Below are 71,005 nucleotides of genomic sequence, written 5' to 3' on the forward strand. Positions count from 1 at the left end.
GGACCTCTTTAAACCAGATTTGTAGCTTGAGGCTTTTCAGATCGTGTATGTATTGTGCACTGAAGCTGAAAACTCACTGGAGAGCTAGCTCAAGGTAAGACGAGTAGGGAGTAACACCCTACTTTCCAGATACTGAGTCTCCTCCATGTGTGCCCTGTGAGGTCCAGCCAGCTAGGACACGCCAGTCCCCAGCCCAGTCCAAGAAAGACTTTCTGGGCCATACATCAGGGGCCTTGAGCTCCACTTCTTTTATTCTCCACTTCTTTGTTCCAGAAGTCAGATGAGCAGATCCTCAATGGGAATCCTGACCCTACTCTTTCTTTTCCTTTGTGAGACAGGATTTGCTCTGTCACCCAGGCTGGAGTGCAGTGGTGCAATCTCAGCTCACTGCAATCTCTGCCTTCCGCACTCAAGGGATCTTCCCATCTCAGCTTCCTAAGTAGCTGGGATTACAGGTGCACACCACTGCTCCCCTACTCTTATTGCTGTGTGACTTCTGCAGGTCGCTGAGCCACTCTGAATGCCTTGTTTTCCTCTGTAGCATGGGAAAATGTAGTGAGTGTGGTGGAAGAAGAAATAAGGCGGTATTATGTGCCGACTGAGTAATCTCTCAATAAAAGTTATTTTCTTTGCAGGATGGGGGCAGAATATAAGAGGTCATTTTAATTGATCATTTACTATGTTTCAGGCCTAAGACGCTTCCATGCAACGTCACACCTCTTTTCTTCTTTTTTTTTTTTTTTTGAGACAGAGTCTCATTCTGTCACCCAGGCTGGGGTACAGTGGTATGATCTTGGCTCGCTGCAACCTCCGCCTCCCGGGTTCAAGCAACTCTCCTGTCTCAATCTCCCGAACAGCTGGGACTACAGACACATGCCACCATGCCTGGCTAATTTTTGTATTTTTTTAGTAGAGATGGGGTTTCACCATATTGATCAGGCTGGTCTTGAACTCCTGACTTCAGGTGATCTGCCTGGCTTGACCTCCCAAAGTTCTGGGATGACAGACATGAGCCACTGTGCCCAGCCACAATCTCACACCTCTTTATAGGTGAAGAAACCAAAGTTGGCAGAGAGAGCAATTGGCTTGAGTCTTGCAGCCAGGACCAGCAAAGCCAGGAATTACACTCTAGTCCTTCTGACACCAAAGCTTGTGCTATTAACTCTCTGTTATCCATGACACCACCTCCCTAAGAAGGAGAAGCAACGCTGGAATTCTCCATTTCCCAGATGCTTCTAGTTTTTGAAGGAAGCCATATGTAGTGTCGTCTCAACAGGTATGGGGAAAAGTCCAGGAATGGAAACCTGGATTTAAACGTGAATATCGACTATTAATCTGATTAACATTATAGTATAACTTCACTGGGAGGATGAGTCATAGAAAGGGTTTGTAAAAGGCATGGAGGCAGGTGGAAAAGAAAACCAAGTCCTCATTTTCCATAGTGGTAAGTCTTAAACCTGAAAAATCAAATAGTAACAATTTAGGTAACACACCTAAATTTACATACAAGGAAGAAAGTTCCAAAAGAATCAGCCAAGGGGCTGAGGTGGAGGATCACTTGAGCCCAGGAGTTTGGGAACAGCCTGGGGAACATAATTTGTCTCTCCAAAGAGTTTTTTAAAGTTAACCAGGCATGGTGGCATGTGCCTATAGTTCCAGCTACTCGGGAGGCTGAGGTGGGAGAATGCTTGAGCCCAGGAGGTCGAGGCTCAGTGATCTATGATCATGAGCTATCATTGATCTATGATCAATGAACTATGATCACGCTACTGCACTCCAGCCTGAGTGATGGAGTGACTCAAAAAACAGTGACTCTTGACTCAAAAAAAAAAAAAAAAAAAAAAAAGTCTGTGATGTAAAGTAACTCAAAAGAAAGAAAGAAAGAAAGAAAGAAAGAAAGAAAGAAAGAAAGAAAGAAAGAAAGAAAGAAACCCTTTCTCCATGCCGCCCTCTCAAAAAAAAAAAAAAAAAAAAACCTCTTCGCCAGGGGTTTCTCTAATGTCATACTTCATGCACTCCTGAGAAGTGAGCAGAGCAGATTTTATCATCCCCACCTTACAGAGGAGAAACAGAGGCTGAATTGGCATCCCAAGTTCAGGCAGCACAGCACAGGCCCCGCAGGCAGCACAGCACAGGCCCCGCAGGCAGCATAGCACACGCCCGGCAGGCAGCATAGCACAGGCCCTGCAGGGACAGGCTGCATTCACAGCAAGTACTAGAAGAATTTGTGTGAAATGCTTCATAAATGCTTCTAAGGAGCATAACTGTAAAACAGATCCTGTGGCAGTGTTTATTGGCAGCATTACATGATTACATGAGTGTTCAAAGGGATGCTTGAATTATCACACCTGGCGCCACCTTCTGTTGTAAACGAGAACTGAGGGACAGGTGACACTCTCCAGGGTCCCGTGGTAAGGCAAAAGCAGAACTGCCCTTTTCCTATCATTGTGATTCTACATACACCCCCTGGGCAATGTCAGCCACTCCTGCTGTACCATTTTCCATCTGGGTGAAAAATCTCAGATCTCTATCCATTCCTCCAGACCTGTCTGCATTCTTGGTGTGTTATGTTCTCTTCACAGCAGCTGGTAACCCTTTAAAAATTCAAGCAGATCACGTTGCTTTCGTGCTCCAAGCCCTTCTGTGGTGGTTTCCACTGTACCTGGAATTACAATCTAAATACCTTGTCATGGCTGTGATCAAGCCCCTATCTTTTTCTGCGATGCAGGAAGTTTGTTCCTTCCTTAGGACTTTTGCATTCATTCTTCTGCATCCACCAGAGGCCTACACGGCTCCTTCCTTCACTCCACTCAGAGCCATCCTGCCTAAACTTCACCCTGTACTCTGAATTATTTTCTTTCTTTTTTAAATTATACTTTAAGTTCTAGGGTACACGTGCACAACGTGCAGGCTCATTACATAGGTATACATGTGCCCTGCTGGCCCACCGCACCCATCAACCCGTCATTTACATTAGGTATTTTTCCTAATGCTATTCCTCCCTCCCTGAATTCTTTTCTTCATAGCAGTTATCACCACCTGAAACTTACCTCACTCAATTATTATTCTCTCCAGCTGAAATGTCAGCTCCAGGAGGGTGGGGAGCTTGTGTGCTGCCTTCACTCCTGTAACATAGTACCTAGAATAGTGCCCAGCACATACAGTCGAGGCTCCAGTGATCTATGATCATGAGCTACCATTGATCTATGATCAATGAACTATGATCACGCTACTGCACTCCAGCCTGAGTGATGGAGTGACTCAAAAAACAGTGACTCTTGACTCAAAAAAAAAAAAAAAAGTCTGTGATGTAAAGTAACTCAAAAAAAGAAAGAAAGACAGAAAGAAAGAAAGAAAGAAAGAAAGAAAGAAAGAAAGAAAGAAAGAAAGAAAGAAAACCTTTCTCCATGCCGCCCTCTCAAAAAAAAACAAAACCTCTTCGCCAGGGGTTTCTCTAATGTCATACTTCATGCACTCCTGAGAAGTGAGCAGAGCAGATTTTATCATCCCCACCTTACAGAGGAGAAACAGAGGCTGAATTGGCATCCCAAGTTCAGGCAGCACAGCACAGGCCCTGCAGGGACAGGCTGCATTCACAGCAAGTACTAGAAGAATTCGTGTGAAATGCTTCATAAATGCTTCTAAGGAGCATAACTGTAAAACAGATCCTTGTGGCAGTGTTTATTGGCAGCATTACATGATTACATGAGTGTTCAAAGGGATGCTTGAATTATCACACCTGGCGCCACCTTCTGTTGTAAACGAGAACTGAGGGACAGGTGACACTCTCCAGGGTCCCGTGGTAAGGCAAAAGCAGAACTGCCCTTTTCCTATCATTGTGATTCTACATACACCCCCTGGGCAATGTCAGCCACTCCTGCTGTACCATTTTCCATCTGGGTGAAAAATCTCAGATCTCTATCCATTCCAGACCTGTCTGCATTCTTGGTGTGTTATGTTCTCTTCACGGCAGCTGGTAACCCTTTAAAAATTCAAGCAGATCACGTTGCTTTCGTGCTCCAAGCCCTTCTGTGGTGGTTTCCACTGTACCTGGAATTACAATCTAAATACCTTGTCATGGCTGTGATCAAGCCCCTGTCTTTTTCTGCGATGCAGGAAGTTTGTTCCTTCCTTAGGACTTTTGCATTCATTCTTCTGCATCCACCAGAGGCCTACACGGCTCCTTCCTTCACTCCACTCAGAGCCATCCTGCCTAAACTTCACCCTGTACTCTGAATTATTTTCTTTCTTTTTAAAATTATACTTTAAGTTCTAGGGTACATGTGCACAACGTGCAGGCTCATTACATAGTCAATAGCATGGCTATTGAGTCCTTCCTAAGTGCAGGCACTATTCCAAAGTCTATACATGTATTAACCTCCCTTCCCTCAGTAACAACCAAAGAGGTAGGAGCTGTTATTACCAACCCTGTTTTACAGATGCATCAATTATGACAGAGAAGTGAAATGACTTGCTCACACAACCAGTAAATTGGCAAAGTCAGATTTGAATCCATGGAGTCTGGTCTGCACTTTCAATCACCAAATACCCTTTCTGAGAAACGTGTGCTGAACGAGTGCACGGATAAATCAGTGTCTACTCAACATCTGTGCCTAGATATCCCACAGAGATGGGGTTTGGCTATGTTGGTCACGCTGGTCTGGAACTCCTGGCCTCAAGGGATCCACCTGCCTCGGCCTCCCAAAGTGCTAGGATTACAGGCATGAGCCACCACATCAAGTTTTTTCCCCCTATTTTACAGAGAAGGAAACTGGCTCAGAAAAGTGAAGTGACTTGCTTATGGTCACACAGTAATATCTACTAAATAGTCACATAGTAATAGCTACCAAAGCCTAACCCCTCTAATTAGTACAAGCTCTTTTCCATTACACTGTTGTAAACTTATTCATTATTATTACTAATGAATATTATTACTATTACTTTTATCATCCAAGCACTATTTATCGAGAAGTTATTCTGCCAGGTACTTGTACAATGAATTTCACAAATATCATAGCATTTAATTATCACTATGATTTTATGAGATCGACATGAGAAAAAAGCAGAGGCTGACTCACACCTGTAATCCCAGCACTTTGGGAGCCCAAAGCAGGCAGATCACCTGAACCTGAGGTCAGGAGGTCGAGATCAACCTGACCAACATGGTAAAACTCCGTCTCTACTAAAAATACAAAAATTAGCCAGACATGGTGGCATGCACCTGTAATCCTAGCTACTTGGGAGACTGAGGCATGAGAATTGCTTGAACCCAGGAGATGGAGGTGGCAGTGAGTCAAGATCGCACCATTGCACGCCAGCCTGGGTGACAGAGCAAGACCCTGTAAAGAAAGAAAGAAAGAGAGAGAGAGAGGGAGGGAGGGAGGAAGGGAGGAAGGGAGGGAGAAAGAAAGAGACAGAAAGAAAGAAAGAAAGAGAAAGAAAGAAAGAAAGAAAGAAAGAAAGAAAGAAAGAAAGAAAGAAAGAAAGAAAGAAAGGAAAAAAAGAAAAGCAAGCAAGCAGGCAAGAAGGAAGGAAGGAAGGAAGGGAGGGAGGGAAAGAAAGAGAAAGAAGAGAAGGAAGGTAGAAAAGAGGGAGAAAGGAAAGAAAAGAAAAGAAAAGAGCAGACCTGACTTCCAGGAGCTGCAGTGACATTCAGCTGGGCCTTGATGTTCTCCTGCTGAACATGAACAACTTTGCAAAACATCAGTGTCAGACAAGGCCATGCTTTGCCCATGACAGATCAAAACCAAAACTGCCTAAACTATAATCATGTTTGAACACAGACAAAACATGAGCAAGCCACAAAAATAACCAAGCAGCCCTCTCCCCTGGCTAATATGAACATTGGCTGCTTCTTTACCAACTGCTGCTCTTCTTACAGCTCTAACCTCCATCCAGTCATCCCTTCTTAACACTAAGATTTATTAAGATACCCAGTCATAGAACCGCTGCACTTCCTGACAGCATCCGATGCAGAGCAAAGCCTGTTTCTTTCAACCGTCCCCCAAATCAACTAACACAGCCTGAGTCCTAGAAGTCCTTTCTAACATCCTCTTAATGAGATGTCACCGTGTGATCACCCAGGTCTGCATTCTCCTTCGCCGTAGTGAGTAATAAACGCACGTTGTTCGACTTCTAGTTCAGCTAGGAAGAGGGGTATTCCTAGTGGTCTCTGGCTGGAGATATTGACAGGTATTGTCATCATCCATATTTTATCAATAAGAAAACTGAAGTTCAGAGAAGTTGAGAAATGTATGCAAGACTGCAAGGCAGTGAGTGAGAACTAGCTCTATCTAACGCCGAGTCTACGTCCTCACTTGTTTAACAATCCCTGCTCTTCCAGCACTCTGTGCCTCAGTTTTCTCATCTGCAGCGAGGCAGTTAGATTTTGCTCTCCAAAGGTCGCTCCAGCCCCCATCTTCTTGGAGGCAGGTGTGTGAATGCATTGTCAAAGGGGCTCCACCTAGAGGAGCTGGAGAGAACCTCTCTCTGGTTGGGAACCCACTGGATTCCAAACAGATTGTTCCCATGATGCCTTGCAGCTGGGAGGTCTAATACCACTTGAAGAGTGGTGCATCCTCAGAAATACCTTCATGAGCCTTGGACCCTTGCCCACCACCTACCTCCTACCCCCTCCTCTCAGCCATCCTCTTTTCTATTTCTGAATTACCATTGCCACTGCTATTGCTTAACTGGGGGAGGCAAGGCAGGGGGGTGACTCAGGAGCTCTTACCCTACTGAGCACCCTCCTCTTCCTACAGCTGCCTCTCTCCCCATCCCCAGTGAGGGGCACCTCACAAGGGGGCTACCATCTGGCAGCCTCTGCAGAAATCTTAGGGAGCTTTAAAAAGAGAGATTCCCTTAACTATGAATCCTAAGAGTCTGAAAGCTTGTGGAGAGGACTTAGCAAAATGTTGCACAAGAACCTAAAATACACTTTGTGGGAGGTGGAAGTACTTTGATTACCATTTCTCAGTCTCTGCAGAACTGTCTTAGTACAAAGACAGCTGACCTGGTTAGTGGGCTTCTTGGGAGTAGTCAGGACCCATGTGGAAATGCAGGGCCAGGGGCAAAGGGGACACATATTTGTCTTTTTTTCTTTTTTCGAGACAGGGTTTTACTCTGTCGCTCAGGCTTGAGTACAGTGGCACAATCACGGCTCACTGCAGTCGTCACCTCCCGGAATCAGGTGATCCTCCTACCTCAGCCTCTGAGTAGCTGGGACTACAGGTGCGTGCCACCAGGCCCAGCTGATTTTTGTAGTTTTTGTAGAGATAGGGTTTCAACATGTTGCCCAGGCTGCTCTTGAACTCCTGGGTTCCAGCAATCCACCCACCTCAGTGCTGGGATTATAGGCATGAACCACCACGCCTGGCCCATATACTGGTTTAATGGGAAACAAGAGTGCTCTTCTAATAATGAGTGCTGTCAGCTGGAACCTGCTGCCAAGAAGAGGTGAGCTTCCCATTGGAGAAAGTGTGAAAGCTAAGCCTGATTAATGAGTTGACTTCTATGAAATTCTGGGTTTTCGTTATACAGAAGCCTTTCCCAACTTTTCTTCTTCCAGCACCAAATCCCTCTCTCATCCCAACATGCACACACCTGTGTCACTCCCCACCATGGGTCTGTTTCTTAGAGGTAAGAAAGGTAGTGGGTTCTCTCCTGATGAGCTGCGTGGAGCAGAGGGTAGCAGGAAACTCAGGCCACAGGGGAGAAGGGCACAGTTCTCATGCAAATGAGGTGGTTCCCCCATCTCTCCTAGGCAACTCCTCTTCCCCTTCTACCCACCAAGGGCACTCCAGGTTCACCTATATTCAGAGTTGGGTGAACTTTGAGGAATAAGTTGGGGCATCCTATGATGCAGAACAGCTACTTGGAAACCAATACAAATACTCCTTTTGGAGAGGTGGGAGGTAAAGGAAATTAGAATCCTTTTTCTAATGTCCACATCTTTGCCATGATCAAAAGCTTATGTTTTCCTCTTTCTACCTGATAAAATTCAGTTCATCCTTCAGAATCCAAGATGAGCACTGCCTCCTCTGCGACGCCAGCCTTGACCTCTTCAGGTGAGATTAAGGGCCTCCACCTGGGCTCCCTCTGCCTTTGTGCTGCTGAAACTATTCCTCTGCCTCCCCTGTTCTGGTCTAGCCAACTCCTAAGTGAGGTGCACTGTGGTACAGAGAGAAAATATTTAGAAACTTCAGTTTATTCATTTCTAGCCTACACTTTATGAAAATTTATATTATTGAATACCTATAGTGTACATATTAGTACAACAATATGCATATACTTATAAATATGGGAACTGCGCACTCAAAAACCTTGTACTGGGCCAGGCATGGTGGCTTACGTCTGTAATCCCAGAACTTTGGGAGGCCAAGGCGAGCAGATTACTTGATGTTAGGAGTTCGAGACCAGCCTCGCCAACAGGGTGAAACCCCATCTCTACTAAAAATACAAAAATTAGCCAGGTGGACACCTGTAATCCCAGCTACTCGGGAGACTGGGCAGAAGAATCGCTTGAACCTGGGAGACGGAGGTTGCAGTGAGCTCAGATCATGCCACTCTACTCCAGCCTGGGTGACAGAGTGAGACCCTGTCTCCAAAACAAAACAAAACAAAACAAAGCAAAGCAAAAACCTTTTACTGATATGGGTGGTGTGAGGGATCAAACAAATTTGGAGGCTACCGTTTTGGTAATTACTGTTTTCCAGGTGCCTATCGCAAAACAGGTGCTTAATATTGGGAGTGAGCCCTGATGTGGTGGCTCATGCCTGTAATCCCAGCGCTTTGGGAGGCCAAGGCCAGAGGATTGCTTGAGGCCAGGAGTTCCAAACCAGCCTGAGCAGGATGAAGAGACCTTGTTTCTACAAAAAAGTTAAAACGTTAAGTGAGCGTGGTGGCACACACCTGTAGTTCCAGCTACTGGGGAAGCTGAGACAGGAGGATCGCTTAAGGCCGGGAGTTCAAGGTTACAGTGAGCAATGATTACACCACTGCATTCCAGCCTGGGTGACAGAGCAAGACCCAGTCTCTAAAAACATATATATCATGTATATATGTGCACATATATGTATATAATTATACTGTTCCCTAATGGAAAATGAGTGACCCGATATCACTTACAAACGCTAGTGGTACATATGTGTGTGTATATATGCACATATATGTATATAATTATATACATGTGTATATGTATGTATAATTATATGTTGTATACATATTTATATAATTATATATACACATGTGCATATACACACATGTGTATATGTAATTATATATTAATATAAATATGTACAGATATGTAAAATACATATATAAATATTTGTTATATACATGTCTGTTTTATATATGTATATAGTTATATACACACATGAGAGTGAATGAATGAACAAGTGAATGAGGCTGCCTGGGTTGTCTATTATAATGATCATATATGTTAGCTGGGTGACATTGGGCAAGATACTTCTCTTTCTTAGGTCTGAATTCCTCATCTGTGAAATCAGGAAGTTGGATCAGATTCCCTCCCAAATGCCGTCCAGCACAAGTGTTTCTAACTGATGGCCAGGTCACTCATTTTCCAGTAGGGGGCAGTATCATTTAGTCACTAATAATCATAGTTAATGTTTAAGTTGCAGTCATTACATGGTCCAAGGGCTCAGCATGTGTTAATTCACTTAGCTTTACAACAACCCCACACAGGGAGAAGACAGGTACAGAGTACACATACAAGTTAAATCACTTGTTCAAAGCCACATACAGAGCGTAACAGAAGATATGTGCCCTACCCTTACCCCGGACCTGACACCTTCGGTGCCGCCAGCTGATTTCCAAATGCTAGTGTCTGCATCTCTCTGCCTGAGGGCTGCCTTGGAAGCCACACAAGGAGGGCCCAGGCCCAGATCAGCCAGAAACCCTCAGTCCATACGGAGACTGGTGCCCGAATAGCTCCACTGGTGCGTAAACACTTCCTCTCCTAGGGAAAGGGGGCAATAGGTGCTGTGAGGAATTGTCTGGCCCTGCCCCCAGCATTCCCGATGGGATTAAGCTCAGTCACAAACAGTGATGAGGGGCTTGATGCCTCACCCTTTCTCACCCCCACGCCCACCTTGCCTAATAAGCTGCTTCTTAGATCCCCAAATTCCCAAATTAAGACAAACCCAGAATTTGGACTCTTGTAGCCTGGCTGGAAAGTCTGGGCTCTTAATTTACACAATCTTCCTCCCAAAGGATGAAGCCTTTGGGTCTGTTGCATATGCCCGGGTTCTGCCATTTATCTGCTGTTATGGGTTGAACTGTGTCCTCCCAAAAAAACTACTGGAGTGGTAACCCCCAGGTCCCTCCGAATGTGACCTTATTTGGAGATGGGCTCTTTACAGAGGTAATCAAGTTAAGATGAGGTCATCAGCATGGGCCCTAATCCAATATGACTGGTGTCTTTAAAAAGGGGACAGACAGGAGAACACTATGTGAAGATTGGATTTACGTGACCACAAGTCAAGGAACTTCCAGAAGCCAGGAAAGAGGCCTGGAACAGATCCTTCCCCAGCTTCTTCAGAGGGAATGCAGCCCTGTGGACACCCTGATCTCACACTTCTGGCCTCCAGAATTTAAGAGAGTAAATTCCAGTTGTCTAAACCAGTCAGTCTGTAGTCCTTTTTTCTAGTTGCCCCAGGAAAACAACATGCCAGTTACGTGACATCACCATGCTTCCATATCCCCCTCTGTAAACTGGGGACAATAAGGCACCTTCCTTCACAGGATTCTTGGGAATTAAATGAAATAATGCATGTAAAAGGCTAAGCATGGAGCCTGCTACATGGCTAGTGTCCACTAAATGGGTAGTTGTTATTGCTGTAACTGAAATAACAGACCACCACCACCACCCCACAACACACACACATACACACATATAACTTTAGGGAAGGGGATTTCTTGGATAAGCAGACAATTGACCCTCATGCTCCTTCCCTTTTCCTTCAGAGGGTCCAGGAGAACAACCTACCCGTAAATCTGACCTGGCCCAAAAGTTTAAAAAAAAAAAAAAAAAAAAAAGGCTTTAATGTTGAAACATCACTCAGGTTTTTGTGTTAAGAGGTAGGTGTTCTTGGGGAGGCTGAGGCGGGCAGATCATGAGGTCAGGAGATCGAGACCATCCTGGCTAACACGGTGAAAGCCCATCTCTACTAAAAATACAAAAAAATTAGACGGGCGTGGTGGCGGGCGCCTGTAGTCCCGGCTACTCGGGAGGCTGAGGTAGGAAAATGGCGTGAACCTGGGAGGCGGAGCTTGCAATGAGCTGAGATTGTACCACTGCACTCCAGCCTGGGCAACAGAGCGAGACTCCATCTCAAAGAAAACAAAAAAAGGAGGTAGGTGTTGTAATGGGTTTTCTTCTTACAACTGGTAGAGCCCAGTCTGATGGCAGGAAAAGTGGTGATGATGCTGTTCTGCAAAATATTGGGAAGTATCACCCAATATTAATATTCTTAGTTGCAAACAACAGGATCCAATCCAGTTCATTTAATTGGAAAATGAATGTATTTAAATATTGTATAAGGCCGGAGAGACAAAGCCTGAACCTACACAGACAAGAAAAAAAATCCAACATCACGGGGAGCATGGGGGATTCTTTCATGAAATCCCCCCCTGCCACCACCGCTTGGCAGCACTGATGCTCAGAACCGGACGCCAGAAACTCCACCCCTGCCATCCCCAAAGAACCCAGTGAGGGGGTGGAGGGTAGAGGATGAAGGTGAGGATGTAGTGAGAATGAGGGCTAGGGTCAGAGAGTCCTGGATTCAAACCCTCAGCCTGTCATCCGTCCTGGGCAAAGGAGATGTGCTCATGCCCTCCTTTATTCATTCTTTACACAAATATTTACAGACTGCCTCCTTTGTGCCAGGCACTGTGCTAAGTGCTGGGGATAACGTGATGAAAGAACAAAGGAATGTGGTTTGTGCTCTTGTGGTACTCAGTTTATCAAATACAGTGCTGAAACAAGCCCATGGGGACAGGAAGGAGGCAGAGTTCTGCCGTGAAGGAGAGGGTTGAGGAGGAAGCAGAGAAGGTGCTGCACTATTTCAGAAGGCAGCCACAGGCCCTGTGTGGGGCATCCTCAGACATCAGCATCTCAAGGCAGCACAGGTGACAGGCTCTCTGCAAAGAGAAAGGAATTTGTTAATTGTCATTGCTGAAGCCCTTGACTTGGACACTGTGCAGCTGGCAGATCCTAGACCCTCCAGAAATGAGCACCCCTGGTCCTCCCTGCAGTCAAGGTGACAGACAAGAAGGCAGTGAGTTTGCCTTGCCTGGGTGGTGGTGGCTCAGGAGCACTGCAGACTCACTCTGCAAGGTGGCTGCCTCAGTGTTCCCATCTGAAAAAGGGGAACAGGTAAGACGGCTCAGATTATTTCAGAGGTGCTTCTAGCAGTGACCTCCTGCCAAGTGGGCTTTTGGAAAATGTGTTAAGTCTGTAGTTTCACAGGACACATCGCCACTTCCTCCTCGGAAGGCAGCGAGAGCCTCAGCATCAGAGGAGGGACACTGTGCAGGTGCAAGGGGTGTAGGGCCTGTGAACTCTACCTCTTTGCCTCAGATCTTCCCTCCAGACCTGCTCCTCGCCTTGCCCCATGCCCTGGGGTCCTGGCTGTCTCCCACAGCAGATCCTGGCTCACTCCTGCTTCTCCAGGAAGTGGTTCTCCTTCCTTCTGCAGAGGCCATACCCAAAGGTCTTGCAGATTCTGGAGCTGGTGTTGAAGAAGGACCTGGGAAGGAAGGGCTCCAGGTAGAAGGTAGGTGACAGGGCTACCTAGACACAGGAGGGTCAACTAAGAGGATGGTCATCACAGAGGTCTACACAGCAAGCAGCAGAAACAACCAGCATGGCCAAGTGCAGTGGCTCACACCTGTAATCTCAGCACTTTGGGAAGCTGAGGTGGGTGGATCACCTGAGGTCAGGAGTTCAAGACCAGCCTGACCAACATGGAGAAATCCTGTCTCTACTAAAAATACAAAAACTAACCGGGTGTGGTGGCATGTGTCTGTAGTCCCAGCTACTCAGGAGGCTGAGGCAGGAGAATTGCTTGAACCTGGGAGGCGGAGTTTGCAGTGAGCTGAGATCATGCTACTACACTACAGCCTGGGCAACCGATTGAGACTTCATCTCAAAAAAAAAAAAAAAAAAAAAAGGTAAAATACCTTGATGAATATTTAAGATTGGAATTTAAGTCTCTGCAATTATTCAATGTCTTCATTCAGCCACAGACTTCTTCACCTCTTTAGTAAACCATCAGGTAAACAGAGGGGGAAAAAAACCCTAGTGAAACGAGAAGATTTGCATTGATGTGGAAGGTGTTCTCTTTTTGAAGCTAGAAATCACATTCTGGTAGATGATTAACACTTTAACTTGACCTTGAAGTCCCTGGAATGACTCATATTTAGATCCAAAGCTCTTGGACTGAGCAGGGTTGAGTTAGGGTGCAGAGAACAAGGCAGGACTGTGCAGGTGCAAGGTTGGACCCTGTCTTTATTTTAAATGTTTATATTTTGTTCATGGACTTTTAAAATTAATTTTAATTTTTTAAACCATTGCATTAGAATGCAATTTATCTTGATGGCTGAGTTTTTTGACTTCTTAAATTCTGTGTCCAAGACCTCATTAATCTCACCCTTGTCCTGAGGTGAAGCCCTGTCCCTTGGGGGTGGATGAATGCGCTGGATCTTTTGCTGAGAGCAGATTTGATGGAGACCCAGAAGGAGGGTAACACCAGAGCCCTGAGGAGGGAAGAGTGGGTGCCACAGAGTAGAAATCATTAGGAAAGGGAAGGCTGTGGTTCCTGAGGGCAGCCTCGCCTGCTGCGTAGCTCCACCTGGGGTTGCTACTCTTCCCTCTTCACCTTCTGATGATCCAACCAATGAGTTCCTGTACATTTAGAGCTCTAAAGTAGAATGATTTATCTGTTTCCTTTGAGTTGTACGAGTTGGAAATCTTTACTTGTTTAATACTTTTTTTATTTTCTAAGTTTTCTATCATGAGCATATATTACTGCATTTAGGTATCAGGAAACAGCAAAGGAAAGACATTTAATTACTTATGTAAAGAACAGAATCATCTTCAACAGAGCAAAGCATTCTTACCACTCAAGAGACCTGAGACAGACTGAGGGAACAACACATATACGCAGGCCTTCAGTGTTTGCCTGGACTGGTGCAGTAGCCTACTCACTCAGCCACAGACTTCTTCATGTCTCTGTCTCCACCCTTGGTCCCCTACAGGCCACTCTCCACACTGCAGCCTGAGGGATCCTGTGACAATTTGAATCAGATCATGATGTTCCTGTCATTTCCCATCTCTCTTCCAAAGCCTAAGTTTTTATACAGTCCTACAAGTCTTGTCCCCACAGCCTCTCTGACCGCATCATCTTCCACTCCCCCACCCCACCACTCAGCCCCAGCCACACTGGCCTCATCGCTGCTGTGCAAACACATCAGGCACAGTCTTCCTGAGGGCTTTGCACTAACGACGTCTTCTTCTTGTATTGCTCTTCTCCCGGCTGGTCATGATGCTCACTTACTTTCTACAGGTTCTGCTCTTTGACAGGTCTACATAAAAGAGCAGCACCTCCTTTACCCCCATGACTCCCTCTCCCCTTCCACTACTTTGTCTTCAAAATGCTTGTCATGACCCACATATTATCTCCTTATTTTTCAATTGCCTGCCTCCCCCAGAGGGTAGGGTCCTTTGCTGTGTTTTCTTTACAGCTATGTGTTCATGGAGAATGATGCCTTGTAGGTACTTGGCAAATATTTGTCAAATGAATTAATCTGCTCAGACTCATTGGTGCTGGGGATGGTGCTGCAGTCATTGAATAGGATGAGGATAATTAAGTTCCTTAGAAAAATGTGTATTTGACCATGGGGCACCTCCTTATTAGGAATCTAGCTCTAACATGCAGCACTCTCATGCTGTGAGATTCACCAGGCTGAAGACACTCAAAGATCTGGAGAGGATAGTAGTTGAGACATAGGAGAGTAAGGGCTTGGAGTTATTACTAATATCCCAACAGCCTGAGAGAAGCACGCCTTGGCCCTCGAGCAAACCTCCAGCAAATTCTCAGAATACAGAACAAGTTTCTTGCTCTCTGCCTACAGGTGCCTCAGGCAGCTCGGCTGTTCCAGATCCTTCTGATTAATTTTTAGAATGGGGAAATAAATCATGATTTCACATTGGATTTTTTTTCCTTGGAGGAAGGAGGTAGGTAGACAAAGTCTTTGAGAATAAGACATTTTAGTAAAAAATGAGCAAAGAATCTGTGTGGCAGGCATCCCTACTGCACAGATGAGGAAACTAAGAATGAGTAACTTACTCAAACCACACAGCTAGTAAGTGGTGGAGCCAGGACAAGATACCATTAAGCCACAACTCAATCATTGAAGAATCTGGCTTCTACAGGGAATTCTTTCTTTCTTTCTTTCCTTCTTTCTTTCTTTCTTTCTTTCTTTCTTTCTCTCTCTTTCTTTCCTTCCTTCCTTCCTTCTTTCTCTTTTTCTTTCTTTCTTTCTCTTTCTTTCTTTCTTTCTTTCTTTCTTTCTTTCTTTCTTTCTTTCTTCCTTCCTTCCTTCCTTCCTTCCTTCCTTCCTTCCTTCCTTCCTTCCTCCTTTCTTCCTTCTTTCTTCTTTCTTCTTCTTTCTTTCTTTCTTTCTTTCTTTCTTTCTTTCTTTCTTTCTTTCTTTCCTTCCTTCCTTCCTTCCTTCCTTCCTTCCTTCCTTCCTTCTGTCTTTTTTGCAGATGGAGTTTCAGTTATGTGGCCCAGACTGGAGTGCAATGGCACAATCTTGGCTCACTGCAACCTCTGCCTCCTAGGTTCAAGCGATTCTCCTGCCTCAGTCTCCCAAGTAGCTGGGATTACAGACATGCACCACTACACCTGGCTAATTTTTGTATTATTAGTAGAGATAGGGTTTCACCATGTTGGCTAGGGTGTTCTCGAACTCCTGACCTCAGTTGATCCACCCGCTTTGGCCTCCCGAATTGCTGGGATTACAGCTGTGAGCCACCGCACCCGGCCAGAGAATTCTTAAAATACAGATAACTGGTAAGGGTCTTGGGGAGGAACTACCTAAACTCATTTCTCCCCTGTTCCTGGGCCTCACCTTAGCCACCAAAGAACAGGGATAAGTGAGTCGGGAGAGCTTTTTCCTAATACCGAATACGGGGTATTGTCAGAGGCATTTGAATCAGAGTGACTCCGTTTTGAATAGGAGCTGGGCCAAATAAGCCTGAGACCTGCTGGGCTGCTTTCCCAGGAGGTTGGGCATTCTAAATCACAGAATGAGATAGGAGGTCGGCGCAAGGTACAGGCCACAAAGACCTTGCTGATAAAACAGGTGGCAGTAAAGAAGCCGGCCAAAACCCACCAAAACCAAGATGGCAACAAAAGTGACCTCTAGTCGTCCTCACTGCTCATGATATGCTGATTATAATGCATTAGCATGCTAAAAGACACTCCCACCAGCACCGTGACACTTTACAAATGCCAACATAATGTCAAGAAGTTACCCTATATGATCTAAGAAGGGGAGGAACCCTCAATTCCAGGAACTGCTTACCCTTTTCCCGGAATACTCACGAATAATCCACCCCTTGTTTAGCAAATAATCAAGAAATAATGATAAAAATAGCCAACCAGCAGCCCTCAGGGCTGTTCTACCTATGGAGTAGCCACTCTTTCATTCTTTTACTTTCTTAATAAATTTGCTTTCACTTTACTCTATGGACTCACCCTGAATTATTTCTTGCATGAGGTCCAAGAACCCTCTTTTGGGGTTTGGATTGGGACCTCTTTCCAGTAACAGTATCTTTTCCAACACCAACAAATTCTCCAACACCAACTAGGTGTCTACAAATTAATTCACTTCTGACACTAATTCCTGAGTTAGCACTGTAAACCAAAAGTATCTGAAACAAGTCTCAATTTTGGAGTTTATTTTGCCAAGGTTAAGGACGTGCCTGTGGCACAGTCTCAGGGGAGGTCCTGATGACGTGTGCCCAAGGCGGTCGGCCTACAACTTGATTTTATACATTTTAGGGGGACATAAGACATCAATCAATACATATAAGATGTATAATGGTTTGGCTCAGAAAGATGGGAGGGGCTTCCAGATCGCAGGTGGATTCAAAGATTTTTTGATTGGCAATTGGTTATTATCTAAAGATCTGGAATCAATAGAAAGGAATGTCTGGGTTAGGTAAGGGGTTGTGGAGACCAAGGTTTCATCACACAGATTAAGACTCCAGGTAGCAGGCTTCGAAGAGAATAGGTTGTAAACGCTTCTTATTATTTTATTTTATTTTATTTTATTTTGAGACGGAGTCTTGCTCTGTCGCCCAGGGTGGAGTGCAGTGGCCGGATCTCAGCTCACTGCAAGCTCCGCCTCCCAGGTTTACGCCATTCTCCTGCCTCAGCCTCCTGAGTAGCTGGGACTACAGGCGCCCGCCACTACGCCCGGCTAGTTTTTTGTATTTTTAGTAGAGACGGGGTTTCACAGTGTTAGCCAGGATGGTCTCGATCTCCTGACCTCGTGATCCGCCCGTCTCGGCCTCCCAAAGTGCTGGGATTACAGGCTTGAGCCACCGCGCCCGGCCGTAAACGCTTCTTATAAGCTTAAGTTCTATGTTAGTGTTAATGTCCAACTCCCCATTTCCATCATGGCCTAAACTAGTTTTACAGGTTAACTTTGAAATGCCTTTGGCCAAGAAGAGGGGTCCATTCAGATGGGTAGGGGGCTTAGAATTTTATTTTTGGTTTACAGCACAGACCTCACAGATTAAGGGCTCAATCCCACAAGACCTGCTCTCACTTCAGATACAAATTGCAAATTCCAGGAGTCACTCACACTTCTGACTGATTGACTATGTAAATTTCAGTGTTCCACAATCCCCCCTCAAGTTGGATAACTCACTAGAATGACTCTCAGAACTCAGGAAAGCATTTTACTTACTATTGTAAACCAAAAATAAAATTCGAAATCCCCCAGTCGATGGAGTGCAGCCCCCTTCCCAGCCAAGGGGATTCCAAAGAAACCTGAAAAACTAGTTCAGGCCACGATGGGAAGGGGGGATTGGACACGCCACATTGCACTCACCTCCCTTTGGAATTCAGGCACAACTGACCAGCAGTAACATTAAAACAGAGATCTTAAGACTAACAAAACAGACTAGCAATAGGATACCAAATTTCAGCCTCACTCTGGTACAGTACCACATGTCAGAGAGCAGGACCTGAAAGAAATCAAAGTATTTGACCCTAAAATATATTTATTTGACATATTTTTGAAATAGCCCTGCAAAACTGTCTCTTGCAGGGAAAATCTACATTCTGGAGAGAATCCCCTTCCCTTTGCAGGTTGTTTGCCTGATTCAGGTGAGAATTAACTAAGAGTCTAGCACTTTTTTAAGTCTGATAAGAAGCATTTACCATCTATTGTCTCTGAAGCCTGCTACCTAGAGGCTTCATCTGCGTAATACGAACCTTGGTCTCTATGACCCCTTATCTTAATCCAGACACTCCCTTCTATGCCTTCTGTGGATTCCAGGTCTTTAAATAAACTCCCAACCAATTACCAGCCAGAAAATATTTGAATCCACCTACGACCTGGAAGCACCCCCACCCCATGCTTCCAGTTATCCCACTTTCCTGGGCCAAAGCAATGTACATCTTACTTGTACTGACTGATGTCTTACATCTCCCTAAAATGTATAAAACCAAGCTATAGCCTGACCACCTTGGGCACGTGTTCTCAGGGCCTCTTGGGGCTGTGTCACAGGCCATTGGTCACTCATATTTGGCTCAGAATAGATCTCTTCAAATATTTTACAGAGTTGGACTCTTTTCATCAACATAAATGTGCATATGCCTGCGAACTGCCTGGCATCTTCTTGAAATGCAGATTCTGATTCAGCAGGTCTGGGGGATAAGATGCTGTGTCTCCAACAGGTGCTCCCCCATGTCCATGGAAAGAGTTAAACTCTGTAAATATTTGAAGAGATTTATTCCGAGCCAAATATGAGTAACCACAGCCCGGGACACAGACCTCAAGAGATCCGGAGAATGTGTGCCCAACATGGTTGGGATTCAGCAAGACAGGAGACTTGAATCAAGTACATTTAAGAAATACATTGGTTTGGTCCGGAAAGGTGGGACAACTGGAGTGGGGGGACGGGGTTTCCAGGTAGCAGGCTTCAGAGAGAATAGATTGTACATGCTTCTTATTGGGCTTAAGGTCTGTGTTGATGTTAATGCCGGAGAGTCTAACGAGGCATGCCCGACCCCCACTTCCTGTCATGGCCTGAATCAGTCTTTGAGGTTAAATTTTAGGAGTGCCCTGGCTGAGGAGGAAGCTCATTTAGATGGTTGTGGTGGCGGGTGAGGGATGAGGGGAGCTTAGAATTTTATTTTTGGTTTATATTCTCCTGCTTCTGGCCAAGAATTGCCAGAGGCAACATCAATGGCCAGCAAATCTTCGTTATGTCCCATAGTGTTGCTGGGATGCCATGGCTGCCTGCCCCCGGTCCATCCTGTTCCTCAATGGGATTCCCTATGGATAAGGGACCAAGAGTCAAAAGACTTACACCAGCCGGGTGCAGAGGCTCACGCCTGTAATCCCAGCACTTTGGGAGGCCGAGGCGGGTGGATCACGTAAGGTGAGCAGTTCAAGACCAGCCTGGCCAACATGGTGAAATCCTGTCTCTACTATAAATACAAAAACTTAGCCAGGCGTGGTGCAGGTGCCTGTAATCCCAGCTACTTGTGAGACTGAAGCAGGAGAATCGCTTGAACCTAGGAGGTGGAGTTTGCAGTGAGCCAAGATCATGCCATTGCACTCCAGCCTGGGTGACAAGAGGAAAACTCCGTCTAAGAAAAAAAAAGTATCTGTGGATTAGAACAGGAAAGGGAACCTATTCCATCCAATAGGGCACCAACTAAAGATATGAAGAAAAATTATAATCTGGTACTCTCTAGAGGATTATTGCAGCCAAGAAATAATACATGATTCAGTCTCACTCAAAAAAAAATTTAGGGCTGAAATCTAGTATCAAGTGTTACACTTTTCCTTTGAAACAATTTCTCTTTCTCTAGCCCCTTTTTATCTATTAAAGAGAAATTATAGTAAGACCGATCTGTGTGCAAAGTGAGTTTTAGTCTTATATACTTGACCTGATTATTGCATAAAATGCAGCAGGCAGTGATTGGCTATATAGGCCCCTTTTTAGTTGCTTTGCTGGAACTTTACTTAAACATGCTATGGCTAATTTTTGTACAATACCCATTTTCATAAGATATTTAGGTAAAGGGATTACAAGTACCTTACATAAAGCCTGTTTAAACACCTTAAATTTCATAATTCTATTAACCTGTACATTTTATGTTCTGGTCCTAGGAACTATTTTTTTCCTACCCCCAGACCATTTTACCTTTCCTGGTTCCCAGCAGGGAGTGGCATCTGTAAGACCCATGAGGGATGGCAAGTTGAGAAGCCTTCTCAAACAGTTGTATGATTCTGTGGGAGGGGCACCCATGTAAAAGGGGCCCCCTAAACCCCCAAATTTACCATGACCTGGGTAATAGGCTCATTCAGTGGGAGGATATCCCCGTCATCATACAGCCAGTCCCACACGGCTCTCATATTTATGTGGATAAATGCCACTGTAAGATCTGTTCGCCGTGAGAAGAGAACTGCCCAACTCTCCCTGTAAAATGCCAAGTGGAGCCCCCCAGATGAAGCGGTTGATATGCTTCTCATAATTCCAGAGAATTCCTGAGAACTCTCAAGAATAAGCTCCTGTGCATTTGGCTCACATACACTCATCAGTGATCGCCCTGTAGAGAACTGTGGGGCCTGCATCAACCCAAACGATCTCTTAAATTTTGTAGCATTTAAAATGAAGGATTTTTGTCATTAAAGTAGTGATTTTTGCAATAAATTACACAAAAGGCTTCTCAAGAAGCTGATGATACCAATCTACAAACTGGAATAATTCCTTTATATTATTCCTTGTAGCTATAATTGGTACTTGGTTTTGCCATTCCCCCACATCGACTGTCTTCTTGGGAACCACAGGTCTCAGAGTTAACTTGGTTGTAGGAATAGGAGGAAGCCAGAGGGGTAGCGGGAAATCAGGCATGAAAAGCCCCAGGCCCCACCTGCACCTCCCTCCTGAGCCCAGGACTAATTTCAGAGAGCAGAGACCGAACCTCCTTTGCCTATCATATCCCTGGGAGCCACCTCTGAATCAGCCACCACTGAATCAGCCACCACTGCACTTGGAAAGGGTAGGACTCATGCCAAAGATGGGACACCATGCCGACATTATCTTGAGACCCAAACCCACATTATCTTGTGGCAGAGGCAAGACCACCACGGTTTCATGGTCCTACGAAACTGATGCACCTGGTGAGCCCCAGAAACGCAGCACACAAGGAGTTTCAGAAGCTGCCATTCCCATGTCTGACCACGCGAGGGCGGCGAATCCTCAGATTGGGCCGCTCCCTCAGGCGGAGCTGTCCTGAACTTAGACCCAGGGAAGCCGTGAAAATCCACTGGGCGTCCCAGGGCAGCACTGCCCTGGGAGCTGCAACTCGAAAGCATCTGCCCCTGGCCCAGAGAGCTCGGGGCCAGGCCGTGTTACGCAGCTGGAAAGCGTGGACCCTTTGGCGGCGTGGGATAGGGCGAGTTTGCCCGCAGAGCCAGCAGCTCGCCCCCGCCTGAAATTCCAATTCTCAGGGACGGGGATGGTGACACCTGAGGAAATTCCTCAGCTACAAAGCATCATGTTTCACCTTCTTGAGCCAATTTCTTCTGTAAAAGGGAAATGGTACTGGCATTCATAAGATTTTGCAGGCTCAAAGCAGAAAATCATTAGGAAAACACTTTGCAAACTGTAGAGAACATTGCAAATGTTATATATCAGGGTTTTAAAGAAAACTTTTAAATATTCTCTTTATTTGGAGAAAGAGGTAGGAAAATTCTGGAGATATAGTAACGAACAAAATGTACCAGGTGTCTGGCAAAATCTGTCCCTGTATTTCTTTTTGAAATTGACTTGAATTTTATTTCCATTCTTAGTTGTTTAATATTTTCCTTAATTTCAAAATTACTCATTCTCCATGCTACAGCCAGTGCGATCTTTTAAAAAAGGAAATATGATCTACAACTACATGTAATCAACGGATGAACATCATAAACATAACGTTGAGTTAAAAACCCAGATAGAAAACAGCACCTGCTGCATGACTGCGTTTACACAGAAAGTACAACAGGCAAATAGTTAGAAGTCAAGATAGTGGTTACTCTAGGGTAATGAGTGGAGGGGGTGCTGGTAATGTCCTATAAAATTCATTGGGTTATACATTTATGCACTCTTTTCTGTATACATTATATTACACCTCAGTGAAAAGTAAATATTGTATGGGGGAAGGAAGGGAAGCTAATTGTGTCTCCACCAGCCTAAAAGCGTTCAGTCGATTCTGATTCTTCTGAATGTGAAATTTGTACTCCTTTACCCAGGTCCACCTGGTGTCGCTGGCTTCATCACCCGTGGGCTTACCATGGCCACACGGGTCCTCTTTCAGGCCCTCCTGTCACCCTGTCTCATGCTGACCAGTTCTGGCCACAAGGCTGCCTCTTCCATCACTGGGAGCTCCTCCCCACATGGAGCTGTTCCCGCCACCTGGAACGTCTTCCCTCCACATCCCTGCCAGCTCCTTCTGCTCAGCCTAGAGGTCACTTTCTCACAGAAGCTGTCCCTGTGCCTGTATCTAAATTGCACCCTCACAATGACACAAAGATGTGAATCATAAACACTAAGGATTCCAAAATGGGGGAGGGAGGGGAGCAAAGGTCGAAAAACTACCTGTTGGGTACTATGTTCACTGCTTGGGCGATGGTATCATTAGAAGCCCAAACCTTAACATCGTGCAATATACCCGTGTAACAAACTTGCACACATACTCTCTGAATCTAAAGGAATTTTTAAAATAAGCAAATGAATTGTACCCTCTTAGTTCTCTCTGAGTACCCTCTTTTTATAACACCATAATTGGTATTTATGGGATGATTATGCTTCATTATTTGGCAAATGACCTCACCAGCTAGACTCTAAATCAAAAAGGGCTGGGACTGGATCTGACGTATTCTCAGTTGTACCAGCAGCACCTAGCACAGCGTCTCACGTAAATGATACTTATTTGTGGTTTAGCTTAACTAATACAACGAAAAAAACCTTTGGGGAGGGGATGGCATTCAATCAACAGGAAAAAAAAAACAAAAAAACAATGATATGTTTTTTAAGAAAAAGAGAAACAAAATGTTAACAGGTATTGTATTAGTGTTGTAAGAACATGGGCGTTCTTTTTCTTTCTTTAATACAACCTATTTAATCTCTTATGTTATCTTTATGATTAAGAAAATAAAAAACTTTAAAAATATTTTTGTACTGTTTAAAAATAAGTTTTCATTTAAAACATAGATTTCTGGGTGTATTAGTCCATTCTCCATGGTATAAAGAACTTGCATGGTATAAAGAATTCTCCTGCTATAAAGAACTACCTGACGCCAGGCACGGTGGCTCACGCCTATAATCCCAGCACTTTGGGAGGCTGAGAGGAGCGGATTATCTGAGGTCAGGGGTTCAAGACCAGCCTGACCAATGTGGAGAAACCCCATATCTACTAAAAATACAAAATTAGCTGGGCATGGTGGCACATGCCTGTAATCCCAGCTACTCTGGAGGCTGAGGCAGGAGAATCGCTTGAACCTGGGAGGCAGAGGTTGCAGTGAGCTGAGATCGCGCCATTGCACTTCAGCCTGAGCAACAAGACCAAAACTCCGTCTCAAAAAATAAAAATAAAAAAAATAACAAAACAAAACAAAACAAACCTACCAGAGACTGGGTAATTTATAAAGAAGAGGTTTAATTGGCTCACGGTTCTGCCAGCTGTACAGGTAGCATAGCTGGGGAGGCCTCAAGAAACTTTCAATCATGGTGGAAGGCAAAGGGGAAGCAGACATGTCTTACATGGCAGGAGTGGGAGAAAGAGAGAGCGGGGAGGTGCCATACACTTTTAAACAATCAAATATCATGAGATCTCACTATCAGGAGAACAGCAAGGGGGAAATCTGCCCCCATGATCCAACCAGCTCCCACCAGGCCCCATCTCCGATATTGGGGATTACAATTTGACATGAGATTTGGGTGGCAACACAAATCCAAACAATATCACTGAGTAAAGTGCAGATGGCAGGATAGTTATACGACAGAATGTTAATTCTCCGATTTCTATTGAATTGGAGAGGAGAAAAAAAAAACAGGCAAAAAAAAAAAAAAAAAAAAAAAAAAAAAATCAGCAGCAGTAAACCACCATGGGAAACAGTAGAACCTCATTCCATAAACTTCAAAAAGCAGTAGCAACAGAAAAATATAGAATATCCTGACGTGGGCCGGGCGCGGTGGCTCACGCCTGTAATCCCAGCACTTTGGGAGGCCGAGGCGGGTGAATCACAAGGTCAGGAGATCGAGACCATGGTGAAACCCCGTCTCTACTAAAAATAGAAAAAATTAGCCGGGCGTGGTGGCGGGCGCCTGTAGTCCCAGCTACTTGGGAGGCTGAGGCAGGAGAATGGCGTGAACCCGGGAGGCGGAGCGTGCAGTGAGCCGAGATTGCGCCACTGCACTCCGGCCTGGGCGACAGAGCGAGACTCCGTCTCCAAAAACAAAACAAAACAAAACAAAACAAAAAAAAGAATATCCTGATGTGTTTCATCACGGGTCCTATCCCCAACTGCTCTGTCCCAGAAGAGGTACAGGAGAAACAGGAAATAATACAAAAGTCCTGAAAATTCTCACCAGTTGTTCCAGTTAGCTGCCTAAGAGGATCCATACTTAGTGGCATAAAACAACAACTATTTTCTGATGCACGTGGATTCTCTAGGTCTGTAATTCAGGCAGGGTTTAGTTGGAGAATTCTTTTGCTTCTTGTGGCCATGTCTGAGGTCATTTTGTGGTACCCAGCTGGACTGGGCTGGGTTGGGCTGGACTGGAGGACCCAGGATGGCTTCAATCACATGTTTAGGGCCTTGGCAGAAAGGCTAAACTAAAAGGCTAAACTCAGCTGGGACTGTTGACCAGTGTCCACTGCATGTTCTTTTCAGCAGTGGCCTCTGGGTAGTCAGACTTTTCACATGGACATCAGCATCCCCCAGAGCCAGCATCCCAAGAGTGCAAGATGGAAGCACAGCCTTTTTTGACCTAGCCTCAGAAATCACACAGCATCTCTTCCACTACATTCTGCTGATCATGATGGAGTCAGCAAGGTTAGCCCAGATTCAAAGAGGGGATTGACCCCAATTCACAATGGGACAAGACCCAGAAAAATTGCAGACATGTTTTTAAACTGAGACAGAGTAGTTAAAATTTTTCCTATATGTAAAATATAATAACTTCCTCCAAGACGCCCCCGACCTACCCCTGCTGCCCTACTTCCCACTAAAAAAAAGAAAAAAAGAAAAAAAATCGTGGCCTTGTGCAGTGGTTTATGCCTGTAATCCCAGCACTTTGGGAGGCTGAGGTGGGAGGATCACTTGCATCCAGGAGTTCGAGACCAGCCTGGGCAACATAGCAAGACCCTATCTCTACAAAAAATAAAAAATTAGCCAGTCATGGTGCCACACACCTGTAGTAGTCCCAGATACTCAAGAGGCTGAGGTGGGAGGATTGCTTGAGCCTGGAAGGTCAAAACTGCAGTGAGCCGTGATCATGCCACTGCACTCCAGCCTGGGTGACAGAGTGAGTTTGTCTCAAACAACAAACAAACAAACACACACCTCATCCTATTTTGACATCAAACTCAGCTCCAGTTTCTGGAGCTTATCTACATCAAGTCTAGCTGCAAAGAGGCGTCTTGGGGTCTGTTCCATGGGTAGAGTTTCTCTCCATCTGAAAACCTGTGAATTAAAGAGACATGCTTCTGCCTCACATGCTCCCAACCTGCAATGGCGAGATTGGCACAGGAAACTACTACGTTCACTACTGTTTTAAAAGGGGAAGTTCAGAGCAATCACTGAGCCCTGGCAATTCTGAAATTGAATTGTGTACCTGTTGCCAGAGGTTCAGTCCTATTGCCTGGGTTCTTGGCTCCACTCTGATTCATACTTGCTTTTCCATAAGAAATGGCTCTTGTTTACAACTGAGTAGGCTTCTTGTTCTGTGTCTTAACAGAATACCTGAAACTGGGTAATTTATTAAAAACCAATTTTATTTCCCACAGTTCTGTAGGCTGGGAAGTCCAAGGTCAAGGGGATGCACCTGGTGAAAGCCTTCTTGCTGATGGGGACCCTCTGCAGAGTCCTGAGGCAGTTCAGGACATCACATGATGAGGGGGCTGAGCATGCTAAATTATGTCTGTCTTCATCTTATAAAGTCACCAGTCCCACTCCTGTGACAATCCATTAATCCATTTATCCGTGAATGGATTAATCCATTCATGAGCCAACCACCTCTTAAAGACCCCACTTCTCAGTACTGCCACATTAGGGATTAAATTTTAATATGAGTTTTGGAGAGGAGTGTTAGAAAACTGCATGCAAAAAGTCAAGATGAATCCCCAGAAAATTCAAGTCCCTTGTTACTACCCAAGCGCTTAGAATCTCAGCAGAGATAAAAAGTCCACCAAGGCTTGCCATTCCCCAAGGCTCAAATTTCTAATTGATTGACTGATCCAAAGCTCCAGGGAAACTTTCTCATAAATGGAATAACCCGTCACCAGAGGAAGCCATCTGTGGTTCCGGGAATTTAAGAAAATCTCCAGAGAGCAGAGCCCAGACAGCCCATCATAGTCAAGAGACATCTCTAATAGCATTCCTTTCTTCCCTCAACTCCATAACTTTAGGCTCCACAGAAGTGTACAGAAGCAACTTCAGACTGCAATTTGGGGATAGGGGATGGGAATAACAATAACAATAACAATAGAGCTCAGATATGGTGAGAAGGAAACCAAAGAGAATATATTGACACCAATTAGAATAAGCAAAAGGACAGGGCAGAGTTGCCCAAACTGAGCATGAGGAAGATGAAGGGAAATGACAGAGTAGCTATGCACCATACCACATGCAGTTATAAGGAAGAAAGAAAATAAAGCAGGGATGGAGGGGAGAAAGGAAAAAAAGAAGAAATTTAAAAAGGAAAGGACATTGGAGAAAGGAAATAGACACAAAGAACTCAATTCGGAAGAAAATCTGAGAAGAGGAAAAATTTCCAGGAGGGCTTTTAGCTTAAAAAACAAAAACTTTAATAAAATAAGACATTAGGCTGGGCTCAGTGGTTCAGTGGTTCACACCTGTAATCCCAGTTTGGGAGGCCAAGGTGGGAGGATTGCTTGAGGCTAGGTGTTTAAAACCACCCTGGGCAACATAACAAGATTTCATTTCTGAAAATAAATAAATAAATAAATAAATATTTTAAAATAAATAAAAACGTAAAAGACCCTTAAAATGAGTATTAAAGAAATAAATTGAAGATCTAGGTAACACCACTAAAAAAAAATTGCAAATAAATTGAAAATATCAAGGAAGAAACAAGTCAGAGCTACAAATCAATTTACTAGCATAGAATTAAAGTTGGGGATAGTAAATACCAATAGCCTGGGCCAGGCATGGTGGCTCATGCCTGTAATCCCAGCACTTTGGTTGGCCAAGGTGGGTGGATCACCTGAGGTCAGGAGTTTGAGACCAGCCTGGCCAACATGGTGAAACCCCATCTCTACTAAAAATACAAAAATTAGCCAGGCATGGTGGCGTGCACCTGTCATCCCAGCTACTACGGAGGCTGAGGTGGGAGAATCACTTGAACCCAGGAGGCAGAGGTTGCAGTGAGCCAAGATTGCAACACTGCACTCCAGCCTGGGCACCAGAGAGAGACTCCATCTTAAATAAATAAATAAATCTCAATAGCCTAGAAAGAGGAAAAAAAAGTCAAATTATTTTTTAAAATATTAGTTTATCATGTGTCAGATATTAATTATTGACATTAATTTAAGTATTTTAAATATAGATATATGTTGACTATATTAATGAACACTATCCTATAAGATAGTATTGGGGAAAGGGTTAACTCAGCAGGCCTGGGTTGTTATAACCCTACACATTCCTAGAAAGGTATGTTTTCAGGACTGATCTTTGGCCTCCTCCTGGGAACTGAGCTCATAGACTCTTCTGGATGATGAAAGTGAAAGTTTTTTGCATGCCTGAGGCCTTGGGCCACACTGTACCAGTTAGTCCACATAGTGTACACTAGCAATGATTTATGGTGAATGCCCCCTTTTTCTCTGGGGGTCTGGAGCTTTGTTAACTGAGGTAGGTCATGCAGGCAGTGTATGCCTATGAATGATCCTCAGCAAAAAGCTGAGATGCCCAGGCCTGGGTAAGCTTGCCTGGTTGACAACACTTTGCATGTGTTGTCATGCATCATTGTTGGAGGGACTAAGCATATCCTCTGCTACTCTCTAGGGAGGAGACACTCACAAGTTTGCTCCTGGTTTCCTCCAGACTTCATCCTATGCATATTTTCTCTTTGTTAATTTTCTTCCATATCTTTTTGCTGTAAACTTACATATAACAACAATTTTATTCTGTATTTTTTTTTTCTGTAAACTTAAGTGTAACAAGTATAAACTTAAGTCCTATGAATCCTTTTAGAGAATTAACCTGAGTGTGGTGTTGGGGACTCCAAACACAGGTAGTTTCCACTATTATCTCCAAATAGAAACTGTAGTTACATAGATATTAAATGCCTTGTGCAAAGTCATGCTGATATTGAATGGCAAAGCTGGAATTCAAATTATCTGACTCCAGTGCCCATGGTTCTAACAACTACTTACAAGTGAAGATAATCTGACATAATTGATGTCTCTTCAATAGAAAAGTCCACAATTGAAACAGAAAACTTATTCAAAGATATAATACAGGAAAATTTCCCTTTTAAAAAACATGCAGCCTGAAAAAGCACTCCTTTTCCAAAATGATGCAGAATGATATTAAAATATTGTTAAGTTACTGAAACTTGAGGATAAGCAATGATATTTTTAGATATTCATGTAGGGAAAAATGTCACCTTTAAGAGAGAAAAACATTCAGGCTGCACTATAACAACATTCACTGGCAGAATTCAGTGAAGCTAAGTCCACAATTGTCCTGGAGAAAGGAAAATATGATCTAGGATTTTTTTAGCCCATAAAATTGTCCTTCAAGTATAAAGAACATATGCAAAAATTCAGGGAAAACAATATCCATAAACTCTTCATTTTTGTAGAATTATTTTTGTTAATCTAACAAAATGTTGATGAGGTTACTGATAGTTGCTTTATATGATAGAGCATTAATATCCAATATGGTAGCCACTGACCATACGCAACTATTGAGCACATGAGGTATGGCTAATATTAATTGTTATATGCTATAAATGTTAAAGTATATACCAGATTTCAAAGACTTAATACAAAGAAAAGTAAAATATTGCATTAGTTTTTATTTCATATTAATGATATATTGAAATGATATTTTAGATATACTGCACTCAGTTAAATAAACTATAATTAAATTAATTTTACCTCTTTTTTTTCTTTTTTCTTTTCTTTTCTTTTTTTCTTTTTGTGAGACAGGGTCTCCTTCCCTGTCACTCAGGCTGGAGTGCAGTGGCAGAGTCTCAGCTCACTATTAGCCTCAACTTCCCCAGCTCAGATGATCCTCCCACCTCAGCCTCCCAAGTAGCTGAAACTACAGGCACATACCAGCACACCCAGCTAATTTTTTGTTTTCAGTAGAGACAGGGTTTTGCCATGTTGCCCAGGCTGGTCTCAAATCCCTGAACTCAAGTGATCTGCCCACTTCAGCCTCTCAAAGTGCTGGGATTACAGGCATGAACCACTGTGCCTGGCCCCTATTTTTACTTTTTAGAATAGCTACTGGGAAATTTAAAATTCGATGTGTGGTTTGTATTATATTTCTGTTGCACAGCACCATAGTAGACTTTGGGGAGAGATTTCACTTGTTTGTACTATTTAGTTTAGTTTGATCTTTTAAAATAAGTATGGTTATTCATATAAAACAATAAACTCATTATTCCTAAATTGAATAAATAAACCAATGGACAAAGAGCTATGCTTTCTCCCCTGGGATGTTGAGACAACTAGCTGGGAGGCTCTGGATGGGAACCAATAACAAAAGAATGGAGAACAGCTGTTCATTGTCCAGCCCACTCCCTTTACAGATAGGAAAACTGAGACCCCAAAGGTCACTTACCACTCTAAAATCTCATGGACTCAAGTGTGCGGTAGATGAGGCTGAAGACTGGCATTTCAGATGAGGCAGGAATACTGACTTAGGGGACATTCTCAGTAGCTCCCACGAGCCCCTCTAAGGTATGTGGCACCACCTCCAGACGAGGAGTCCACTTCATCCCGGCTCATGCCTCTTGCCCAGTGTGCTTCCTCTTCCAAGAAATCAAAAACAAGATACTTTCTTTGGCCTATGGAAATAGGGACACTTTTTTTCTGCAGGTATAAGTTCCAGCCTCCCAGCCCTGGCTTAGAACTCTCAGCCCTTGGCACCATGGAGCTCAGCAGCTTCTGTGCCCTGCTTTGCCATCTGCCTGGTGGGCATGACCAGCTCAGAAAATACCCCAAGTGAGCTGAGGTGTTATTGGGAAAGAGGACCCTGAGACCCATAGCCTATGGGACAGGGCTGACTCCAACAGGCTACCCGATCACTTTCACCTCAGGGGGAATCCAAGGCCCAGATATTGAAAGGGCTCACCTGTGGTCACCATTCAGTCTGGGGGAAGACCTGGGGCCAGACCTCCCAGATGCCAGTTTGATTTAATTAAATCTTCACCAAATTATATTATTATTATTATTATTATTATTATTATTATTATTATTTAGAGATGGAGTCTCGCTCTGTCACCCAGGCTGGAGTGCAGTGGCCTGATCTCGGCTCACTGCAACCTCCACCTCCCGGATTCAAGCAATTCTCCTGCCTCAGCCTCCCGAGTAGCTGGGACTATAGGCACCCGCCATCACGCCCGGCCAATTTTTGTATTTTTAGTAGACGCAGGGTTTCACCATGTTGGCTAGGTTGGTCTCGAACTCCTGACCTCAAATGATCCACCCACCTTGGCTTCCCAAAGTGCTGGGAGTGGCGTGAGCCACCACGCCCGACCCAAATTTTTATTATAAACCCAACATATATTTTTGTCTTAAAAAGACAAACAATACATAAATTGTTATAAAGTTAAAAGTGAGTTCCCTGTTTTACATAGTCTTATTCCAAAAAGTACCCATTGTTAGAATGCTTAGGAGAGAAAGTAAGTTTTCATACTACTTTAAAAATAAGACCAAGTTCTTAAGCTTGGCTACACATTGGTATCACTTGAAGACTCTGTGAGTCCCACCTTAAATTCTGATGTAACTGGTTTGGGTAAAGTGTGGGCATCAGGATTTTTTCAGTTCCCCAGGTGAATCTAACATGCTAGGTTAGCAATTTGAAATAGGGTATGGCCAGGGAAAACCTCACTGATAACTTAATAGTGGAGGTGGTAGAAAGGGGTGGGATTCTGGATTTATTCTGAAGGTACGGTGCAAACAGGATGTGAGAGAGAACCAAGGATGACTCAAAGGTATTTGACCTGGGTGCCTGGAAAGATACGAGTTACCTTTAACAGAGATGAGGCGACTATGGATGGGCACGTTTGGGGTGGGGTGGAGCACATCAGCTTGGGTTTGGAGATATTCAATTTGAGATGTCTTGAGACATCCAAATGGAGTAAGCAAGTAGACAGTTAGGTAAATGAATCCAAGATCCGGGAGGAGGTCTGATCTAGAAATATGTGGGTGTTGCCAGAGCATAGGTTACATGTGGCGTGGTAGTGGAGGCTGTTTCTAGGTACTGACAGGACTGCGGGTATAAAATAGAACCAGGCCACAACTCTGTGCTCTTCTGACTTGGCAGACACTCCATGCTATGCATGCTGCATCCCACGCTAGGCACACTACACAGACCACTTAGCTTTGTGTATCTACCCACCTGCGTTCCTGTCTCATTTACAGTCTGCTTCTTTACTGCTTTGGAAGTAAACTCAAGTAAAAGCACCTTGAACAAATTGCCTTTGCCCATGGTCTAGACTAGCTCACCACCTTTCCTTCCTACATATGCACACACACCACCCGCATGTGCTGAGGGCTCCTAAAACCCTTCAAGGAGCCTACACAGCCCATCTATGCTGGCTACAGACACCGGTACCACTGTGTTAAGACTGCTGCACTCACACATGTGGAGCTTCTAGAGTGCCCCTTGCTCATCCCTATCTTGGATCCCAGATCCCAAACCAGAATAGCCCATACCCAGTTAACACATTTAGCATTCGCTGATTGAGAACTCACATGTCCTGAGATGGGTCAAGTCTTAATGAAAGACAGAACCTGTGCCTCCAGGAAGCACACCATCTGGTGGAAGTGAAGGGACAGCAGCCAGGACAAGGAACATGTGCAAGTCCAAGGCAATCTGAAAACAGCAGGCGTGGGGCATGGACAGCAGCCTGGCACGTCAAGGGAAACTTCCTGGAGGGAGCAAATTCTCTTATCTGGTGTGTGTGTGTGTGTGTGTGTGTGTGTGTGTGTGTGTGAGAGAGAGAGAGAGAGAGAGAGAGAGAGAGAGAGAGAGAGAGAGAGAGTGATGGAGTGCAGTGGCGCAATCCTGGTTCACTGCAACCTCTGCCTCCCGGGTTCAAGTGATTCTCCTGCCTCAGCCTCCTGAGTAGCTGGGACTACAGACGTGCGCCACCAGGCCAGCTAAATTTTTTTTTGTATTTTTAGTAGAGATGGGGTTTCACCATGTTGGCCAGGATGGTCTTGATTTCTTAACCTCGTGATCCGCCCACCTCGGCTTCCCAAAGTGCTGGGATTACAGGCATGAGCCACTGCGCCCGGCCAGCCTCATCTGGTTTTGTAAGAGGGAACCAGGCAGTGGAGAGGTGTGCATGGTTGGTGGAATAGGGCATTCTAGGCCAAACCACTATGATGGGAGAACTGAGTGGGGTGGGAGGTGGGGGGAACTGCAAATAACACACAGTTGATGCCAAGTGTGCCAGAGGAAAAGATAGAAGATGAGGGCAGTGGGAGGCACCCGCCTAAAGGCTTGTTTTATAGGAATCCAGGGTTATGTAACCAGCAAAGGAGGTGGGCGGGGCGGGCTTCAATCCAATGAGCCTGGCTTCAAAGCCTGGGGTGGTCTGAGGACGGCGCACAGCACGAGCTCCTGAGGAGCCTGCTAAAAAGTCAAAGGCTGAGCCATACCCAGACCAACTGAATTAGTAGGATCTGGACCCTAGGAACCTACATCATTTTCACAGGTGCCCCCAGTGACTCTGATGCACACTACAGTTAGAGACCCACCACCCAGAGCTCTCCCGCCCCTCCACTCTACCCTTGCTGATGGGGACTGGCTCTCAAGGCCCCCAAGAAGTAGGATGATTCATTTCCACGGTCATGGATTATGCTTTCAGAAACACTCCCAAACCACCCAGGGAGTTCTGGGAATCACAATCAGATGGGGATGGGGAGGACGGGGGAGCAAATCAGGAGAAGAAATTTCCAGCCAGGTGGGAGGAGGTAGGGTTTTCTTTTTGTTTTGTTTTCTGTTTTGTGGAGAGGGTTGCGGGCATAGGGCAGGAGGTACTGTTCAGGTACCCAGCAAACAATCCCCAGTCCCCAGCTCTTCCCAGGACTCAAGGACAAGAGGCAAAGAATCAAGGAAACAGCCGTTTTTATTCCACAAACAGTAAACTCCATCCACCACACAGTGACACATACCCTGCAGCACACCCCATCACCTTGGCCAGCGCTGCCACCCAACCTTTCTGCAGTGAAGTCTTTTTCTGTGCTGTCCAATACAGCAGCCACTGCCCACTTTTGCTTATTGAGCACCTCAATACAGAGCTGGCCACTACAGGTGGGGAAATGAATTTCTAATTTAAGTTAATTCAAATTCAAACGCCACATTTGGCTTGTGGCTCCTGTACTGGACAGCACAGCTGTAGGCCCTGACCTGGTCCAGGGAACTTTGGTTCAAAAAGCCAACTCCAAGGAGAGCAAGTGGCAGAAAGAGCCCATGGGCTCCCCTCCCCAGAGAAACAGCAGCTGCAGCTGCTGGAAAGGGCAACAATCAGAGTGGGGGGACACCTCGGGCACGCCGGATGAGGTTGGCCAGCCGCTTGGCCAGGCCACCTGTGCGGGGCTCCTCGATGTGGAAGGTTCGGGTGAGGAGATTGTAGAAGGAGCCATAGCACACGGCCACCACAGTACACGTGAGGCAGATCACGTTGTAGGGCATGCTGAAGTCAGGTGTCGGCAGGTTCACCAGCAGCGGCTCCGTGTAGAGCCGCACAAAGTAGTTAGAGCCATCGGAGACTGGGAACCTGGGGTCAGGGGAAGAGCGGTGAGACAGGACTGGCTGCTCCTCCCCATCTCACCCCATCCTCATTCCGGCAGTACTGGGCAATGCAACACAGTGTTTCCAATGTTCTCTTAGGCTCAAAACCTTTCAACAGAAGGCATAGCTCAATTTATAAACCTGATAAAAGGAGAGCAGTAGGTGGGCGGCAAGAGGAGGGAGAGCATTAGGACAAATACCTAATGCATGTGGGGCTTAAAACCTAGATGATGGGTTGATGGGTGCGGCAAACCACCATGGCACATGTATACCTATGTAACAAACCTGCACGTTCTGCACCTGTGTCCCAGAACTTAAAGTAAAATAAAAAATAAGAAAGAAAGAAGGAAGGAAGGAAGGAAGGAAGGAAGGAGGGAGGGAGGGAGGAGGGGAGAGGGAGGGAGAAGGGGAGAGGGAGGGAGGGGGGGAGGGGGGGAGGGGAGAAAGAGAAGCCTGGTGTTGAAGTGGAGGAAAGGGGCCCTGCCTTTGCTTGGTTGCCTCTTTCTTAGCCTAATTTCAGCCTAAATGCCACCTCCTCAATGAAGCCCTCCTAGATAACCCAGTAAATCAATTCCTACCCCACCTCTGACACCATTACTTTCTAGACCAGAATTCTCCCTCTAGACTGTAAGCAAAGGGAGGCCAGGGCCAAGTCTGTTTTGTTTAATCTTGTACACCCAGTGCTCTCAGAAGCACTTAGCACTTTGATAAGTGCTTGATTAAATATTTAGGAGCATCAAGGAGTAAATGTAGGCTATAAGTAAAAATATTCTTCTAGAAGCACTTTAAAATAATTTTATAAAGTCTTCACAAATTTCAGACTGCCAGGATTTTTATTAAGACTGAATTAAATCTACAAATCTCTTTGGAAGATGTAACATCTACCCTGAACTCCCCTGCAGGAGCCTGGTCACCTGTGTTAAGGCCCAGCAGGCAGCTGAGGATGTGTTATCAGTGAGTGTGATCACACTTACAGGCTGTTGAAGAGGGGACTCTCTTCCCAGTCCACTGGCTTGGCTGCTACCACGCTGGGCACAAGGGCGCTGAGGACAGATGGGCTACAGAGAAGCAGAGAGATGGCCCATGTTCCCACCTAGCTCCCCTACCAAGGGGTAAGCAGCAGAGAGGGTAGGTCAGTGGGATGAGAGGTGGCCTGTGGGGGTGGAGCCCACCTGACATAGAAGCCATGGTTAGGATCTGGGGTGTATTCGGTCCACTTCAGCAGCGCCCGCTCAAACTGGATGGAAACCTTGGTGACTGAGTTGGCCGGCAGCTGAATCAGCATCTCCAGGAGGTGAGGTTGCAGCCGGTCCTGGGCAGGCTGGTAGTGGATGTAACCTGGAGACATGCAAGGGTCACCCATACTTCTTTCCTGGGGTCAGGCTACCTGCTGCCCCTGTCCCTGCTGCTTGCCATGGAGCCTCAATCTGGGTGCCTAGAAGGTGGGCTTGGGAGCGTAGAAGCCAGGCAGGCTAGGGAAGAAAGCAGGGGCTAAGAAAAGGGAGAGGATGTTTCCAGGACAGTGATCCTAGGATGCGGTCAAGAGAGGTTGTTAGGGGTGCTGCAGACTGCTAATCAATCTTCACATCACTAAAACTGGGGCACCAGACACCAAGTGCCTGATGTGGTGCAAGAAGTTCACAGAGCCACCTGGGAATTGTTCTTGCCAAAAATGTGGGACATGAATCTAATCAGGTTTCTAAATCTAACCACCAATACACAAGAAATATAGGAGATGGAGGACCGTGTTAAACACCAGCACAAGGACAAATCCAGAATGTAGAACATTCTATACAACAAATGACCCAGTTCCTTCAACAAAATAATTGGCATTTAAAAAAAAAAAAAAAAAAAAAGGCATGGGCCCTGCTACAGATGACAAGAGACTGAAGAGTACCACACCAAAAGCAAGGCGTTTATAATAAGGGAAAGTCTGGGTGTGGAGACAGGGAGTATATGGGTACTCTGTGCTTTGTGCTCAGTTTTTCTGTAACCTAAAACTGCTCTAAGAATAGTCTATTAATTTTAAAGAAAAAGAAATTCTTTTTTTTTTTTTTTTTGGTGACAGGGTCTCACAGGGTCTCACACTGTCGCCCATGCTGAAGTGCAGTAGTATGATCATGGCTCACTATAGCCTTGATCTCCTGGATTCAAGTGATCCTCCCACCTCAGCCTCTTGAGTAGCTGGGACTACAGGCGTGCGACACCACCCCCAGCTAATTAAAAACAATTTTTTTTTTTTTTTATCCCAGCACTTTGGGAGGCCAAGGTGGGCAGATCATGAGGTCAGGAGATTGAGATCATCCTGGCTAACACAGTGAAACCCCATCTCTACTAAAAATATAAAAAATTAGACAGGCGTGGTGGCACGTGCCTGTAGTCTGAGCTACTTGGGAAGCTGAGGCAGCAGAATCGCTTGAACTCAGAAGATGGAGGTTGCAGTGAGCCAAGATTGCGCCACTGCACTCCAGCCTGGGTGACAGAATGAGGCTCCATCTCAAAAAAAAAAAAAATTTGTAGAAGTCAGGGGTCTCACGATGTTGTCCAGGCTGGTTTTGAACTCCTGGACTCAGGTGGTCCTTCCATGTTGGCCTCCCAAAGTGCTGAGATTACAGGTGTGCACCACTGTGCCCACCCAAGAGAAGAACTTAGGATAAAGCAAATGCAATGTGAGAACCTTGTTTATCCCAATTTAAACAAACCAAATATAAAAAGACATGTTTAAGACCACAGGGGAAAACAGAAGTGGTAATGATATGGTTACATTTTTAAAAATCCTTGAAGTATTTAAAGGTTAATTGATGCAATGTCTAAGATTTGCTTTAAGATACACCAGCAGGCAGTGGCTTACACCTATAATCCTAGCACTTTAGGAGGCCAAGGCAGGAGAATCGCCTGAGGCCAGGAGTTTGAGACCAGCCTGTGTAACATAACAAGACCCTGTCTCTATGAAAAAATTAAAGGCATGGTGATTCACGCCTATAGCCCTGGAGAAGCTGAGGTAGGAGGACTGCTTGAGCCCAGGAGTCTGAGACTGCAATGAGCCACGATCATGCCACTACACTACAGCCTGGGTGACAGAATGACAGCTTGTCTCCTTAAAAAAAAAAAAAAAAAAAAAAAAGCTGCAGGGTTGGGTACAGGGGATTATTACACTATTCTGTTTGGGTTTGGGTTGAAATTTTCCAAAGGAGAAGTTTTAAAATAATAATAACAGAAAAACCTACAGAATACACAGCTAGGATATCTGAAATAGAGATTTTGAAGGTGGTACAAATAATGGGTGCTGAAAATAAGTGAAACTATTCACCATAGGTTTGAAAACACAGGACTCAATGAAAGTACTGAAAGGTTTTTAAGTTTGGCTGTTTGGGATATGGTACAACCTCTTCCTCAGGGGTCTTTTACTTTACTACTAGTCTCCCCCTACACAAAAGAAAAGCAAGTGTTTTAGTACTATGCCTGGCACCTAATAGGAAGCACTAATATTATCTTCTCTTTAGAAAAATAAATTTTAATAAAAATAAAAATTTAAAAAAAAATTTAATTAACTGTACCTCTTTACCCCTCCCAAGGAAGCAAAACACCATCTACTCCAGCTCTGCTATCCTCCTAGCTTCAAAAGCCCAACATTGCCAAGCCCTCTCCCTACCTTAAAGAGTCTATGAATCATCACAAAACCCAACGCTCCAGAAAGGGGGCAAAAGTAAGTGAAAAAGGAACCTACTGTCCTTGTACAGTCCTATTAAGAATCACCAGTATTATGTGTTTTAATGATTTCCGTTTTATAAATGACTTCTGAACCTGGCACAGTGAGGCTCCTGTTCCAGTTTTGAAACTATTCCTTACTCTTTATGCCTGTGTCGCTTTTCCGAGGTACTTCAGGAACTACCAAGGGAAATGAGAGTTTGGGGGACCTGGAGAGGGCATGAAAGCGTGGGCTGGGGGCCTGGTTCAGGACTCAGGTCCTCACTTGGTTTGTTCTCCTTGCCCTTGGAGGTGATGGTGAGGGTGTGCACATACAGCCGCAGATACCAGGGTACGGTGTCCAGCAGCAGCACTGGGAAGGCCCGGTATGGGTGGGTGTTGTACAGCAGTGTGCTCAGCTCCCCCTTCTGCAGCCCATAGCCGCTCACATACCGCTGGGCATGCAGGAAGGGCACTGGGGGGGCCTCTGTGTAAAGAAATATCAACAAGTTAACAGCTGCCAAAGGTAAGAGTCACTCCCCACCCCAACTGCCCAGGCCATGTTCAGAGTCCCAAGCCAATGAGTAGATGGGGGAACAGTCCTGCCACTGAAACTGGGCAATCTGGGTTCTGGAATCATCCCTGTCTTCCCCAGCCAACAAGCAATGATGACAATAGGTTGCTAGTATTAAAGTGCTTATGTGATGAACACCGTGCCCCCTTCGAACCCAAACCAGGTCCTCTCAGGATATTCTGCTCTTTCCCTTGGTAAGGGAACTGAACTACAACTGTAATTAACTGACACCTGCCCTCAACTAGTAGACATTGTATTTCTTGAGTGCAGTGTCCTCTGTCCTATTCAACACTCTATGCCTGGCACTTAGTATGAATTCAAAAGTATTTGGTTGATTAAGCAAATGCATGAACTAACTCCATTTTTTACATCATCTCATCCAATTCACTGAGTATACTCTTTATTTTTCAGAAGTGGATGCTGAAGCTTGGGGAGTTTAGGAACCTACCCAAAATCACAGAGCTTGGAAGCGCTCGAGTCAGCAGCAAATGACTCCGGAGATCTGGTCTAAATACAACCCTGTCATCTTACGGCAAAGACATGGGATTGTGAGTCTTTACTCTGTAGCCGTTGCAACCCGGCAGTCCAACCATCCACCCACTCACCATTCTCTGGGGGTCTCTTCCACTTGAGCTGGATGTTGAGGTTTCGAGAGTTGTTGATCATGGCGGTGTCAAGCAAGTCATAGATGGCATAGATCTTCCGAGTGCCCAGGATGACGTCCTGATAGGTAGTGGTCGGGGGTGGGTTCACCTCTAATGTCTCGTTGTCCTGGGGACACAAAGGCAGGGCTAAGAAGCAAGCAGAGCGGGCAGGCTGGTCTTGGGGCCCAGGGATGTGTTTGTGTGTGTGGTTGGAGACCTTGTTACCTGGTTGTAGTTGGTGATGTCCACATAGACTCGGCTCTCTGAAGCCAGGGGGCAGGGCTCTGTGAGGGTTCGGGAGAACATCCGGAAGAGGGACCAGTCTGAGAAACAGAGAGCAGGGCTGAGCAGGGGCCAGGCCTAGGCCTAGTCCACATAGATAAGGCAGGGCTGGCATGGTGGGTAGAGATGAGTTGCCAAGGTAACTTACCTTTCTTCCCCTGCCCCGTGATGAAGGCATCAAATACAACTGACAGGGTCTGCCTCAGCTCCCAGGAGATGCTAGTACAGCGTGCATTCTATCACAAGGGCCAGATGGCAGCAGTGAGGGGGTATCACTCTCACCCAACCACACAGCCCCAAAAAAGACCTACTCCAACTCAATCCCTCATCTATGTATCGTCACATCCATCGATTTGCTACCACCCACTCCTGAGCACTTGACCCCATGCCAGACCCTGTGCTGACAGCTTTATGTGCATCAGTTTGATAAACTATCACAACAACCCTACGAGTGGATTCTACTATCAATGTCATGTGACAGGGTGGGAAACCAGGCTCAGGGGAATGAAATGATTCACCCGAGGTTACGCCAGCTGGCAAGTGACTGAGCTAGCAATTGCACCCGCATAGCTATTGTTCTGAACCACTATTTTCCATGACAAATATTTATTCAGGCCTTGCTAGGCAACCACTGTTTTCTTGGTGCTTGGCCAATGCCCTGAATAACCATCATCACATGTACCACTCAGTACTCACTCAGCCCAAGCCAGACACTGGCCACATGCTTTACATGTACCTTCTCTGAGCCCCTGGATGGCAGCTTCCTCTACTCCCCGTGACTTACTCTGCAAACAGGGCGGATATGCACTGCCTGGGAGTGGTAGCTGGTGTGGAACAAGCGATCCGCCTTCAGCAGCACAGAGAGGCCTGCCTGGAGGAGACAGAAAGAGATAAGAGAAGAGAAGCCCTGTATGGAGCACTTGACATGGGGCGCAGGTTCTCTATACATGCCCCCGGCTGCCAGGCTGTGCGGCCTCACCTTGGAACTACAGGGCAAGAGCTTCTTCCAGGGGGTGAGGTTTTCAGTGCAGACCACCTCCCGCGGCAGCACAGCATAGCGCAGAAAGTAGTGGTCAGTGTCTGAGGGAGACAGAGGTCTGTCTGGGGTGGGCCTTGGGCTCTGACCCCTCAGGATCCACACTCCAGAGATGGGAATGACCCTCCTGCTCCCCACACCACCTCTAGCACCACAGTCTGGACAGTCCCAACTGGGAGTGGGACTCCTTTCTCTCCTTGGGAGAAAGCATGCAGAGATGGCACGGTATTGGGGGCCTGCACACACAGGGGACTTAGGATCTAGCCCAGGCTGAGGAAGCAGGAAACTGAGGGAAAAGGAGGCAAAGGTCTGGGCAGGAGGTAAGAGGAAGAAGGAAAGGGCTGTAGGGGTTATCTCACCATTGGCCAGACCCAGGGGTTTGAAGGAGGCAGTGGGAGTGACCGTGTTGGTGGAGTCGATGAAGTTGAGAGAGGCGCAGAAGATCCCTGAGAGGACATTACTGAGCTCCTTCCAAGATTTATCCACACTGGATAGAGACACAAATCCACTCACTGTCCTGGGGCTATCTCTGCTCCCTCTTTCAGAGCCCACAACTGGCTGCTAAACCTATGGTAGGTGGAGGCTGTATTCTTAACTATTAGACAGGCCAGTTGATGGAGCTGGAACACTGCTGCCCCCACCCAGCCCACTTGCTGGGTCTCATCCTACTCAGCCCCTTCTTCCTCACTGTCCTCTGGACATCTCTGCGTCCCCATGGGTCTCTGCTCAGGTGATTCTTCCTTCCTTGCAAGCCTTTGCTCACTTCTTTCTGCCTACCTTCACGATCCGGCTCCGGTTCTTCCCCCCTCTCCAGGAAGCCTTTCCTGCCCTCCTTAAGCACAGCCTCCTCTGTGCAGTCATGGTTTTGACCATCCAAGTCTCCTACTAGGTCCCTCCTGGGAGATGGCTAGGTGGCAGCAGCATCGTGTCCTGAGCACCTTTTCTCCCTAACTAGGCTGTAAGCAACTTGAGGACAAGGACCAGTCTGGGTCATCTACGTGCTTCCCCTGACACCATGGAAAGCGCCTCATATATCAGAGCTGAAATGACCTCACGGATCTTCCTTGAATGTGCTTGGCTGGGCAAAACAATGCACACTGCCCTGTGTATACTCTGGGAATAAAGGTAAGTCCTGGTTCTGTTATCATCGTGAGAAATCTTATATCCAAAAAAGCTCACTGAACGTGGGAAAAACAACTGTTCTAGGATTTCATAAAAACATCAAATTAAATTAGATGTTCTTTTCTTGGAGAAATATCAAAAGAGATTTGCTCTCAGTAATAGAAAGCCATAAAACTTAATAAGCACTAGAAATAATTCTAAGCATTAGCTCCACATTTCAGGCAATTATGGGCTGAGGGGAGACAGTGACAGCAGAGTAGACAGGAAAGGGTAGGGGAGCCAGAGTTGAGGCAAGAGAGAAAGTCTTGGCAAGCTAGGGAGTCACTGCTTATTCCTTATTCCTTAGTGTTGTCCGGGGGCTTTTGATAATTCTATGTACAGAGGTTTTCAACTGCTCCAGTCCTTAAGCGTCAAATAAAAATGGCAAACTTGAAGCCTGAAAACTCTACCCAAACCATAAACATGCTTCATTTGGTAAGGACAACATTGACCCGCACAGCACTTTAAAATTTTTTAAATTACTTGCTGATATTTGAATTTGGTAATTTTCACATTAAATTCCAGATTTCTGGCATCTCTTGAAAAATGAGGCCAGGTGTGGTGGCTCTTGCCTGTAATCCCAACACTTTGGGAGGCTGAGACAGGAGGATCACTTAAACCCAGGAGTTTGAGACCAGTCTGGGCAATAGAGTGAGACCTTGTTTCTGCAAAACATTTTTATTGAAACATTTGAGTCTGAGCACATTAGGCCTCTATTCCCACATGGCAACAATCCATAGAAGCTGAGTGGCAGAGCTGTCCTCCCTAGAATGTTGCACAAACTCTCTAGTCTGCCACAATTCCTGCTGCTCCCTTTTATTGCCCTAAAACTTGTTATATCATACTTGTACTATTGATTTCTTATAGTGGGAATAAGAGGAGAATGAGATATATTTCTCATTCCTGTGTTTGTCAATTTTTGAAATACCTTTATTCATTTCTTACCTATGTGGCCCATGTAGACATGTTTGCAACCACTGCACAGAAAAGTTCTATTCTAAACAGGATAGCCACAGCAGCCACTAGGAAATAGTGGTTTGTAGTACAGGCACAGTAACTAGACCTGCCCCCTCCCAAACAAAAGCAGTTTCTCTAACACTGTGATGTAGCATCCTGTTGGCCAGTTGTAACCCACAGATATGTTATGGTTGGGCTTTGTGGTATTTATTATCATTTAAAAAATATTAATGAATGCCTTTTAAAAGGTTATCCAGTTGCCAGTTTTCTTTTTTCTTTCTTTTTTCTTTCTTTTTTTTTTTTTTTGAGACAGAGTCTCGCTCTGTCGCCCAGGCTGGAGTGCAGTGGCCAGATCTCAGCTCACTGCAAGCTCCGCCTCCCGGGTTCATGCCATTCTCCTGCCTCAGCCTCCCGAGTAGCTGGGACTACAGGCGCCCGCCACCTCGCCCGGCTAGTTTTTTTGTAGTTTTAGTAGAGACGGGGTTTCACCGTGTTAGCCAGGATGGTCTCGATCTTCTGACCTCATGATCCGCCCGTCTCGGCCTCCCAAAGTGCTGGGATTACAGGCTTGAGCCACCGCGCCTGGCCCAGTTGCCAGTTTTCTACTGCCTTACCTCCAAATAAGCATGAACTGTTTGCTATTTGCCTCTCCAGGGATATGCATGTGCTATTTCAGGTCTGAAAGTTTTAGGATTGGGAAATTTATTCATCTGTGCTAACATTTCTTACTTCCAGTGCCAGCTCTACCCCCATGGAATCGCTGCCTACTGGAAATGCTGTCCCCAAGAGCAGTGGTAGGATGACAACACCTTCCCAGCCACATTCCCTCCATGGCCTGCAATGGGGCCCAAAGTGTGCACTCACTCAGTGACAGTGTCTTGGAACCAGACCCAGAGCTCTGCACCTGATGGGGCCTGCAGGAAGGGTGGTCCCCAGTATCGGGTCCTCCAAAAGCCTTGTGTGAATGACAGGTGCAGCTCCCGTAGAGAATACTTGGAGATCAGCTGCCCCAGGGCTTTGGGAAAGAGCCTGTAATGAGACACTGTGGAAAAGGGAGCAGGTGAGTGACGATCCCCACCTCGTCGGGGTCTACATCCAGGATCCAGAACTCCACCCAGGAATTAGGCCCCGCCCCCAAAGTTTGCCTCCATCCTATGGTCAGCCAGCAGGCACCACGGAAGTCTTTATCTGGTCAGATCTCGCGCCCTCACCTCCTTCCCGCTGAAGCTCCGAATCCCAGCGCGTGCGGAACTGGAATGTGGCAGCTACGTCCCCGGAAGGCAGTGGGGTGATGACAAGTTCCTCTCGCAGGCTGTCGCGTGGGGGTTCTGCAAGGCACCAGCCTCTGCGCCCCAGGAGCAGCACGACGAGCAGAGCAAGCGGCATAGCCGCCGCCATGCCTGCGGCTACTTCCGCCTACCCAGCGGCGCTCGGCCCCATGAAAAGCCGGTATCCAATAGGAAAGGCGTATGAGAAGTGACTTCCGGTGCCGTCCCGGAAACCGGGATGCGGTTATCAGAGCGACCGCCTGCGCAGGTCGCGAAGATTGCCTCCGAGCTGGTGGGTCTAAGCGGGGTATTGCGAGGACACGAGAGGGAGTAGGCAGCGCGAGTAACCAGCTTGAGGCCGCACCCAGTTCAAGACGTTTCCACCCACCAGGAAATGCTTAATAATATGGAGCTCCCCCACTGCCATTTTACCCATCTGATAGTTGAGGAAACATTGACTGAAAAAGGTCAGTTACTTTTGGGAAAACCATTGTGGTTTTAATTTGCATTTCCCAAAGTAAGAGGAACTTCCTGCCCCTCTTAGCTTCTAGTGTCTCTATTTGCTGCAAACCCCCCAAATAAGTGGTTCTTTTATTACGAAAATGTTCAAACAAAATTGAAAGAATGAGCACCTGTTTTCCACCACCTAGATTCTACTATTCACATTTTACTATACTTGTACTTTACCACATATTTTTCTATACATCCATCATCCCATCTTGTGCAGACATTAGTAAACTTTCCTTTAAGTAGTTCAGCATGCATATAATTAACTAGAGTTCAGTATTTGATTGTATTTTTCTTTTGATGTAAAATTCACATACAGTGAAATGCAGAAATCCAAAGTACACATTGACTGAGTTTTGACAAATGCACACACCTATGTAACCTGAACTCCTGTCATGATACCAAACATTCCTAAAACCCCAGAAAATTGGCCAATACCCTTTCCTAGTCAATCCCTGCTCCTCTACCACCTTCCAGAGGCAACTACTATTCTGATTTTTTCCCACAATCTGTTCCAGAACTAAATATAAAGGAAATCATACAGTATGTATACTGTGTAAGGCTTTTTTTTTTTCTCATAGGAAGAATGTTTTTGAGAATCATCCATGTTCCTGCATGTATCCACAATTCTTTTTATTACTATGTAGTATTATGAATTTATCCATTCAACTGTTGATGGGCAGCTTTAAAGTTTTTGGTTATTATGAACAAGGCTGCTGTCTGTGCAAGTTCCTTTGTAGACATATATTTCTCATATCCTTTGGCCAGGTATTTAAGAGTGGAATTGCTGGGTCAAAGAGCAGGTATATGTTTAATTTTATAAGAAACTGTCAGACCTTTCTCCAAAATGTATCATTTTATGTTTCCATAAACTGTGGGTTCCCATTGCTCCACATCCTGGTCGGCATTTGAAGTTTCTAACTTTTTGTACTTTTTAGTTTTGACCACTTGGGTATGTATGTAGTGACTGCTCATTGTGGTTTTCATTTGCATTTCCCTGGTAACTAAAAATGTTAAGCATCTGTTCATGTGCTTATTGGCCATTTATTTTTAATTTAATTTTAATTTTTATTTTTGTGAAAGGTCTGTTAAAGTCTTCTGTGCCCTCTCACCCCTTTGTTTACGGGCATGTCTTTTTATTGAGTTTTAGGAGTTCCAAAGTTAAATTCATGCTTTAGTTTTTCCATCTGCCCTGTGGGAAACACATTCATGAAGGATTTCACGAACAGTGTCTTGGTAAAACTCATGGCCACACTTCTAGAAAGAGCCAAATTTGGTGTCAGGTAGGTCTGCCAAGATATGCCCCAACCAACCAGGCATTTCCAAAAAGGAAATGTCAGAAAGATGTCTTTATCTCATTATGTCTTCATTCTACCTACATTCAGTGTTCTTGCCCCATTAGACATGAAATATTAGGAAGGCCATGGACTTAGATGTCAGAAAGACAGGAGTCCAAATCCCTATGCCAGCCTTTAATCCATGTGAGCATGATCAACCCAAGTGTCACTTTTCTTCATTTGTATAATGAAGAAACCTACTTTCAAGGTTGTTGTTAAGATGAGAAATTATGTACATGTAGGATATGGAATGTAGCAAGTGCTTAATAGTAACACTCAACCCTACCACCTAGGCACTAATATGTAAATGTAGGTAATAGTGCCTAGGTGATAGGGTTGCTTGAGTGTTATTTTTAAGAAGTAGGTAAGAAGTACAGAAACTAAGATAATAAAGATCACAATGAGTGATGGAGCTAGGACTATACACTGTCAAACCTCAAAATAATAATTTTTTAAAGGTAGCTGCCATCATTATGATTATTTTGTACTTCTGTGTTTTCCTTTTGAAATTGCCTGTCTCCATCATTCAGGACCCAGCTACCTCTAGTGAAGACTTACCTTCTCCTCCTCTAGTGGTCTACAGGCTTTGTGTATTTCTGCTACATCCCTCATCACATTGTTTCCATTATCTGTGGCTATGTCTGCTCCTGGAAGAGCTCATGGTCACCTTAGTATTTCTGTTGCCTAAGCAAGGTGACTATCACATAGTAGGTGCTCAGTAATGTGTGAATGAATGAACAAACAAGATGACATCTTAGCACAGTTCTGTATTTTCTCTAATCTGCCATGCTGTTCAGTGTCAAGTTCTGTGCACTCCTGGGGTTGCTACAATGTGAGCCTTCTAGGGAAACTTTTTCTGAGCTCCTCCTTTCTGAAGTGTGTCAGGATGTCCACCCTATGACAAGTCTGTGCAAATATCAGAAGCCACGCTGTGGCTTGGAGACTGAAAGCTGGGCTCCTTGACTTAGAGTTGGCTCCAGATCATCCTCCCATCTCCAAAGGCACTGTGTGGCCTCAAAAACCAGACAGCTAGGCTCTGGGCTGGCATAAACCATGGTTTAACTTTAATGTAACACTATAATCAAATGGTGAATCTGAAGATTATCATTTTTTTAACAAGTGACCATATTGAATATGGTGTTTTATAATCTACTTTTTCTTTCAAGAGTTATCATAAATGTCTTTCCCCTAAAAATATGTGGCGGATAGATGATATAATCTTGGTACTATTTTGATTACTTTTAAAGCTGTATGATGAGAACACGGGATATTTTTCTTTCCATATTTGTTGTACGTTTGAAACCCCCATAAGTTTTTTTAAAAAACCAAAGAAACAAAAAACAGTCAGCTGGAGATGATGGTTCTGAAGGCCAGCCAAGCCCCTGTGGTTTGGCAGGAGAAAAGGTTATTGTCCCAACTAGGAAGTAGTCCTGGGGTCTCAGCTGACACTAGACTTTTCCAGGCGGGGCTGGGGCTCATAGCAGCCAAACTGAAGGCTCCCCATAGGCTCACAAACAATTCTACTTCTCTAGAGGGCTGTAAATCTCTCTCCCAAGGCAGGCTCCCCACAATCTTCGCATTATGTGCCTGGGCTACTAAGAGATTTATTGACATGTTGATGGCAACCAAGCCAGTCTAGCCTGTCATCATTTGCCATGGAAGGAAGGGGGGTGATCCTGGGAGTTGAGAAGCCCTGCACGGCAAAGCTATTGGGATCGTGGGCTGCAGCCCAAGAGATGGCTCAGCCACAGTCAGGAGGTAGAACCTTGCTACTCTAAAGGAAGGAGAGAAGCCACAAGAGGACAGAGATTATGTCTTCTGTGTGCAGCAAGGTCATAAGCAACCCAGAAAAACCCCAAAAGTTAATAGAGGACTGGGCCCTGGCCCAGTTCAGTGGATGATCTTAACTTGGACCTAGAGGCTTTTGCACTGAAGGTATTCACTCCACAAGCTTCCTGGAGACAGGGAATGGCTGGTGGACACTCCTACTTCCCTGGAGTTCCCACAAGTTTCTCACTAGTGTTAGGAAAAACACTTAGGAACAGATACTTACACTGGCCTCCTGCAGGGGTGAGAGCAGGATGGGACAATAGGAAGACTGCAGCCTTGTCACTCAGGCTTGGGTGGCACAAAAAGCTTTAGGATTTTGACTGAAGGTCACTGATCCCATGGGTGATGTTCAATGTATGAAGGGAGGTGGACTTTTTTTCTTTTAATGTGAGAAATGATTTGGTGTTCCTTAAGACTGGGTCCTATAACCTCTCCTTTCATTCAGCATTCTCTCCCTGGGCATTCTCTCCATCATTCACACCCATGGCTTCACTTACCACCTATACACTGAGAACTGATCGTTTTCTTTTTCCAGCTCAGTCCTCTTATCTAAATTCCACACACATGGGTGCAAGGGCCTACTCAACATATCCTTTTGGATGTCTCAAATACATCTCAAACTCAACATGTCCCAAACCAAATTTATGGCCTTCTTCTCAAACCTGGTCCTTTCTGAAACTCCCCATCTGGGTGACTAGCCCTCTGTTCCAAAAATGATGTAAGGAGCCAGAATGGCTGGAGTACCCCCTCACTTGACATGCCAAGGAGTTCACGTCTATCTAGAGACACTAATTTGAGAGACTCTACTGGAAGACTATAGGATGGTTGGCCAGGTGCAGTGGCTCACGCCTGTAATTCCAGCACTTTGGGAGGCCAAGGTAGGTGGATCACTTGAGGTCAGGAGTTCGAGACTAGCTTGACCAATATGATAAAATCCCATCTCTACTAAAAAATACAAAAATTAGCCTGGCGTGGTGTTGTGTGCCTGTAGTCCCAGCTATTCAGGAGGCTGAGACATGAGAATTGCTTGAACCTGGGAGGCAGAGGTTGCAGTGTGCCGAGATCGTGCCATTGCACTCCAGCTTGGGTGACAGAGTGAGACTCCATCTTGGGGGAAAAAAAAGAACTTCCAAAAATTTATTCCTAAATGGGAATAGACTGGCTGTGTCCTCTTTGCCCATCCCCCATTTCCTCTCCTGCTTTCTGCCAGTCTCAAGGTCTTAATGGCTGGGGCTTTGACAGCCACCTTAGACGTGAGGTATCGCTAAGAATGCAAGCCATGTGCAAAACAGCAAAAAAGGAGCCCAGTGCTGAGTAACGATGGAGCTTTCATGTAGCCCTGTACTTCTTACTTCTATATGAGGAAATAACTTTATATCTTAAGTCATGATCTTTTACTAGCTGTCAAACTGAAACCTGATCCAGGCTTCAACGGATTTTACAACCTGACCTCTGTCAGTCTTACCTCTCCCTTCATTTCCTCAAATCCAACAATTCAGCCAAACGCAATGTTTTTTAGCTCCTCAAGGATATGCTCTCTCCATTTAACATCTTCACAAGTTGCTCATTCTGCCTGGCTTATGGGCCGTGTCTGGCTAACTCCCAATCGTCCTTCAGCTAAAAACAGCTCTTCAGTGACCATACAAACTACGTTAAGATGTCCCTATTTTCTGGTACCAGAGTAGTTCCTCCTCATGCTATTTATTACACTGTGAATTATAGTATTTACTTGATTTTCTCCTCCATAAACAGTAAACTCTATGAAGGCAAGTATACAGTATAGCCTGTCTTGCTCAAAACTGTATTCCAGATGCCTAGCGTGGGTGTTCAATAAATATTTCTTGAATAAATAGAATGAATGAGTGACAGGAATATGGGATTGGTTAGAGAGCTAAAGACATATAGTGGGTTTGATATCTTTGCAATGTGAAAAATGAAGTGGAATGGTTGGCATATTATTATTAGTTTATTATTTATACCGTGCTCTGTTCCAAAAAGGATGTAAGGAGGCAGCATGGCTTGAGTACCACCTCATTTGATGAATTAAGGAGTTCACATCCATCTAGAGACACTTGTTTGAGAGACTATTAGAAGACTACAGGATGGTTTGGGGGAGGGAAGAGTGCTAAGAAAAGCAGTGGCATCTTGTCCAACCTCATCTTCTCTCTCCTCATTTGCAAATCTTATCTCAGGAGTAAGCCAAAAACTGGTGGGAGGGTTGCAGCAGGAAAATATTAGCAGTAAAGCAGGAGAGGGTTAATTCTTAGAAAGGTACACAATCCCACCAGCCTTCCCACCTCTGGTGCCTACTGCAAGTAAAGAGTCTGGTCTTCTCCTGAAAGGCTCCAGCTGGGCCTACGGTCTCATGTGGAGAATAGCCAGCGTGGTCAGTCTGTAGGCAGGGGGCCCACTGCTAGCTGCAGGCTCCAGGCTCTGCCCCTCCATCACCCCTTTCCTCCTCTTCATCCGACTGTGCCAAGGGCGTATCTGCTCCGTCATCACTTGGATTTGGGCTATGCAGGTTGGTGGAGGAGTCGGAGGAGGAGGAGGAGGTCCTAGATGTGGTCCTGTCTGATGTAGGCACCGGCAGGCTCAGCTCCTCCAAATGGTTGTCCACTCCTGCCCAGAGAGAAAAGCTGGTCAGGCCACAAACAGGCCTTCAGAGAACTCTTAAAGATTATCTGGCCAGGAGTAACTAAAGCCCACAGGGGGGCAGAGACTTTTCCAAAGTGACTTTGCCAGTCCAGCAAAGAGCCAGGATTAAGATCACCATCTCCTGACTGCCAGCTCCTTCCACTTCATTACACCATGTCTGGGTTCTAGAGTCAGGTCAATCAATGGCAAGAGTCCAAGTTCCACCTACATCACTTATTGCTGCTGAGTGGCTTTGAGCAAGTCACTTTCCCTTTCAAGGACTCTGCTCCTCTTCTGCAAAATAAAAGGGAGACCTACATCCCCAAAGGGTTTTGGAAATAAAATCTAAGAATGCTTATAAAATGTCTGGCATAGTAAGCCATCAATAAATAGTAGTAGTTTTAATTAAAAGAATATCTGTCTTACAAGTTAAGCATATGGGCTTTGGAGTAAGACAGACATGAATTCCAGTTTATCTATCTTCTGGCTACAATGTGACTTCTCTGAGCCTAATTTCCTGCTTATAAAATAGGGATTATATCACCTACCCTGACAGGACATTGTAAGGACTGAGATAATATATGTAAAGTACTTTAGTACAGTATTGGAACCTACTTAATTACATTTTTACATTATTTTAATTATAGTGACTAATTATATTAACTTAACAAATGTAAAATTAAAGAAGAGATAGACAGTTCCCAGAATTTTGGATTGGAGATGTGTAACCCAGTTCCCCCTCAGGGTCAACTTCCCTAAAATCAGAACAGGCAGCTGTCTCATTGGTGGAAACAGCCACTTCCAGCCCTTACTTGTATACTTCCCCAGCCCAGCCTTGCAGCCTCGTTTCAGAGCCTGACACTCGGCTCTGGCTGACTAGCACTGAAGTCCCCAAAGCAGAGGGGCATACCAGACGACTGGGGGGTTGGTGGAGGATCTTCGCAAGGCAAGAATACATCTGCTGCATCCGGATCCCCAAGGTCAATAAGTTCTACTTGCTCCAGTGTGTCCACATTCACTTCCATGGATGAGATACTACCTATGGGGGCTGTGGATCAAGAAGTGGGCAAGTCAGGAGGACCCAAGCTGCACACCAGGACAGTGATAGTTACATGTCAGGTCCCAAGTTAGAAGCATAGAGGGCCAAGAAAACTAGAGGGGACAGAGTCCTACAAGATTCAGGAACCACAGGACATCCTCCCTACCCTACCCCAGTCCCTCTTCTCAGGACTTGGGACTTACGTCTCTGTGACTCGAGATGCAGGTGGGACAGAGGAAAGACAAACTCTGTCTCTGGCTGTAAAATGTCCTCGAAGAATTTCTGCCGCTCCCGAAGGCGGAGCTGCTGGCGCTCCAGGGCGGCCCGAGGATTTGGGTCCATGTCAGCTCCTGGGGGTAGAGGAGCAAAACAAGTACAGCTGCAAAGTCCAAAGACAAGACAAGGGGGACCTGGGCTTGGGGAGCCCCACTGCACCAGCGTCCCAGCAGTGGGGCCCCTGGCTCCAGCCTGGACACCTCTGCCCTTGGCGACCTCTTTCCCCTTCCCTGAAACCAAGTGTGTCCCACAGACCAAGTCTCATGCAGAGGCGGGGCTTGCCCTAGCTCCACAAAGGGGATGCCAGTTCCAGGCACTGCAAGAGAGATACTCTGTATTCAGGGAACACGGCCAATGCCCAACTCTCCGTATCATATCCTTCTGAGAGGGGTTGGAGGGATTGGTTCAGCACAAATCCAGGAGGTACTTTTTCCCCTTAATAGGCCCTGCTTGCCTCAGAAGGCCAGGCAGGATAGGATAGAGACAGAGATTTTAGGATGGAGGGTTCCCTTCCTCCAGTGCTGCAGCTCACCCCTTTCCATCCTTCGAAACCCAGACAAAGGCTGAAGCAACCCCTCCCACGCCCCTCCCTTTCCACACACACACGTACACACGCGTGTGCCATCCACCCCAAACCCTTGCTCTGAAGACAGAGACCTGACTTCCAGACTAGGCTCTGCCCCTAAGGAAATTACCTTTCTGGTCTTAGTCTCCCCATCTGAAAATGGCATAATCGACCTACCTGCCTCAAATATAAGACCCTGTTTGTGAAGGTGAGCAATATATTTAGGAGACGACCATCTTTTCTTTGAACTCCAACAGCTCTTTATCCGTCCCCCTCCTCGGACACATCTCACTGACTTATCTCCCCATTAGTCAGTGAGGAGCAATTGGAAAGGTGGGTTCTGGGTCTAGTTCAGAGCAGGCCTCCTGACCCCTAGGGCTGAGAAGCCGAGAGCCAGCCAGAGCACTGGGGCTATGGGCCAGCCCAGGCCGGTGCATTCACTCATCTCCTTCCCGGCGTTCTGCTCTGAGCCCATCACCAGAGGCAGGGGAGTTTCTAGCTTGAGGATCAGACGTCATCCTCCGCAGACTGCCTTCCCCATCTAATCTGCACCCAGCGTATCCCAGACCCTGGCCAGCTCCACGGGCGCTGCGGAGGTGAAGAGAGACCCAACCCCAAGTGGGCAAGGCAAGGCCACGGAAGTGTGGGGAGACCGTGCGGCCGCGGGCTGGCGGCGGAGGAGCGAGGCGCTGACGCCGATTCCTGGGAAAGGCTCTTAGAGCTGCCGCCCAGGTCACAACGCTAAAAATACCCAGGGCCCCTGGAGCTCGTGCTCCAGCGGCGGGGAGAGGGAGGGAGAGGTCGAGGTGGGGGAGCTGACGCGGGCCAAGGGGCTCCGGGACACCCCCTCTTTTTTCCCCTCCCCCTAACCCCACCGATCTCACGAGACTGAAGGAGCTGCCCCCGGGGGGTCGCGGAGCCCAGAGCTGGAGAAAGGGAGTTGTTTACGCGATCTATACGTACTGGAGAGGGGGTGAAGAGATTTGGGGGCAGGAGGCTGCCAGGGGCAGGGCAGGAGCCAGCGAAATGGAGAACTCCCTCTCGGTCTCAGCCCCACCCGCACTGGAGCCAGCAAGAGGGAAAAAATTCCCTAAAAAGGGACACGCGGCGTCGGCGGAGGACGGGGGGAGGGCGCTCCCCCTAGGCCGTTCCCCTCGTGCTCCGGTCCCCTCCGCGGTCCCCCGCGGCACCTGCGCCCACCGCCGCTGGAGCCCCTACCTGCAGCGCTGGCGCCCCCGCTGACTCAGTCCGTCCGCTCCAGCGAGGCGGCGGCGGGGGCGTGGGAGCGAGCCGCGCCGGCCGGGGTGGGGCTGCGCCTCCAGGGCTCCCGGGGGACCGACGGGCCCTGGGAGCCGGGAACGAGGAAGAGGCGGGAGGCGGAAGTGGGGGAGGGGCAGCAGCGGGCTCACTCGCTCGCAGCTCGCCCCGCGGCCGGAGGCAGCCCCTGCGAGCGCGACTACTGGTACTTCCAAGGCAGTCAAAAAGTTACCCGCACGCATCCTTCCGCCCTCCGCCCAGTCGGGCTTCTCTGCACCACCCTCGGCGCCGACGCCGGTGCGCTGGTCTCCGCTCGCTCAGATGCACTTGCTGCGCCCCCGCCCCGCGCAGACCCGCGGCGGGCACCCGCGCCGGCTGTGCCCACGCACACTTCATGCTCTGCGCCTTCTGGGCAGCGCCCACGCAACGACTACGCGCCCTAATCCTGCCTCCGGTACCCTTGGCCACACTTGCCACACTTACACGCGCGCACTTCTCCAGAGGACGCACGATGGGAAAGAGAGAGTGGGGACCCGCAGGAGGTGTCAGGGCACTGACCCGGTGCCGCCCAGCAGGGCAGGTGCAAGGCGGCGGAGGACCCCTGCCCTGGGACTCGCCCGGCTGCCCCTGATTCCTGGCTCTGGGACTAGACAGAGCCGCCGCCCAACCTACCAGTACACAGGGCGGGGTGGGCGCCGGGCCGCCCGGGCGGGTCAGGGCTGGAGGGGTGGGCCGCTGTGCCGCGCCCCCCGACGCCGGCAAGGAGCCAGCACCTCCACGGTGCTAAGAGGGGCGCTGCACTGCTGGCCAGGCGGGTTGGAGGGGCCAGGCGGCAACCGCGAGAGGAGAAACGTTTGCCCTCTTTTCGCAGCGTCTCCTGGCTCAGACCAGTGCTAGAAGTGTCCAGTCTAGCAGCTCCTGGACCAAGACTCCCTGGCCATTCCTTTTCTCCTCCCGTCCATCCACCCCCTTACGGTCAGAGCTCCGAAAGCAGCGTGGTGACGGGTGCGGGGAGGGGAGTGGGGAGATCTCTCTGAGATAATTCTACTTTGGGGTCACTGGATCATTCATTCGACAAACGTCCGCGAGCAAGCCAGGAACTAGGAGCCATCCTTGCCACCTCCCTCTCCCTCGCTGCCCATATTAAAATACACCTCCATTTCCTGTCGATTCTCTTTCCTAAATATCTTTCCAGTCCACCATTCCTTCCGTTTGCCCCACCACCTCCCGCCTGGGCTCCTAATGCAGTAGCCTTCTATCTGGTTTTCTTGTACTCATTCTGGCCCGGCTACACTCCATTCCCTGCATTGCAATTCAGCTGTCATTTCAGAACACAAGTCTGGTGTGCCCCCCCACTCCCCGGCCACACGGTGTTGCCTAAACTCCTCCATTGTTAGAATAAAATCTGGACGCTGATATCTGAGCTGAATCTTGAAGACATGAGTTCAACAAGCAGAAAAGAGGGAGAAGGGCATGTGCAGAGGGAGGGAAGTGTGAACAAATATTGACACATTCAGGTTTCCCTGTCAGGGGACCAGCACTCTGTACAAATATCTAAAGCACTGCCTCTTAACATTATTGGGATCTCAAAACAACCCTGTGAGATAACTACAGCATACAACTTTCCCACTAGTTTACAAGCATGGAAACTAGTTTGTGGGAAGCAACAAATGCAATGGTTAAGAGCACAGGCAATGTAGTCAGACCCTGTTGGGTTGTAAAACTATTGATGCCTCTAGTTAGCTGAGTAAACACTTATCTGATCCTTGATCTTTTACCTATTAAATAGGAATAATTAATCCCTCCCTCTTATGAGATAATTTATATAAAATGCTTAGTTACAGGACTTGGGCACTTTGGAAATGCTCAGTAATCATTAGCTGTTTTGATTGTAATGGGCTCTGAGAAAGGGAGGGAACTGCTCTCTTCCACAAATTTCTGAAATTATAGGAAGTAAGCCCTAATTGTTAACACTTCCACAGAGCTTATTATGTGCCAGTCACTATTATAAGTGCTTTACAAAAATTAACCCTTTTAATTCTCTTGTTGTTTCCACTTTACAGATACAGAAATTGAGATACAGAGAGGTGAAGGAACTTGTCCCAGGCCCTACAGCTAGTAAGTGATGGACCTGGAATTTAAACCCAGGTACACTGCCTCCAGAGACTGTGCTTGTAACCACTACTCCCAGTCTGATCCCCTTTTATCCTGTTGTAGTTTCAATCTTCTAAGAAATATTTCAGTGGGTTGGTTTGATTCTTATTTCTCATTAATGGATAGAGTAGATACTTCATCTAATTTTCTAGCACAGAAAATGAGGGCCAAGTCAGGAGTACAGTGGATGAGAACTTAGCTCACTCCCAAAGTCATGTCCCCATTTTCAGAGATGTATCTTTTTTTTTTTTTTTTTTTTTTTTTTTTTTTTTTTTTTTTTAAAGAGTCTCACTCAGTCGCCCAGGTTGGAGTGGAGTGGCATGATCTTGGCTCACTGCAACCTCTGCCTCCTGGGTTTAAGTAATTCTCCCACCTCAGCCTCCTGAGTAGCTGGAAATACAGGTGCAAACCACCATGCCTGGCTAACTTTTGTATTTTTAGTAGAGACGGGTTTTTGCCCTGTTGCCAGGCTGGTCTTGAACTCCTGGCCTCTAGTGATCTGCCCGCCTCAGCCTCCCAAATGCTGGGATTATAGGCATGAGCCACTGCGCCCGGCCAAGATGTATCCTTGAGAACATGAATCCATGGATTATTTTCAGCCCAAGATGAAGAAAGATCAGGAACCTCTGTCCCTTCTCTTTGCCAGATATTTGCCATAAAGAAAGAATAGAGAGGGGGAAACATCTAACCTGAAAATATTTCAGGGGGCTAAGCTGGAAGGGTGTCACCCAAAAGAAAGACCCAAGCAGCAGACTAGGAGTGGGTGGCCAAAAGTTTGAATAGCACTGTGAAAAGGTATATGGCTTGAGACTCCGGCTTCCACCTAGGATGCAGAAAGCTGGGAAGAGCATCATTATCAAACTAATAACAGTTTTTAAAAATTGTTGGGTAATTTACAGAACCACAGCTTTTGTCAAACTTATCAGAGACCTAAGGTTGCAGAGCAACCAATTAACCTGCATTCCAAAGAAGGACAGGAGCCTCCAAGAAGAGATGGGATGCAGGCACTCACTCAGTTGTGTAGCAAGAGAAAGACAAGCTCTCCTTGCAAGTAGGTAAGAACAGTTCAGCTACTGTTTATGTTTTTATTTTTCAGAAACAAAGTCTGACACTGTCCACAGGCTGAAGCACAGTAGTGCAGTCATGACTCACTGTAACCTTAAACTCCTGAGCTCAAGGTATCCTCCCAGTTCAGCCTCCCAAGTATCTAGGACTGCAAATGCACATCACCACACATGGCTAATTTTATTATTGTTATTATTATTTGGTAGAGATGGGGTCTTGCTATGTTGTCCAGGCTAGTCTCAAACTCCTAGCCTCAAGTGATCCTCCTGTCCCAGCCTCTCAAAGTGTTGGGATTATGGGTGTAAGACAACATGCCAGGTCAAAATGTTTATGGAATTACTAAAGACCCAGTGTAGCTAGCATGACTGTACAGAATTTGTAGGAGATACAGACACTGAAGTAATCATAGAAACAACAAAACTCAAACCTAATTCAACTTCTGAAAAAAATGACTGAATCCCCCACACTAATGGCCTAAGAGAAGAAGAGATAGGACAATTTCCAGGCATAAATAATAATGAACTCAGTCCTTATTATTCTAAACACTGCATCCGAAACTCAATAAAAAAATTACAACACAGGCTGGGCACAGTGGCTTACGCCTGTAGTCTCAACACTTTGGGAGGCCAAGGCAGATGGATCACCTGAGGTCAGGAGTTTGAGACCAGCCTGGCTAACATGGTGAAACCCCATCTCTACTGAAAATACAAAAAATTAGCTGGGTGTGGTGGCAGGTGCCTGTAATCCCAGCTATTCGGGAGGCTGAGGCAGGAGAATTGCTTGAACCTGGGAAGCAGAGGTTGCAGTTTGACTGTGACAGTGGGTTACTTCTCATGGGATCTGATGGTTTTATAAGGGGCTTCCCCCTCTGCTGGGCACTTCTCCTTGCTGCCGCCATGTAAAGAAGGACGTTTTGCTCGCCAATGAGCTGAGATCATGCCATTGCACTCCAGTCTAGTTGACAAAAGTGAAACTCTTATTTCAAAAAAAAAAAAAAATATTACAACACACACACACACAAATTTTAAAATACCAAAAAAAACCCTACTGTCAAGGACAAAGCAGGCCAAGTTTGGTGGCTCATACCTACAATCCAGCACCTTGGGATGCCAAGGCAGATGGACTGCTTGAGGCCAGGAGTCTTAAGACCAGTCTGGGCAATATAGTGAGTCCCTGTTTCTATATTAAAGAGAGAAAGAGAGAAAGAGAAAGAGAGAGAGAGAGAAAGCAAGACCAGGTGCAAGATGCAGATGCTGTAGTTATCTGACACAGAACTTAAGACAACTATAAGTAATATGTGAATATGAAAGGCTCTTGTGGAAAATGTAGACAATATGAAAGAACAAAAGGGGAATTTTTGCAGAAATATGAAGACTACAAAAAAAGAGACATAGAGAAATGCTAGAAATAAGAAAAAATACATATATATAAAAAACATATTTGAAGAAAGTTGTTGACAGGCGTATCAGTATACTAGTCCTTTCTCATGCTACTACAAGGACACACCTGAGACTGGGTAATTTATAAAGGAGAGAGGTTTAATTAACTCATAGTTCCACAGGGCTGGTGAGGCCTCAGGAAATTTACAATCATGACAGAAGGGGAAGCAAACACATCCTTCTTCACATGGCGGCAGCAAGGAGAAGTGCCCAGCAAAGGGGAAAGCCCCTTATAAAACCATCAGATCTCATGAGAAGTAACTCACTATCACAAGAACAGGATGGGGGAAACCACCCCCATGATACAACTGTCTTCACCAGGTCCCTCCCACGACATGTGGAGATTATGGGAACCACAATTCAAAATGAGATTTGGGTGGGGACACAGTCAAACCATTTAATTTTGCCCCAGCCCCTCCTAAATCTCATCTCCTCACAATTCAAAACACAATTATGCACTTCCAACAGTCCTTCAAAGTCTTAACTCATTTCAGTATTAACCCAAAAGTCCAAGTCCAAAGTCTCTTCTGAGACAAGGCAAGTCCCTTCCACCTAAGAGCCTGTAAAATCAAAAGCAAGTTAATTATTTCCTAGATCTAATGGGGTTATAGGCATTGGGTAAATACCCTCATTCTAAATGGAAGAAATTGGATGGGGTAAATTGGCCCAAACAAAGGAGCTACAGGCCCCATGCAAGTCTGAAATCCAATAGGGTAGTCATTAAACCTGAAAGCTCCAAAATAATCTCCTTTGACTACAGGTCTCATATCCAGGTCACACTGATGCGAGAGGTGGGATCCCACAGCCTTGGGCAGCTCCGTCCCTGTGGCTTTGCAGGGTAGAGGCCCCCTCCCTGCTGCTTTCATGGCTGGCATTGAGTGTCTGCAATTTTTCCAGACACATGGTGCAAGCTGTCAGTGGATCTACCATTCTGGGGTCTGGAGGACAGTGGCCCTCTTTTCACAGCTCCACTAGGCAATGCCCCAGTGGGGACTCTGTGTGAGATTTGACCCCACATTTCCCTTCCGCACTGCCCTAGCAGAGGTTCTCCATGAGGGCTCCGCCCCTGCAGCAGACTTCTACCTGGACATCCACGCATTTCCATACAACCTCTGAAATCTAGGCAGAGGTTCCCAAACCTCAATTCTTGCATTCTGCATACTTGCTGGCCCAATACCACATGGAAGCTGCCAAAGCTTGGGGCTTGTACCCTCTGAAGCAACAGCCTGAGCAGTACCTTGGCCCCGTTTTGCCGTGGCTGGAGTGACTGGGATGCAGGGCACCAAGTCCCGAGGCAGCACACAGCAAGGGAGTGCTGGACCTGGCCCAGGAAACCATTTTTCCCTCCTAGGCCTCTGGGCCTAGGATGGGAGGGGCTGCTGTGTAGGTCTCTGGTATGCCCTGGAGACATTTTCCCCCATTGTCTTGGTGATTAACATTTGGCTCATTGTTACTTAGGCAAATTTCTGTAAGGGGCTTGAATTTCTCCTCGGAAAAAATGGGTTTTCCTTTTCTATCACATCACTGGGCTGCAAATTTTCCAAACGTTTATTCTCTGCTTCCTCTCAAATGCTTTGCCACTTAGAAATTTCTTCTGCCAGATACCCTAAATCATCTCTCTCAAGTTCAAAGTTCCACAGATCTCTAGGGCAGGGACAAAATGCCACCAGTCTCTTTGCATAGCAAGAGTGAACTTTACTCCAGTTCACAACTAGTTCCTCATTTCCATCTGAGACCATCTCATCCTAGATTTCATTGTCTATATCACTATTAGCATTTTGGTCAAAGCCATTCAACAGTCTCTAGGAAGTTCCAAGCTTTATCACATCCTCCTGTCTTCTGAGCCCTCTAAGACTTTAGGAAGTCCTACATTTTCCCACATTTCTTTTGAGCCCTCCACACTGTTCCAACCTCTATCTGTTACCCAGTTCCAAAGCTGCTTCCGCATTTTCAGGTATTTTTACAGCAGCACCTCATTCTAGCCATACCAATTTACTGTATTAGTCTGTTCTCACACTGCTATAAAGACATACCTGAGACTCGGCAGTTTACAAAGAAAAGAGGTTTAACTGACTCACTGTTCCACAGGTCTGGAGAGGACTCAGGAAACTTACAATCATGGTGGAAGGGGAAGCAAACTTCATGTGGCAGCAGCAAGGAGAAGTGCCTAGGGAAGGGGGAAGCCCCTTACAAAACCATCAGTTCTGTGAGAACTAACTCACTATCATGAGAACAGGATGAGGGAACCAGTCACGTGATTCAATTATCTCCACCTGGTCTCTCCCATGACACGTGGGGATTATGGGAACTACAATTCAAGATGAGATTTGGGTGGGGACATAACCAAACCATATCAATCAGTTAACTCGACATAGCTGAGGAAATAAGCAGTGAACTTGAAGATAGGTCAATAGAGACTACTCAAACTGAAGCAGAAAGAGAAAAGAGTGAAACAAACAAACAAAAATCAGAACAAATATCCAAGCGCTAACATATAAGTGATTCACATCCTAGAAGGAGAAGAAACAGAGACAAAAAATATATGTAGATATAATATTTATTTGTAGATATAATAGCTAATAATTTTCCAAAAATAATGAAAGATATCAAACCACAGAACCAAGAAACTCACAGAATCCAGAAAAGATTAAATGCCGATATACAAACACAACAAAGCAGCACATGCAAACACAACCTAATGTATCATATTCAAACTGCTGAAAACCAAAGAAAGAGAAAATATTGAAGGCATCTAAAGGAAAAAACACTCCCTACAGAGGAACAAAGATAAGAAACACAGAATACTTCTCATCAGAAATTGTATGACCAGAAGATAACAGAGTCATATCTTTAAAATGCTGAAAGACAAAAAACTGCCAATCCAGAATTCTATACCTAGCAAAAACATCTTTCAAACATGAAGGAAATATACTTTTTCAGATTTAAAAAAACAAAAACAAAAACAGAGAAAATTCATTACCAGTGGACCAGCAGTATAAGAAATGGCAGTGGAAGTTCTGTAAGCAGAAGAAATATGATACCTGAGAGAAACCTGGATCTACATAAAGAAATGATGATCTCTGGAAATGGATAGAATAAAGGTAAATATTAGAGAGACTGTTTCTCATTTTTACTCACTTTAAAAGGTAACTGCTTTACTAAAGCAATGCATTGTGGCCTTATAGCATATATAAAAGTGAAATGTATGACAATAACAACAGTTAAAATGAGGAGACAGAGGAATGGGAAATATGCTGTTAAAGGGTCCTTATGATATATAAGAAGTGGTATGACTTTATTTGAAGATAGACTGATTAATTAAAGATACAGTAAATTCAATAGCAGCCACTAAAAAAAATTTTTTAGAGAGGTGTAAGTCACAAGCCAATAATAGAGAGAAAATGGAATCATAAAAATGCTGGAACAGGTAACTGTGTGAGATGATGGATATGTTTATTTGCTTCACTATAGTAACCACTTTACTATCTCTATATGTCCCATAACATCATGTTGTATATCTTAAATATATACAATAAAATTTATTTTTTAAAATGACTGTGGAACATAAAACAAGTACATATAATAATTTTTTCTAATGTTGGGACGCTTCCTCCCTGGGCCATTTGTGTCCAACATTTCTTGCTGAGTATGTCAAGATCACAAGGCCCTGACCTCTTTATCACCTGGGTCCTTGTTCAGGATTGTTAGTACAGCTAGAGTTTTGAGAGGTGAGATCATTTCTCAGACCAAGGCAGGCTTGCTTACTGCTTGCTATAAAAATGTCCTGGGGCTAGGTGTGGTGGCTCACACTTGTAATCCCAGCACTTTGAGAGGCTGAGGCAGGAGGATCACTTGAGCCCAGGAATTCGAGACCAGCCTGGGCAACACAGTGAGACCCTGCCTCAAATAAAATAAAATAAAATAAATAAAATAAAGTAAAATAAAATAAAATAAGTGCTGGGCCTAGGTCCCTCAGCTACAATGCAAACCCACTGTGTGAATACCATGCATCTGGGCTGACTGCATCACCTGTTGAATGTAGGACCAGGGGAACCAATACCACTATGCTGATGTTCACATTGTTTGTTGTGCTATGGATAATAAACTATTTCAATTAGATGCAATAAATCTTGTCTACTTGCAGCACCCATGAGATTGGGAGTTTTCCTTTTCAAAACATAATCCAAATCAAGGAAGAAAAAAAGAAAAAAAGCACAGATGCAAGAATAGAAAACAAATAACAAGATGATAGATTTTAATCCAGTATATCAGTAAAAAGACAACCAATTCAAAGACAAATCAGCAGACTGGAAACAAAGTAAGAGGCAATAATATGTTATCCACAAGACCCACTTTAAATATAAAGAAATATATGGGTTAAAAGTAAAAGGATGTATAGAGGAATTGGAACCCTAAAAACAAATGAATGGAATAAGATACACCATACAAACATGAATCAAAGCAAGTTGGAGTGACAATATTAATATCAGACAAAGTAGGTTTAAGAAGGACTATTACCAGGGATAAAAAGGGGTATTATTTAATGATAAAAGGTTCAATTCACCAAGAAGACTTAACAGTCATAAGTGTGTACATACTAACAGCAAAGCTTCAAAAATATACGAAGGAAAAACCAGTAGACCTGAAATAAGAAACAGAAAAATCTATATTGCACCTAGAGAATTCAACTCTTCTCTTTCAATAATCAATAAACTAAGTAGACCAAAAAAAAAGCAAGGATATAGAAAACCTTAACACTATCACTAATTTCTCCTAATTATATTTTCATGACACTTTACCCACCAACAGCAGAATAAACAATCTTTTCAACTGCACGTACAACATTCAATGAGAGATTCATCATATTCTGGGCCATAAAAACAACCCTCAACAAATTCAGAAGAATTTAAATTACGTTGTATGACCATAACAGAATTGAATAGAAATAATAACAAAGATAACGGAAAAACAATCCCAATACTTAGAAATAAAATATAAGTCAAAGATGAAGTCCAAGGGATATTAGAAAATACATGGCTGGGTGCAGTGGCTCAAGCCTATAATCATAGCATTTTGAGAGGCTGAGGTGGGTGGATCGCTTGACCTGGAATTTGAGACAAGCCTAGGCAACATGGCAAAACTTTGTCTCTACAAAAAAATACAAAAATTAGCTGGGCATGATGGCTTACGCTTGTATTCCCAGCTATTTGGAGGCCTGAGGCAGGAAGATAACTTGAGCCTGGGAAGTGGAGGTTGCAGTGAGCTGAGATGCCACCACTGCACTCCAGCCTGGACAACTGAGCGAGACCCTGTCTCAAAAAACAAACAAACAAACAAACAAACAAACAAACAAACAAACACGTTGAACCAGGCACAGCAGCTAATGCCTGTAGTCCCAGCATTTTGGGAGACTCACTGGGAGGATCACTTGAGCCCACAAGTTTGAGACCAGCCTGGGCAATGGTAGCAGAAACTTCATCTCTACAAAATACACAAAAATTAGCCAGGCGTAGTGGTACATGCCTGTAGTCCCAGCTACTCATGAGGCTGAAGCAAGAAAATTGCTTGAGCCTGGGAGGTCAAGGCTGCAGTGAATTGAGATCACACCACTGCACTGTAGCCCAGGTAACAGAGTGAGACCCCATCTCAAAAAAATAATAAAATAGACCGGGTGTGGTGGCTCATGCCTGTAATCTCAGCACTTTGGGAGGCCAAGGTGGGTGGATCACTTGAGGTCAGGAGTTTGAGACCAGCCTGGCCAACACGGTGAAAACCTGTTTCTACCAAGACAAAAATTAGCTAGGCGTGGTGGTGGATGCCTGTAATCCCAGCTACTTGGGAGGCTGAGGCACGACAATCACTTGAACCCAGGAGGTGGAGGTTGCAGTGAGCCGAGATCATGCCACTGCACTCCAGCCTGGGTGATAGAGCAAGACTCAGTCGATGAAGAAGAAGAAGAAGAAAGAAGAAAGAAAGAAGGAAGAAAGAAGAATAAATGGCCAGGTGCAGTGGCTCACGCCTGAAATCCCAACACTTTGGGAGGCCGAGATGGATGGATCACTTGAGGTCAGAAGTTTGAGACCAGCCTGGCCAACATGGTGAAAACCTGTTTCTACCAAAAAGACAAAAATTAGCTAGGCATGGTGGTGGATGCCTGTAATCCCAGCTACTTGGGAGGCTGAGGCACGACAATCACTTGAACCCAGGAGGTGGAGGTTGCAGTGAGCCGAGATCATGCCACTGCACTCCAGCCTGGGTGACAGAGCAAGACTCAGTCGATGAAGAAGAAGAAGAAGAAAGAAGAAAGAAGAAGAAAGGAGGAGGAAGAGGAGGAAGAGGAAGGAAGGAAGGAAGAAGGAGGAGGAGGAGGAGGAAAGAAGAAGAAGAAGAGGAAGAGGAAGAAAGAAGAAAGAAAGAAGAAGGAAGAAAGAAGAATAAATGGCCAGGTGCAGTGGCTCATGCCTGAAATACCAACACTTTGGGAGGCCGAGATGGATGGATCACTTGAGGTCAGAAGTTTGAGACCAGCCTGGCCAACATGGTGAAACCCTGTCTCTACTAAAAATACTATGATCAGCTGGACATGATGGCATGCATCTGTAATCCCAGCTACTTGGGAGGCTGAGGTAGGAGAATCACTTGAACTTGGGAGGCGGAAGTTGCGGTGAGCCGAGATCACGCCATTGTACTCCAGCCTGGGCAACAGAGCGAGACTCTGTCTAAAAAAAAAAGGAAAAAGAAAAAAAAGAAAAAACATATTGGATGGAATAAAATTGAAATGCCACAGTCAGCCACCAAAACACCTCTCAATGTTCCTTATCATCTATTTATACCTGGGCAGTCCTCTCCCACACTGTACCAAGGTTATGTCACGGGATCCTTTGGATGTCACTTTGTCAGCGCAAAACCTCTGTGGCTGGCGGTGTCTCTGCTGGAGTTTTGCTTGTGCCTGCTGGGCTCGTTCTGCTCACTCACCCGACAGGTTGCACTTGGCTAGTGCTACCAGCCTGGATCCCATGCCTGCCAAGGGTGAGCCAGGCATGGTGTGGTGGGGGCTGTGTGACCAAGCAAGTGTGAGGTCCAGTCACTGCACACAGCCAGGCACACAAGCTGCTGCGGCAAGGTGGGCAGCTCCAGGCACTGGCACAGGCACCAGCTCCATGCAAGGCTGTGGCTGGACCAGACCTACCCCAAGTGACTTCTGCTGTAGGCACCAGCGTCTAGATCAGGGAAACGCAGTGGCACCCCAAAGCTCTGAAACACCAGGAACTGCAGAGCCCCAAAGAGGGTGTTACAGCATGTCACAGTCCTGCCTTGGGGAGCCCTGAGATCTGGGCCCCCAGAAGGGCCGTAGCTCTTCTCTATTTCTCATCAACCGCAGCAGCACTGCGAGTTGGGGGTGCTGTATTTCAGGGGGTAGTGTTTCAGCCCATTTGTGTTACTGCTCTTTCACTCCTGCCACCCTGCTCCTGCCTGCGGCTCCTGGGCTGGCCTGGCCGCGCCACTGCTTCCTGTTGCATTGGGTGGCAGCCTGGCGCTGGCAGAGGGCAGAAGGACTAGTGTGTTACTGCTCTGGTTCGGAGAATCCCGAGGTCTGGGCCTCCAGAAGGGTCTCCACTCTCCACTCCGGCAGTTCAGGAGCGTGTCACTGCCTGCACCTCAGCGAGCTACCCAGGAACGTGTTACCGCCCCTTTAGCTCCCACCTGCAGCTCGGTAAGCCTGCCAGGAAAGTGTTACAGCTCCTTTCACTCCCGCATTTGGCGGGTCCTGAGTTCTTGTCCAGGATCCATGAAGAATGACGTTACACAGACAACTGGAAGGTGAGTAAGGCAGAGAACACCTTTATTGGGTTACCAAACAGCTCTCAGAGGAGAGGAGACCCAAAGTAGGTAGCTCCTACCTGCAGGCAGGTAGTCCCAACAAGTCCGTGAGTCTGGCTGGGTCAGGAAAAAGCACCGTCTGATTGGCTGAAAGGCACCAAGGAAGTTCTCACTCCAGGTAGTGGACTCCACCCAGAACTGGTGGCCTGGCCATCAGGTTTCAGGCCATCCCTGGCTTGAAGGTGGGGTTTCACCAGGGACCCAACTCTTCCCACCTAGGAACCTGTCTGCCTCCCACCACCATTAGTTTCTCTATGTGACCCACAGATATGCCAGAAATGATGGTACGTCACTTCTAAAATTCAAATTAAAAAAAAAAAAAAAGACTGCAGTTTCTGTCTTGAGTGTGTACTCTATTTTTTGGGTCCCTGACTCTGGGAGAAGCAAGCTGCCATTTTGTCAACAGCCCTATAGAGAGGCCCACATGGCAAGGAAAGGAAGATTCCGGCCAAGAGCCCGTGAAGGCTGAGGCCTGCCAGCAACCACATGATTGAGTATGGAAATTGATAAAATTGCCCTAGTAAAATCTTGGGATAATTACAGCCCTGGCCAGCAGTTTGACTGAAATCTCATGGGAAACTTAGGCAGAACCACTCAGTTAAACCACTCCTGGATTCCTGATACTTAAGCACTTTGAGATAGTAAATACTTCTTGTTGTAAGCTGCTAAATTCTGGGATAGTTTATTATGCAGCAATAGGTAACATATTAAAATTCTGTTCATTGGAACATATAAAGAAAAAAATGTTTAAAGGGGAAAAAACAGATTTTGGTACTGGGTAAAGTACTGTTGTAACAGTACTCTAATATGTAGGAGTGGCATTAGAATTGGACTTTGAGAAGAGCGTAGTAAAAACCTAAAGTGCCTTGAAGAAGCTGTTAAAGAAGCCTCAGCCCTTAGATAAGGTGCAGTAAGGGTATGCAGGAAAGCGAAGTAAATACAGTTTTTCTGGTTTTCTTTTTGTTTGTTTGATTTTTGTTTTGTTTTGTTTTTTTGACAGAGTGTTGCTCTTGTTGATCTCAGCTCACTGCAACCTCTGCCTCCCAGGTTCATGTGATTCTCCTGCCTCAGCCTCCCAAGTAGCTGGGATTACAGGTGCATGCCACCACACCCGGCTTTTTTTTAGTAGAGGCGGGATTTCACCATGTTGTTCAGGCTGGTCCCGAACTCCTGACCTCAGGTGATCCACCCGCCTTGGCCTCCCAAAGTGCTGGGATTACAGGCAGAAGCCACTGAGCCCAGCCAAGTGAAGTAAATACTATTGGAAACTATACTGTGACACAAAAATTAGCAACCCCGTTGCCTGCAATAAAGTGGAAAACAGAAAATGTGCCTAATGAAGTGGATGATCTAAGTAAAGCAATTTCCAAGCAAAATGTTAAAGGCACCACCTGCTTTCTTCTTGCTGCCTATAGTGAAAGGGAGGAGCAAAGGGATAAACTAAAGCAAGAGCTCTCCAGTGACAGTGATACTGCCTCCCAGGGGATATCTGGCAATGTCTGGAGGCATTTTTAGATGTCAAAGCTGGGGAGGTTGCTACTGCCATCTAGTTGGCAGAGGCCAAGGATGCTGTTAAACATCCTACAATGTATAAGGCAGCCCCCCTCAAACCACCCCAATCCCCCTACCAAATACACACACATCAAATAATTATCCTAGCTGAAATATCAATAGGGCTCAAGTTGAAAAATCTTGAACTTTTTAAAAGGAAAGAATGTTAAACATGAAAGAGCTAAGACTTCATGATTTAGAAAATGCTTATCCTCTCCAAATAGCAGATGATAGTAAAATTTAAAAATGGCTTTCTAGCAAAACTCAAGTACAGGGCACTGCCAGGAAAGCCTGGTCCAAATATGAAACTGCAAATATTAATGCACAGCCTGGCCAACATGGTAAAAGCCCATCTCTACTAAAAATACAAAAAATCAGCTGGGCGTGGTGACACATGCCTATAATCCCAGCTACTGTGGAGGCAGGAGAATCACTTGAAACCAGGAGGCGGAGGTTGCAGTGAGCCAAGATCACACCACTGCACTCCAGCCTGGGCGACAGAGTGAGACCCTGTCTCAAAAACAAACAAACAAAAAGAATATTAATGTAAAATATTTTGTTAACATCTCAGAAAGACTTAAGGCAGTGCCTCAGAATACTATTCAGTCTTATTTATTTATTTATTTAGAGACGAAGTCTCACTCTTGTCCCCCAGGCTGGAGTGTAGTGGCACAATCTTGGCTAACTGCAACCTCCGCCTCCCAGGTTCAAGTGATTCTCCTGCCTCAGCTTCCCAAGAAGCTGGGATTACAGGTGCCTGCCACCATGCCCGGCTAATTTTTGTATTTTTAGTAGAGACGGGGTTTCACCATGTTGGCCAGGCTGGTCTTGAACTCCTGACATCAGGCAATCCACCCGCCTTGGCCTCCCAAAGTGCTGGGATTACAGGCGTGAGCCACCACGCCCGGCCTCTTATTCAGTCATATTTAAAGAGTCTAAACAAATTATGGATATGCCTCACAGATCCTCCAAATCAAAACAATAGTGATTCTGGAAATCTTATGGCTGATTGTTGTCTCTTAGCCATCTCAGCAGAAGCCTAGAGTAGAGAAGGGCTTATTGCAAAGAAGTCTGTGGGCATGTCTTTTGTCTAACAGAGTAATATTGAATAAGATCAAAGTGACCCACAAGTTTTAAAAAGGATTATATATCCAGAAACATTACCACCTTGAATTTGCAGGGATAAAAAGAGTACAAATAAAAAGAGGATTTTGGCCAGGCGCAGTGGCTCATGCCTATAATCCCAGCACTTTGGGAGGCCAACATGGGCAGATCACCTGAGGTCAGGAGTTCAAGACCAGCCTGGCCAACATGGTGAAACCTCGCCTCTACTAAAAATACAAAAATAAGCTGGGTGTGGTGGTGCACACCTATAATCCCAGCTACTTGGGAGGCTGAGCCACGAGAATCTCTTGAATCTGGGGGCTGGAGTTTGCACTGAGGGGAGATTACGCCACTGCACTCTAGCTTGGGTGACAGAACAAGACTCCATCTCAAAACATAATAATAAAAATTTAAAAAAAGAGGAGTTCTAGTTTTGGACAAGATAGAGGAGATGTATTCCTTTCTATCCCTGCCACTATATACATTTAAAATGCTGGGAATTATATATAAAACAAGCATAAGAAGGCAGAACAGCCTGAAATCTCCATACTGAAGGAATGATGCAGCAGTGAGTCCCTGGGTTTTTTCTCTTCCAAAGCCTACAACCTGGAAATGCCACAGGTATAGACAGAAATGTCCCCATGAAAAGACTGCTTTCTCTCTTGTCAAAGGACTGGGAAGGGGCACCCTAGCAAGATAAACCGTCCTTTTTTTTTTTTTTTTTTTTTTTTGAGATGGAGTCTCCCTCTGTCACGCAGGTTGGAGCGCAGTGGCATAATCTCAGCTCATGGCAACCTCCGCCTCCTAGGCTCAAGTGATCCTCCTGCCTCAGCCTCCCGAGTAGCTGGGACTACAGGCATGTACCACCACGTCCGGTTAATATTTTGTATTTTTAGTAGAGATGGGGTTTCACCTTTTTGGCCAAGCTGGTCTCGAACTCCTGACCTCAAGTGATCTACCCGCCTCGGCCTCCCAAAGTGCTTGGATTACAGGCATGAGCCACCATGCCTGGACTGCAGACGTCTTTTGATATTGAATGCCTCCAGCACAATCTTGGGGGTGGGAGATGGGGAACTCCCTCCCAAACTCCATTAGCACAGGTAGAGGGAAAAGCTAGACTTTAATCTTTGGTGATAACAAAACATTCCTCCCACTCACCTCTAGGTTATGTCAGAAGAGGTTGAGTGGGAAGCCTGGGTTTTCATCACTGCCCAGCAGTAACTGAGTGCCTCTCCCCATCATCTCCATGATATTCTTGGAGGCCACGTGGAGAAGCTGCACTGCCATCCCCATCCAGTAGTAACAAGGCTCATTCCTTTCCCCACAACGTAAAGGAGGACAACTGTGGAGCCTAGATTTCTACCTCTTCCTAGCAATAATGGAGCCACCCTCCCTTATAGGGAAGTGTCAATGGAGGCCATGTAACAAGGCTGGACTACCAGTTTCAGCAGAGGCCTGTTAAACAGAAGATGTAAATAAGATGCAGAGTCTCATAACATAATAACCAAAATGACCAGATTATAAGTGAAAATAACTCACCATGCCAAGAACCAGGAAAATCTCAACTTGAACAAGAAAACATAATCAACAGATCCTAACACAGTTTGTTGGAATTAGCTGACAAGGATTTTAAAAGAGGGACTACAAAAACGCTTCAACAAGCCAGCACTTACAAACATTCTTAAATAATTGAAGACAAAAAAGAAAATCTCAGGAAAAAAGATTCCTAGAAATAACCTCAGAATGTGATTTTATTTGGAAATAGGGTCTTTCCAGATGTAATTAAAGCGAAGTCATACTGGATTAGTATAATCGCTAAATCAATGACTGCTCTCCTTATAAAAACGCTATATGAAGACACAGAGAGACACACAGAGGAGAACACGTGGAGCTGGGGCAGACATTAGAATGATGTGTCTACAAGCCAAGTGAAGATTGCTGCCAACCATCAGAAGCAAGGAGAGAAGCATAGAACAGATTCTCCCTCTGAGCTTCCAGAAGGAACCAACCCTGCCAATATCTTCATTTTGGATTTTTGGCCCCCCATATTGTTAGAGAATAAATTTCTGTTGTTTTAAGGCACAAAGTTTGTGGTCCTTTAATACAGAAGCCCTAGGAAACTAATACAGTAGCCAAAAATTGTTTAAAACTCACCAGATAGGTTCAATAGAAGAACAGAAATATGTAATGGACAGAATATTGGTGTCCTCCCTCACCT

The 71,005-nt window shown here is 45.6% G+C and overlaps 2 protein-coding genes and 1 long non-coding RNA gene across 7 annotated transcripts; all 3 read right to left on the minus strand.

Moving 5' to 3' along the window:
• Positions 1-11,820: 11,820 nt before the first annotated feature.
• LOC140710252 (uncharacterized) lies at positions 11,821-33,152 on the minus strand. The gene is made up of 4 exons (XR_012091203.1): positions 32,493-33,152; positions 30,355-30,580; positions 12,586-12,807; positions 11,821-12,159 (listed from the first exon to the last, which is right to left on the minus strand). It is a non-coding gene; the product is annotated as an uncharacterized lncRNA (long non-coding RNA).
• A 704-nt stretch (positions 33,153-33,856) lies between these two features.
• On the minus strand, positions 33,857-44,882 carry PIGT (phosphatidylinositol glycan anchor biosynthesis class T). The gene is made up of 12 exons (XM_008015987.2): positions 44,092-44,882; positions 43,745-43,922; positions 41,122-41,249; positions 40,706-40,806; positions 40,511-40,597; positions 39,875-39,962; positions 39,670-39,767; positions 39,406-39,571; positions 38,513-38,713; positions 35,712-35,877; positions 35,514-35,597; positions 33,857-34,525 (listed from the first exon to the last, which is right to left on the minus strand). Exons 1-12 carry the CDS (start codon positions 44,276-44,278, stop codon positions 34,273-34,275), a joined length of 1,737 nt encoding a protein of 578 aa, XP_008014178.1. The 5' UTR covers positions 44,279-44,882; the 3' UTR covers positions 33,857-34,272.
• Positions 44,883-49,769: 4,887 nt separating this feature from the next.
• On the minus strand, positions 49,770-54,236 carry DBNDD2 (dysbindin domain containing 2). Of its 5 annotated transcripts, none has more exons than XM_008016028.3 (4): positions 54,077-54,236; positions 51,699-51,845; positions 51,367-51,504; positions 49,770-50,441 (listed from the first exon to the last, which is right to left on the minus strand). In XM_008016028.3, exons 2-4 carry the CDS (start codon positions 51,835-51,837, stop codon positions 50,236-50,238), a joined length of 483 nt encoding a protein of 160 aa, XP_008014219.1. In that variant the 5' UTR covers positions 51,838-51,845; positions 54,077-54,236; the 3' UTR covers positions 49,770-50,235. The 5 variants fall into 5 exon arrangements, with proteins under 5 accessions (XP_008014219.1, XP_072862353.1, XP_008014191.1 ...); XM_073006252.1 differs by lacking the exon at positions 54,077-54,236 and adding an exon at positions 53,826-54,031; XM_008016000.3 differs by lacking the exon at positions 54,077-54,236 and adding an exon at positions 53,555-54,029.
• Positions 54,237-71,005: the final 16,769 nt, after the last annotated feature.

Source organism: Chlorocebus sabaeus, chromosome 2 (assembly GCF_047675955.1).
Source record: "Chlorocebus sabaeus isolate Y175 chromosome 2, mChlSab1.0.hap1, whole genome shotgun sequence".
Lineage (NCBI taxonomy): Eukaryota > Metazoa > Chordata > Mammalia > Primates > Cercopithecidae > Chlorocebus > Chlorocebus sabaeus.

Coding starts and splice junctions, on each gene's coding strand:
- PIGT (XM_008015987.2), bottom strand. CDS start 44,278: ATGGCGGCGGCTATGCCGCTTGCTCTGCTCGTCGTGCTGCTCCTGGGG. Junction 41,250..43,744: donor TTCCAAGACACTGTCACTGA/GTGAGTGCACAC, acceptor GTCTCTATCCAG/TGTGGATAAATCTTGGAAGG. Junction 39,768..39,874: donor CACGGGGCAGGGGAAGAAAG/GTAAGTTACCTT, acceptor TCTGTTTCTCAG/ACTGGTCCCTCTTCCGGATG.
- DBNDD2 (XM_073006252.1), bottom strand. Junction 51,505..51,698: donor GCATCTCGAGTCACAGAGAC/GTAAGTCCCAAG, acceptor CTTGATCCACAG/CCCCCATAGGTAGTATCTCA. Junction 50,442..51,366: donor ACCAACCCCCCAGTCGTCTG/GTATGCCCCTCT, acceptor CTCTCTGGGCAG/GAGTGGACAACCATTTGGAG.